Source organism: Talpa occidentalis, unplaced genomic scaffold (assembly GCF_014898055.3).
Source record: "Talpa occidentalis isolate TD23 unplaced genomic scaffold, MPIMG_talOcc4v2.1 talOcc4.3, whole genome shotgun sequence".
Taxonomy (NCBI): Eukaryota; Metazoa; Chordata; class Mammalia; order Eulipotyphla; family Talpidae; genus Talpa; species Talpa occidentalis.
Genome location: NW_023603184.1, coordinates 141816608 through 141887943, shown reverse-complemented (window position 1 = coordinate 141887943; position 71336 = coordinate 141816608). Strand labels below are relative to the sequence as shown.

The following is a 71336-nucleotide window of genomic DNA, read 5'->3' as shown; positions in this document are numbered from 1 at the left end:
ATTTATTTATTTATTTATATGAGCACGGGGTACAGTCAGAAGCGCGGGAGGGTGAGAGAATTCACCAGAGCCAGAGCAGGGAGCAGAACAGGCAGAAGGACCGAAGTACACTGCTGAGGGGAGCAGTGGGTGGCAGGAGAGGTCTGCGAGCCATGAGGGACCCTCGCCCGGCGGCCGGGGATCTAACCGGCGCTGCAGAGGCTGCAGGTAGCTTCGCAGCCCAGTGCTCAACCACTGCGCCACTGGGGAGGCCCCCAATTACTTTTTAACACTGAATTGCTACGCCTTTGGGAGAGACTCTGTCCCCATTGGCTACTCTGGACATTGTGATCTGTTGTCATTTACAGGATCACTTGACATGTCCACACAACCTATGGAGCCTCTGAAGGCATTTGAGACTGTAATTTCTGGAATAAGCTCTATTCTAATTGCAAAAATGGTAATAAATTGGCACTTGCTGAATCCACCAGGGGTCAGCACTCCAAGCAGCCTTGCTCCAGCACTATTATGAGTGGATCCAAGAAAAACCACTAGAAAGCTTCAAGGACAAAATGCCTTGGAAACTTGCATAGGCTCATAATTAAAAATTATTCCCCCCCCCCTTTCTGACAAGTTAGCACATGCACTTTCTTTTTATTTCATTTTTTTATTGGATAAATTTCACTTGTAACATTGTGCACTTTTAAGGTGTGCCATGAGTTACTTGGATACATTCATATAGTGTTATAGAGTTGCAGTTGTAGCTGCAGTTATCACACACATGAATACAATATTATTGTCTATATCCACTATACTGTGGGTTAGCTCCTTGTGACTTACTTGGCCCTCATTACAAGGTCATGCCCTTAGACACCATCAATCTATCCCCTAACCCTTGAGAATCACCATTTTACTCTGGGGGGTGTGTGTTTGTGTATGTGTGTGTGTGTTTGGTTCCGGTTTGATCACGCATATAACTGGTATGCTACAGTAGTTGTCTCTGAGGTATCTCGCTTAGGATAAAGTGCTCAAGGTCCAGCCAGGTGGCAAATCGTGCACTTGTGTGCTTTGTGTTTTGACCCTTTCCTCTGTGGACCAGGGGCTCAGTAGCCATGGGCTCTGATTCTGGAATAAGATCTATTCCAATTCCAAATGTGGTCATAAATTGGCGTTGCTGAATCCACCAGGGGTCAGCACACCAAGCATCATTGCTCCAACACCATGGTGAGTCGCTCCAAGAAAAAATACTGATTTCTAGGCTGGATGACTCCACAAGTTAACGTTTCATCTCAACCTCTTGCTCTCAAACCATAGAAAGTCCATGAAATAGGAAAACCATCAAGATGGAGTCAACATAAAAAAACAAAATAAAGGTGGCACAAGGGGTTAAGACTCAGCACTGTGAAGCTATCAGCAGCCACTGCTGCATGAGTTCAAGCCCCAGCTAGACCTGACCCACATGGCGTGGCAGACCTCTCCTGACTTGCTTGCTGCTCCCCTCAACAGTGTATTTCAGTAGATCTGAGTGTTCTGCTCCCCACTCTCTGGTGAATCCTCTCACCACCCCACCTCCGCACCTCTGGCCCACACTGCAGCTCTTTCATGCATAAATAAATAAAATAAATCTTAAAAAAATAAAAATAAAGTAAATTATTTCATGGCTTAGAAAATGGATGAGAAATTGAATGCTACAAACACAGCCAAACTTACACACAAAGATCCTGAAGAGAATGATTAGGAAGAGAAAGCCTAGAGGAAGGAGTAGAATTAAAAAAAACAACAACTGGGAAAGCAGGGTCATTGGTAAAATGTAAGCAAATGTAACTAGTAACTGTAACAAATTTTTCAATTTTTGTTTGTTTTGTTTTAAGACAAGCAAAACTAAAACTCTAAATGACAATAAATTGAAAAGTCTGCCAGTAGTCAGTTGAGGATATTTTTTGCTATTGTTCTGGGCGAAGTTAAATGACTGAGCATTTCATATTATTTAGAAAATATATGGTCTGATATGTACATTAAAAAAGTAAAGATAAACATTATCAACAGCTTCCTAACCACAAAGATGGGAAATACAGAAAGTTTCACTATTCAATAAAGCACAGGAAAGGAGGAAGAAACATAGACAAATGAAGGTGAATGGCAAATCAAAACTAAGGAAGTCAAAATAATCCTAAAATTTGAATAAATTCACTATAAAAAAGAATAAACTATATGATTTTTTAAAAACCTAGACATAGGGCCTCCCCGGTGGCGCAGCGGTTGAGCGCTGGATTTCGAAGCTGCCCGCGGCCTCTGCGGCGCCGGTTCGATCCCCGGCTGCTCCCCGGCCACTGGAGGAGGGTCCCACATGGTGCGCAGACCTCTCCTGCCGCCCCCTGCTCCCCTCAGCAGTGTACTTCGGTCCTTCTGCCTGCTCTGCTCCCCGCTCTGGCTCTGGTGAATTCTCTCACCCTCCCGTGCTTCTGACTGTACCCAGTGCTTGTATAAACAAACAAACAAACAAATAAATAAACAAACAAACAAAAAAATCTAGACATAGTCTTCTTATAGAAGATACACATAAAACAAACCCTCCAAGAATATTGAAACTAAGAAGCTGGGGGAAACTGTTCTGTACAAATAATAAAAATAAAAACTCTTAGGAAAGCAGTATAAATTTCAGACTATATATGTACAAATACATATATCTATGGCAAAGGCATTACATGGGTAAAAAAGAAATGAATTTAATAATAAGAGGAATAGCTAGATGAACTTGCATAGTCCAAAACAAAGCAAAACAAAAAAAAACAACAAACAGCTTTGAAATCTAGAAGGCAAAAATTAACTTGTAAGGAATATGGATGAAGTATTCGCCACGTGGGGGGATTTTAACACATCTCTATAACATATCAGTTACATAACAAAAAGATAAGACTAGAAATAAAAAATAGCATCAGCAAATTTGATGAAATGAATTATTTTTAAGAATATCTTAAAAATTGACATTATAGTAAGTAATACAGTCTAGACAACCCTTGGTGAAAAATCTTCCTTTTGAACTCTTTGGGTGATGGGAAGGGTGCAGAGCACCTGTCTGGCTTCCCTGTCTGTGCAGGAAGAAGTGGCTCATTTCTTAAAGCTTGGGCGGAGTCCCTAGCTCCTAGGCAGGCCTGGTCCCTGGGGAGCACTGGGGGTGCCTTACCTGGGACTTCCAGAACTGGATGGAAGGTGCAGCCACAAACTCCCAAATTGTTAGGGGGGAAAGGCTGTCCTAAAGCTAATTCCATACAGGCTTTGTGGACCCCACCCCCACCCCAGGCCAAAGCCAAAGACACTGGGAACTCCACATCCCATCACCACCCAAGGGAAGGTGGCTGGGACCTGAGGGTGGGGTTCAGCAGCCAGGTTGATATAAAGGCAGACACGTGGGCTTTGGGGATCCCCATTTTGGCTCTCCTCCAGCGCAGCGTCGGGCCAGCTCTGAGAGTGCCTTTGGGGTTCCAGGTCGGCGGATCGGGTAGGACGCATTAAAGACTTTATTTCCCTATTTTCTCCCTGAGTTGTACATTTCCTCAATTCCTTTTCCCTTGTAAATACACCTTTTATGAACCTTCTGTGTGTGCCTGTAGTGGAGTATTCATAAGTCCCTTGTAAGCGCGCGGGTGAGGACCCACAGCCAGGAACCCGTTCAATATCGGGGCTGCCCTATAACAAAATCTCCTTAGATTCTCAATTCCCAAGAGCCCACGATGCTGGCTTAGATCAAAGCGGGTTCCCCCGCCCTTCCCACCTCTTGCAGCTGCTTCAAAACGTAGCAGCAGTGGGGAGGCAACTTGGGGGGCCCTCCCTTTAGTGCTGTTGTCACTGGAAGAAAATTAGTGACCCCTGTGCCCCTGGCTTTTCCATGTGGAAGATCCCTAAGGTTTATCCTCATGAAACAAGTCACTCCAGAAGCGCGACCTGTCTCCAGTTTGGTGCACATTTGGCTCAGCTCTCCTGGGGATGATGGGACCCCAGCTGCTTGGGGTGAGGACTTCAGGGAGGAGGGGAACAGGCTCGGGGTTCAGGACACCCTGGCGAGGAAATGCAAGGACGGACTGAAAGCTGAACTTTTAAAATGGACTTGGAAATGAAGCTGCAGGATTAGGACAACTTTTTTCTGGAGTAATTTTTCTTTTGCAGCCCCCTAGCCTGCCTCACGGCCGAGGGTCACCCACGGCGACGCTGGCGTCTGTCCCGTGCCAGGAGGACGAGGAGGGTGGCAGAGGCCCGACGGGGAGGTACCTGGGGGGACCGACCCGCAGGGGAGCGATGAAGAAAGAGCCGAGGGCAACCCAAGGCGCACTGGTCTGCGCCCGGGGCGCGTCCCTCCCGCTGCAGGAGTTCGCGCCTCGCGCCTCCGGTGTGCCCCGCAGCGGGCGAGCCGGATCCCCTGCAGGCTGCGGGCGCGGGAAGGGTGGAGGAGAAAGAAAAACAAAATCGGGGCCTCCCCGGTGGCGCAGCGGTTGAGCGCTGGGTTGCGAAGCTGCCCGCGGCCTCTGCGGCGCCGGTTCGATCCCCGGCTGCTCCCCGGCCACCGGAGGAGGGTCCCACATGGCGCGCAGACCTCTCCTGCCGCCCGCGGTTCTTAAATGCTGTGTTGGTTCAGTTTTGTAGCGGGGAGGTGGTTGCTGTGACCTGCAAACTAATGCAGGCGAATGACTTTGCAGCGAGAAGACGCCCGCGCTCCGCAGCTGTTGCGAGCACGCGAAGCCCCTGCCTGCAGGATTGAGGCGAACAAAGAACCGGTTTATAGGCAGCTGGACGGGTGTGGACGAGGCCGCGAGGCAGGACAGCTGTGGGAGAGCCCGCGGGCCGGCTGGGAGGAGCCCCGGGTCGCTCTAAGGAGGGTCACAGCCAAAGTAGCACGGGGTGCTCCCGGTGATTAGTAAGAAAACCCTCATGAGGCCTCCCTGGTGGCGCAGGCGGTGAGCGCAGCGCTGAGAAGCTGTCCTCAGCCTCTGAGTGTGAGTTCGAGCCCAGCCAGCAGCGGAGCTACCCACATGGCGCAGCAGACCTCTCCTGACTGGCCCGCTGCTCCCCTCAGCAGGGTGTTCCAGTAGATCCACCTGTTCTGCTCCCCACTCTGTCTCTGGTGAATCCTTTCACACTCCCCACCCCGCACCTCTGGCTTGTACCCCAGTTCTTATATGCATAAATAAATAAATCTTTTAAAAAAAATAGGAAAGTGGTGATACGGGCACTGGTGAGCAGAGGAGTTAAAGAGGCAGCGAGGGTGGGGGCCTGGGGTGAAGACAGCATGGGTCAGGTCTGAATCACCTGCTGGTGGTGGCCACTCTGGCTGTCCCAGGAGGGGAAGCTGAAGAACTGGTGAGGGCCTCTCCTCCTTTAACCTGGGTGGTTGAGGTTGTGCTTTGTTGGTTACAAGGTTACTTTTGTAACGCTCTCCCAAAGAAACGTTTCAGTTAGTTACTTGTCATTTGTTTGCCAAAATTAAGACATGAATGACTCGAGTGAGGAGGGCCTGCTACCAGATAGTCTCAAGGACTGTGGGGAGCGTGGAGTTAAGGGGTGAGAGTGAGAAATAGCTTAGCTAAAGATTTATTTATTTATGCATACAAGAACTGGGGTACATGCCAGAGTTGTGGGGGCTGAGAGAATTCACCAGAGACAGAGTGGGGAGCAGAACAGGCAGACTGACTGAAATACACTGCTGAGGGGAGCAGCGGGCGAGTCAGGAGAGGTCTGCTCACCATGTGAGTTTCTCCCTGGCCGGCATGGGATTGAACTCATGCTGCAGAGACTGCAGATAGCTTCACAGTGTGGTGCTTAACCCCTTGAGCCACCAGGGAGGCCCACTTAGCTGCTTGAATGAACTCTAATTAGCAAGGATTCCTGTTCCAACCCGGGGTTCAGTAGCCAGGGAAACCAGAGCGCAGGGCCTGGCAAGCAGACAGGCTGAAGAGTCACTTCCCGGGGTTAAGCCGGAGGTGCTGAGGAAAGAAAAGGAAGAAAGAGCCAAAGCATCAAGAATTGACCTGATAAAGGAAAAAAGATAATTATTCTTAACTCAATTCAGCAATTTTCACTTTAGTGGATCAGGCAGTTGCTTGCAAATCAAAGATGCAAGTTGTGCTTTAGTGATGAGTCACAGGACCCCTCCTTCCTGTGTGGGATCTGGGGTGCACATGAATCAGTTCAAATCCAATTCCAGCCTCTCCAGCTGCACTCCAAGCGTCCCGAAGACTCACAGGAAAGCTATTAGGACACCTTCTCTCCCTTAACGTAGTGACAGCTCAGTTTCTCCTCCCTCTCACCTAATGTTTCATTCCAACTATTTACCTTTTTTCTACCTGGGTTCATTTGAGGAACTATCACCAAGAATGAAATCTGGGCCTCCCTGGTGGTGCAGGGGTTAAAGACAGCACTAGCAAGCTATTGCCAGCACTGCAACATCTGCCTGTTCTGCTCCCCACTCTGTCTCTGCTGAATTCTCTCACACCCCCCCACCCTGCCCCTCTGGCCTGCACCCCAGTTCTTGTATGCATAAATAAATAAATCTTTAAAAAACAAAAAAGAATGAACTCTTAGAGTTGTGCCTGTCCCATTTTGTAGACTATCTAGCTTGTGTGCTGAGAAACCTTGGAAGAGCTCAAACCCCAGAGAGCTTGGCAGGGGGTGGCTGGAGCTGGCATTTTCCTGGTTATCTGGATATTTGGCTATAGCTGTTCCAGTTCCTGTTGGAAAACCCTAGAAAGTGTCTTGATTTAATCCACTCACTGCCTTTGTAACTATAGCTTATGAAGTCCATTTGAGCCGTGGACCAAATGTCAGCGCCGTGAACTTTATTTTCTCAGGTTACTGCGGAGGGACTGAGTGTGGGAGCTCAATATGGAGGGTTCAGGAAGTGGTTTTGTTGACAAAGTTTGATAGTTTAACTTTCCTCTTTATGATAACTTTAAAGGCCGCCCCTCATCTCAAAAATAAGCCACCTACTTGGAGGTTTTACTGTAGACTTCAACAATATTTTCAACAAAATGAAGGAAAGCTATTTTGTCATTAATCATGAAGTAGTTGACTCTTGATTTTTCTGACAGTTCAGGAGGAAATTAGTAATTAGTATGGAATTGGAATCCATCAGCTTGGCATCCCAGTTCTTCCGAAAAGGAAGGCCCTAAACAATAGGGGATATGAACTTTTATTGGATTATTATTATAGCAAATAGGGATGTCTGTCCATGAACATTCACGAAATTCCATTTCTATGAAAACTTTTCTCTCACACATTTCCCTGTCAGACTTTTGATGCCTTCTGAAAGCAAAGATGTGCACATATCATGATAAATTAGTTCTCAGGCTGCATGATATTTGTATTTGATTGAATAATGTTTAACCTTGAAGAAGAGTTCTTTGATTTTGAAAACAATCCCTCCCAATATAAAGAAATGATTTATCTAATCAAGTGTGGCTGACAGAATGTGAATTCCACAGACAGAGTCCAACTTAAATGTGTAATCCGGATGTGTGATAAGTAGAGGCTTTCTGTAGTTGGTACAAGTTAGAATCCTTCCTGTCCTTAAAAGAAATCTTAGCTATTATGCGAATTACAGAAACTCATTGTCCACAGTTGTCTCAGAAGTTTTCTTTGTGTTTATGTACCCTGCACAAGTTCCTTTATCTATTCATTCATTCGCTCACCTGACGTGAATGAATGAACTCACATATTTACCAAGTTTGAATAACTGGCATGTGTCAGGCACTGGGGCTCTAAAGTTGACTAAAGCAGTAAGTCTTCTGTTCTGGAGACACATTTCAGGGCAGTTGTGTTACTGGAAATATCCAGGTCCTTTGCCTGCCACTTGCCCAGAAATTAAAAAAAAAAAAAAAAGCAAAGATGGGATTGACTCTTTATAACTGGCATTTTTGAAAAAAAAAAAAAAATATGCATACAAGAACTGGGATGCAGGCCAGAGGTGCAGGGAGTGAGAGGATTCACCAGAGACAGAGTGGGGAGCAGAACAGAAAGATCCATGAGGGGAGCAGTGGGCAGAATAGGAGAGGTTTGCTGTGCCATGTGGGCCAGCTCCCTGGCCGGGGACTGAACTCATGCCGTGCTAGAGTGGCTGGCGACAGCCTGATAGCACCGAGGCCTTACCGTTGTGCCACCAGGGAGGCCCTATAACTGGCACTTTTTTTTTTTTTATTAGATTTGCCAGCATATCTGAGAATGGCTGGGCCTCTTGCTCCCAAGAAACCATTCTAACACTTCACCCCTAGCTGGCTGTTTTATAGTGAGTTAAACGAAGACAGTTATTTATCAGTGAGGGGGGCTTTCTCTCCAGGTGGGCAACAGCTCTGGGAATTTGGTTGCCCAGTCTCTCCAAGGCTCCCCCCCCAACCCCCTGCAAGCATCTGAATTTGAGGAACATGGTCCAGGCTACTAGAACTGATCAGTCTGCCGCTTCTCCGAGGTGCCTCCTGGCCTGGGAAGTTAACTCAGAGCAACAAGATCATTAAGTCCCCAATGTGGGTCCATGCAGACTCCTGAGCTGTGGATGGTGTACTTTCCATCCAGCCCCCGTCAGCTGTGGCAACGTGCTGGATGCCATCACATGGTGTGTGGACACGGGGAGTCACGGGAGGCTTCTTGGAGGGGGAAATGCTGATGCTGAAACTCTAGTTTCAGATTCAAAGGGCATAAGGGGTAGAAAAGGGAATTGAAGATGGAATTACGTGCGACAAGGCGGAGAGAATGCAGCTTGCTGAAGACGCTGCAATGACTCATTACCATCGGAGTAGAAAGCAGTAAGGCAAAGATATTGGGGGACAGGGCTGTGGCGCTTCTCTGTGCTAAGCCGAGGAGCTGGGGCTCCATTCTTCAGGGCTGACAGTGGCCACGCGGATGGACTTGCAGTTTCTGTAAGGAACAGTGGAGGAGGTGGTGGTAGGTAGGGAAGAGGGGGCGTGGGGGGGGTGTGTGGGAACTGAAGCACAAAGACTGGCAGACAATGCAATGGGAAAAGACCATAAACTGCTGGGTCCTCTCCAGGTTCTGGTGGGCTCTTCTCAGCAGTGTGCACCGGGAACAAGCTACTCCATCTCTCTTCCTTTCCTCATCTTAACAAGAGCATCGTTCCTCATCAACCTGTCCAGATGCTTACATGGTTTAGTAGCAAAGCATTTAGAGCAGGGCCCAGCCCCGCCCAGTAGACGGTAGCTGCTGCTACCCGTGGGGAAGGGCAGGACCTGGTTGAACTCAGAAGGCTCGCTTTGGTGGTCGGAGTGGAAGATCTTACAGGGCTAGGGGAGAGGCCAGTGAGAAGGTGTTTGAAACTCACAGTCAAAAGGCCATTGGGGGCCTGCCCGGTGGCGCAGCGGTTGAGCGCTGGGTTGCGAAGCTGCCCGCAGCCTCTGCAGCACCGGTTCGATCCCCGGCTGCTCCCCGGCTACCACAGAGGAGGGTCCCACATGGCGCGCAGACCTCTCCTGCCGCCCGCTGCTCCCCTCAGCAGTGTACTTCGGTCCTTCTGCCTGCTCTGCTCCCCGCTCTGGCTCTGGTGAATTCTCTCACCCTCCCACGCTTCTGACTGTACCCAGTGCTTGTATAAATAAATAAATAAATCTTTAAAAAAAAAAAAAAAGGCCATTGGGCCAGTGGTGATCTGATTAGAGGAGTGACTCAAAGGCATCTAAAAGAGAAATTCTCCAGACGTGGCAACTGGCAGGACTGGGGAGAGAAGAGAGATGAATCACGGGGTCTCCTGGGGTGGCTGGCTCGAGCGCCTGGCTGGGGAGTGAGGCGTTAAGAAGAACAGATCTAGAGTGGGGGGAGCAGGGAGCATTGAGCTCGGTCTGACATGCTGCAGTGAGGACCCCGAAGGGGGGTGCCTAGTGCCTATTTGGGTGTGGCAGGGAGTTGGGGATTTTGGACGTGTCATGGCTTAGGAGAAGCTCGGGGAGCGGGCGAGCTGGCACAGGGCACGTGTTCAGGGAGCGAGAATAGGCGAGGGATGGAGACCGAGCAGGAGAACCATGGAGAGCTGGTTCTGGAGGACCCTGGGCCTCTCCCAGCGGAGTGAGGATGTGTAGTGAGGGAATGAGGTTCTACTTGTGCTGGAGCCTCTCTTGGGAGGCCGCAGGCCCCATGGCCCCTGGGGACAGGGAGGGAGAAGGAAACGGAGTTAGATGAAAATCAGCTTCGGGGAGTTGGTGAAGGGCTCCTGCGGGAATGCGGTGGGCAGGAGGGGAGGGCAGGAGGGTGACCATGGCCAGGAGAGAGCAGCTGTTTGTAGAGCACTCGTGGCCCCCTCAGGGCGCTAAGCCTCAGTGAGAGGATGACTCCCCACAGGACCACCCCGCAGGGACCTGACCTGGGACCTGACCTGGCAGTAGGAGCTCTTCTGCCCTGCACTTACCAGTTGAGAAACAGCCTGAAAGAGACTGAATTACTTGCCTGAGGTCAACACCACTCAATGGCAGAGACAGGCAAGGAAACCAGGTGTGTCTGCCTCTCCAGGCTGCTCTTCTCATCTGCCCGTGAAGTGTTCAACTTGGGTGATTTGAGGTGAATTTAGTAAAAAGGACTATTCTCAACAGCGTGGACAGAAGGCATGGAAGCCAGAGGAATAGGGCCCTGGACCAAGAGGCCAGAGGGCGGAGGGTCCCGGAAGGGCCTGGGTGAGAGCTGGGCCCAGAGGGGTCCCACCTGAGATGTCCGACCCCACAGGGCCTCAATCTCCGCATCCCACCTCTGGTCTGTGGCCGTGAAGCTCCAAGGGCATCTGACACCTGCGTGGGCCTGCCCCTCTGGAGCTGACTTAACGACTACAATCATCACTTCTATGCCCACCTCCAGCTCCAGGCATTGCCTGAGCCAGGTTTCTGCTTTTGTGGTGCCTCCTTCCCACTTTCCTACTCTTATTCTCCATCACTCTCAGCTCTAAGACTTGGAGAGCCCAATGGGGAAGCCCCACACTTGGCTCCCCTCTCAGAGGCACAGCTTGTCCTCAAGTTACTTCCTGACCCTTGTTCAAAAATTCGGCCACATTTTCCCAGCTGTTCCTGCCCTCAAGTGCACGCCAGCAAGGCAAATTGGTGTGAGCTGGAGACCGCTGAGAAGGGGCCCATCTTCCTCTTCCTTTAAGGAGAGATGTGTGTGTGAGTGCATGAGTCCACATGTGCATGTGGGCATGCTGTGCACACACCAGTCACATACATGTGCATGCATCTGTGTGCACCAAGTGTTCATGTGCTCATGCCCATGTGTGTGCTGTGCTGTGCACATACATGTATAGACATGAGTGTGTGTATTGCCTACTTGGGTGTCAAGTGTTTGTGTGTGCATGTATGTGCGCATTTGTGGTACGCGTGTGTGAGTGTGTGCGTGTGTGTGTGCATGCGGGGAGTGAATGAATGAAGGGTGAACTGGCACGTTAGAGCATACAGCTGAAGTCAGGGTCGGTCTCTGTTCTCAGCAGTGTCCACAAGCACCTAGTAAAACCCGGACCCTTATGTCACTGCATGGTCCTACACTGCTGGTGGTCGCAGGACGCTTTGGTGGACTCGCTGTGGAATAAGAGTGTGGAGGAGGGGCTTCCCTGGTGGTGCAAGGGGTTAAGTTTCAGCACAATGAAGCTATAGCAGCCACTGCAGCATGAGTTCGATCTCTGATCAGGGAGGTGACCCACATGGCGCAGCAGACCTCTCCTGTCTTGCCTGCAAGACAGTGTGTTTCAGTAGATCTGCCTGTTCTGCTCCCCACTCTGTCTCTGCTGAATCCTCTCACCCCCTGCACCTCTGCCCTGCACCCCAGCTCTTGTATGCATAAATAAATATTTGGAAAAAAAAGAGTGTGGAGGTGGTACCTGGGTTCCAGATCCACTGGGGAGCCTAAGATAGTGATGGGGGGCCTCCCCTGGTGGCGCAGGGGGTTGAGTGCCACACTGTGAAGCTGTCGGCAGCCTCCGCAGCACTGGTTCAATCCCGGCGGGCCTGGGGAGGGTCCCACATCGTGCGGCAGACCTCTCCTGCCGCGCCCGCTGCTCCCCTCAGCAGTGCATTTCGTCAGTCTGCCTGTTCTGTTCCCCGCTCTGTCTCTGGTGAATCCTCTCACCCTCCTGCGCATCTGGCCTGTTCCCCAGCTCTTATATAAATAAATAAATAAATCTTCAAAAAAAGAGATAGTGATGGGGCAATTTTAGGAGAATAGCTTTTTCAGTGCCCCCTTGGTAGTTTTATTACCTGCTACCTGCTGCCTGGGAGTACCCAAGAGACAGGTATTTTCAAATTCTGATTTGGGTAGCTCTGGAATTTTATTCATTCATTTAAGTTTGAGTGAACTGTGAACAGGGAGTTATATTGGATGGAAATGGAAATGACTGAAGTTGCTTTTTGCTGTTGGTCTTTGGCGAGTACTTTTCATTTGCTGATCATCTGCCTTGTTCTTGCTGCTCACGCAGGTCACAGATGACATGTGGCACCTGTGCTCCAAATTGGCGCCAAGATGGTAAGTCAGACTTCGAGTGTCTGCAAGTTTTGCTATGGTTGCCAGGAGGCTCCATCCCAGATTCTGTATTAGTGCTTCTGCATAGAATGTGTTTCTTCCTTTTCTTGATTTGGGTTTTTTCTTTTGTCCCAATGTCATCATTATTTCAGCTTATGCCTTTTATGGTAACAACACTCCAGACTTGTTTGGAGGAGGCAGAGGATAAATGTAAATATAAATAGACTAGAATAGAGAACTTAATTTGAGCTGTAATTAGCAAACTGATTTGCTTTTTCAAAGCTGACTTGCTTGCTCCATTATTACCTGTCAAATAAAGTCATAAAAGCAAAGCATGGGAGACAACTTGCCCGGATAGCTGGCAGCGCAGGCTCCCAGCTTCCTCAGGCTTACTGATCAAACCGGTTTCCTGCTGGGTCTCCCAGAGCACACATACACTTCCATTCCGGCCCAGGTAACCTTTCTGCATTCAGAGTTCCCTCCTGATTTCCTCCATAAGATGCATTGTGTTCAGTTACTAGAATGGGGGGCAGAGGGAAAAGGAAATGAGAAATTTTATGTTATTATTCACACCTGTGTCCAGATCCTAGTACAATGTGTGGCATATGGCAGGAGCCCAATAAATAAATAGTCACTGATGAGTGGATAATGGTATTGATTTTTAACTTAAGAAAAAGGAGCAGATACAATTATAGGTATTTTGATAATTGCCAAATTCTGACTTTTCTGAAAAGGGAGGCTTTTCGGCACCGTTTTGCAAGCGATGGAGCAGTTTCACAGCAAATTGCTGCCCCCGCCCCCCTCCCATGCCTCCTTGCTGCTTCAATCCAGCCACCCAGCTGTGCCCAGAGCCAGTGATAGCAGATGAAAGAGTCAAAGGGCACTGTATGGAAGAGAAAACGTGTTTTTCGTGGTTTTGCTACATTGGATGATTTCTCACGATGTTGATCCTTGAACCCTACATGCCAGAAACCGTTTCTATGGCAATTAAAGTATTTGGTAGATAGAAGCTGTTTTTCCCTGATCATTCAAGACTTTAGGATAGTCACGGCAACCATTGTTTTTACAGCTTCCCACGTATCCCACCAGCGTTTCATAAGCAATTGTTATTCTGCCTATGATAATCAAGGAAATTAATATCCTTTAAAAATTGTTACGGGTGGCTGGTGCTACTATTGAGAAGAAATCCACAAGCACCTTGTTCTAAATTGGCATCTTTTTTTGAACGGTCAAATCAGTGGCACAGCTTGCAGGGTTTACTGTCTGCGAGGAAGATGTCTGTTCTGACTCCATTCACTCCATTGTTTCAGCACAGGTGGAAACTGCACTGAGGCTGTCGGACAGTTACTCAGTGTTCTCTGACTTTGTGACTCTTATCCTGATACTATTAAGGGGAAAGGATGTCCTGAGCTAATCCCATGCAGGCTTTGTGGACGCCACCCCCACTCCAGACTAAAGCCATCAGGACATTGGGAAAGACAAATCCCGTCACCACCAAAGGGAGGGTGGCTGGGACCTGAGGGTGGAGTTGGGCAGCCAGGTTGGATATAAAAACCAAATATGTGGGCCTTGGGGGGCTCGCTGTCGCTTGCCTCCTGGCTTCAGGGCTGCTGGCTGGCGGCCAGCTCGCAGAGCGCCATTTTGGGATTCCTGATGGGCGGATCGGGTAGGACTCATTGAAAACTTTGTCTCCCACTTTTCTCCCTGAGCTGTCCATTTCCTCATTTCCCCTTCCCTTGTCAATAAACCTTTTATGAACCTTTCGCATGTGCCTGCAGTAGAGCATGGATAAGTCCTTTTAAGCGCGCGGGTGAGGACCCACAGTCAGGCACCCCGTTTTGTATCGGGGTTGCTCTACAACAATACCAGGCAAATAGGTCACGATTAGTAAACATCTACCAAAGAGAGCCAAATTTATTGAGCATTCCTATGCTCAATATGGCAGACATTGTCACGGGCTAATATTTTAAGTCTCCCCCAGTAACCTCTAAATTTATTTGGATTCCTTTTTCCTAATATTTCTGTGCAGGGATAGGAGAGTGACGTACTGTGTCTAAGTTATTTACTTAAATTTTTTTTTCATATTTATTCTGATCTTCCTAAAGGTCTGAATGCATATTTCACAACATTTGGAAAACACAGCAAGGAAGAATGGGAAGAAATACAGTTATTCCAGTACCCAGAGATAACCTTTTTTCACACTTTTATTTTCTTACTATTCTATGACTATTTCTTTACCAAAATTAGAAGCATACTTTACGTGAAGTATTATACTGTTAAAATTTAAATATACTGTTAAAATTTATTATACTCTTAAAATTTAACGTTAATATAAGCAGTTTTACATCAGTCAGTATTATTTGGAGGCAGCTTTTATTTTATTTTATTTTTTTTAAGATTTATTTATTTATGCATACAAGAACTGGGGTGCAGTCTAGCGGGGCGGGCGGGGGATGTGTGAGAGGATCCACCAGAGACAGAGTGGGGAGCAGAACAGGCAGACTGACCGAAATACATTGCTGAGGGGAGCAGCAGGCAAGACAGGCGAGGTCTGCCTCACCACGTGGGTTTCTCCCTGGCCGGCCTGGAGACTGAACTTGTGCTGCAGTGGCTGTGGATTGCCTCATAGTGCAGTGCTCAACCCCCTCCACCACCAGGGAGGCCCTGGAAGCAGCATTTAAATAATGGGGCCATGATTTACTTCATTGTGTCCTGTTTGTGGCTGCATTCCAACTTAGCATCCTCTTTAAAACTGAGGCTTTTCTTTTTCCATTTCTGCAAGTTTGCAGGTGATGAGTATCGCTACCCACAAACATTTGTCAGAGTTTCTAATATCGGCTTAGAGTGTTTTTCTAGGAGAATAACTGAGCTGAAAGGTATTGACATTTTTAAAACTCTTGGTAATACAGGGCCCAGTTGTTTTTCTGAAAAATCGCATCACCATGGCTGCTCCTTGGAGACCTAGTCACTCTGGTGTCTCACCTGCTCTAGAACGAAAGTGGTGCAAAGCAGGTACACCTGGACCCTGCCCCAGAGAGCAATGACTCAGATACCGAGTGCCCTCGCTCTGCTGTGGGCCTGCGTAAGGAATGATTCGACGCATGGGTACCCAAACACAATGCGATCCCGAGGCTCAGGCATGCTTACTTCCTGGTCATTCTGGGGAGAAAAGTTAGTATTCGCATGTGGTTTCCTGAGTTTTAAGTTGAAGAGAAAAGAGGAGGAAGTGGGTTAGTTTACATTCCCAGAGCATCCCTTTGCATCAGTAAAAAGTTACTATTTTTGAATAGATACCTGTATTTCAGCTGGTCCTGGGTGCCTGAAGAATTCAGGGCATGATTACATGAGATGAAAGGAAGCAGTGTGAAAAGACCTAGAGAATCTAGTGTGTCGAGATTGAAAATAGGATTTCAGGCTTTTGAATTCCACCAACTTATTCACAGCCGCATATCCTGTGAGATTTGGGTCACTGGGCAGACAACTGTGGAAGAGAACACTGGACATTTAAGATACAAAAGTGTTGGACCTGCAGGAAAGTGAACAATAGGCTGATAAGTTTTCTGGAAAAAAAGTGATTTTTATTAATGAGGTAGGACATGATTGCTGACTCAAATGACTATTTTTGGCTCTTCTGTCTGTGTCTCGAGTATTTAGTTTTCAAATTGTGTTGACTGAACATAGTGATGATTTTTTCACAGTTTGATTGTGATGATTAATAACAAGTAAACAATATCTGTGTGTGTGTGTGTGTGTGTGTGTGTGCGCGCGCGCGCGCGCGCGCAGAGAGATAACAAAGGCATATTTGCATTGTAGATCATAGGATCCAAAATATCTGTGTGGGCTAGAAGCTTCTGCTCAGAACCCCTCAGAGCCTAGGTGTCTGCTGAGACTCCCAGTATCTCCAGAACAACAGAGCTCCCCTTAAAAGCCCCATCTTCAAAGCTGTAGGCCGTGAAACTGAATTCCTTGAACTCTGTATTTCCTGTTGGTCCAGCACTGACATGGCTAACAGAGATAGGAATCACCAGGCATGTGTCACGCTTCCCTTTGAAGGCAAGGCAGGGTGTGAACTAATTACTAGGCCAATGGACAATTATTTCTAAGAGTTTTTTTTTTCTTCCAGCGTGTTTGTTGACACTATGAGCAGGCTATTTATAGTTATCTTTTCAAGCAGTTTTCCGAGTCTTTCTCAACAAGATGAATAGAGGTGGTTAGCAGGGAGCAATGAAATGTGGTGCTAATGAGGGCATGCTTCCCCAAAGACCAGAGAAACAATTTCACTGATTCCAACAGAGAATGCTCCCCTGTATCAGTTCTCTCAAACATGGGGCTATTTGTCTCGAGGGGCGCTGGGTCAATGGTTCAGCACAAACCATTGCCACCAATGCATGTCCCCCTCCTGGTGATGAGTCCTCGCCCGAACCCCTGGATAAGATGACTTCCTTCTTAGCTAACAGAATTGAAACGATGCCTCATGACTTAACCCAGGTTTTACCCTGCCAATGCCAGGTGTTGCCTGCTAAAGCTAGTATTTCAGGTGGGCACAACAAGGTCAGATGTGCCAGATATCCCGAGTGCCTGCAGGTGCAGGTGCAAAAATCCTGTCAAGCAGCCCCAGGCCTGCCCAGGGCGTGGGCTCCCCATCTCCCTAGCGTCCCTGGTGCTCACTGAACAGGAACAGATGAAATCACAACCGGGGAAGCCCGCCTTTTCCAGGCCACATCCGACCCTCCCACGCCTCCCATCTCAGCCAGAGCACAATCCAGAGTTGGGCTAACCTCTGAGTGGAGAAAAGGAGAGTCATGAAGGACTTTTGAGACCATTTCTTTGATCCTTTAAAAAAGTATTGTTGCATTGGCAACACCACACTGATAAGCAGGGTTCGTGGAGCAGGCTGCACGATGCAGGATGCTGCTGAACGAGCAAGATCCTGACCTTTTTATTGATAGAATAATCATATAGCATCAGTTAAGTGGGGGAGGAGAAAAAGATGGGTGAGACTGAAAATGTGCTTATGTCATCTAGGGCTTTAGGGGGTCATGAGTCTGCTGACCAGATGATTCTTCCCTGCTTGATGACCAAGTGTTGTCATCGAAACCATACTCCAGGCCCCCAGCCATTGTTCTAATCTTATCAACAAGAGGTTCTGCCTATCAGCTTCTGGGGTCCCTTGTCATACATCAGTCAACAGCCCCCTGGGCGTTCCCGGTTATACCTCCTGATGCATACCCTTCCCAGGGTGATCAAGCTTTCTGCTCTTGATTGATTTGAAAGGCACCTGCAAGGTTGGGCAGAACTGACTGGGCAGTTCTGACCTTGTACAGGAATGCAGAACTGCAGGTAACAAAAGTGGTGTCTGAACAGGCTGGTTAAGTCTAGCAGACCCACAATATATTTTCTAATTTATTTATTTTTTTAAAAAAAAAGATTTATTTATTTATGCAAGCACTGGGTATAGTCAGAAGCGCGGGAGGGTGAGAGAATTCACCAGAGCCAGAGCGGGGAGCAGAGCAGGCAGAAGGACCGAAGTACACTGCTGAGGGGAGCAGCGGGCGGCAGGAGAGGTCTGCGCGCCATGTGGGTCCCTCCTCCGGTGGCCAGGGAGCGGCCGGGGATCGAACCGGCACTGCAGAGGCTGCACCGGGCAGCTTTGCAACCCAGCGCTCAACCGCTGTGCCACCAGGGAGGCCCTATTTTCTAATTTAACAGAGGAACTTCATCACAGTTTTTTTCCCCTCCACCTATTTTTTTTCCATCATATTTATAATTACTGCTTAAAGCAATATTGTTCCACAGTGACAAGGAGCCAAAGTCAAGTGCTGTTAACGTCAAGTGACATTTTAAAAATTAAAAAGATACTGTAAATGAATTCTTTATAAAAGCATTCTGATTCCCAAATGTAATTGTTGATTTTCTTTTAAGAAATACAAAAGATATATAGCTTCCGTAGGTAGATAGGTGGGCATGATAAACCACTTCAGGGGATTTCATGAAAGCTATCTCAAGGTCTCTGCTTTGTGTGGTCAATGAGCATGGCAGAAATCAATTATCTAATTTATTTCATCTATTTCTTTTACTTACACATTTAGGTTATCACATCACTATATAGTTCTCCCTTAAATACTGACATTTTCCTATCTAGCCACAATGCCATTATCGCACCTAACAAAAGTAATAGTAATTCCTCAGTTGTATCTATTACTCATCATTTTTCCTTCAAATTCCCACAATTGTCCCTAAATGACATTTGTAATTGGTTTATCTGAATCAGTCAAGGTCCACATTTTGCATTTGGTTTTGTCTCCTACGTCTCTTCTATTTTTTTATTAATTTTTTAAAAGATTTATTTATGCATACAAGAACTGGGGTACAGTCCAGAGGTGTGGGGGATGAGAGGATTCACCAGAGACAGAGTGGGGAGCAGAACAGGCAGACTGACTGAAACACACTGCTGAGGGGAGCATCAGTCGAGTCAGGAGAGGTCTCCTGTGCCATACGGGTTGCTCCCTGGCTGGCCAGGGATAGAACACGGGCTGCAGAGGCTGCAGGTTGCTTTATAGTGCGGTGCTTAACCCCTTACGCCACCAGGAAGGCCCCCTAAGTCTCTTTTAATCTAGAATAGTCATCTCTCTTGGGCCTCCCCGGTGGCGCAGCGGTTGAGCGCTGGGTTGTGAAGCTGCCCGCAGCCTTGGCGGCACCGGTTCGATCCCCGGCTGCTCCCCGGCCACCAGAGGAGGGTCCCACATGGCGCGCAGACCTCTCCTGCCGCCCGCTGCTCCCCTCGGCAGTGTACTTCGGTCCTTCTGCCTGCTCTGCTCCCTGCTCTGGCTCTGGTGAATTCTCTCACCCTCCCACGCTTCTGACTGTACCCAGTGCATGTATAAACAGAACAAACAAACAAATAAATAAATAAAACATGCCTCTGTTAAAAAAAAAAAAAGAAAGAAATAGAATAGTCCTCTCTCTATACCCCCATTTCATTGACTTGATGACGTCATTGCTAAACAAGAAGGGACCCACAACCAGCAACATATCTTGCCAATGTAATGAAACCAGGTGCTTTCTTCCATGACTAGTGTTTTTGAGCTGGAGTTTACTGACATGCAACCTCAAGAACAAAGAAAGCAAAAAGCCTGACAGTGACTTGAATCTGAGCCTACAGGTAGTTCTGGGGGAAATCCCTATGGTTTTGTTTTGGAATCTCTAAGTTAATAGTATTTCCCTGATGTGGTGCCCAGTAGTCATGGATGCCTTCTGTGATTTCTTTCTACCTCTCCTAGATTCTCAGGTCAATTTCAGGCAGTGATCTGTGCTGGGGGTTGTTTTGGGGAGGTAGCAATCCCCTACCAATTCTGTAAAGTATCTCACTAGTGAGGAGGTGATACTTAGTTCTATCTATTGCAGCTTTCTTGTCTACCTTCCCTAATACAGAAAGAAAGCACTCTTGATAAGATGGCAGTTAGTACAAGCATTCCCTCCAGTAGCCAATCACTTTAAATCTTGCAGCGCACATGTACTGGGAATGTGGGGAAAGGGTCTTTTATTCACCAGGAAAGGAACTTGCTCTCTGAAAAACATGAGTCCTTTATGGAGTATTTGGAAAATGGCACCCTCTGGTTAGCTAGCAAGGATTAGAGGGGGTGCTTTCTTACTCTTGTGCACTGAAGTACACCCAGCAGCCTGTGTTGTCGCTCCAGTTGAGCCATTATAAATGGGGTGACGTGGGCCACCCACCCATCTGCTTTAGCCTCATCTTCTGTATCTAAAATCCAGGAGCTTAGCCTAGACTCCTGAAGTCTCATCCAGTTGTCGAGCTCGATGACTTAATCATGTTAATGGCAACACCAATTTTCTCATTCTGCTCTTCCCTCCTCCATGAAGTAACTCTCCCATCAAGCACTCACCCGGTGTGCGCGCCCGGAGCCTCTGTAATGGTTTGGGAACCATGAGTCAAAGACCGCTGTTCTTAATCTTTAAGGATGACTTTGCTGAGCAGGTAATTTCATGTCTAGGTGAATGTCCTGTAGGTTTCCCACATACTGAGACTGCTCACCTTTTTAATTAAGACCAGTGAATCTAATACCTTTATGTTAAAATGTGTTTTCTGGTAGGGTTGCCTAGAAGTGTATGAGTTAAAAAAAAATAGGGAGTGAGCAAATACGCTGGGGCTGATACAGCTGCTGAAGATGCAGCTTGCAGGCGCCGGCCCTAAAAATATGCCTTTGGTTGGCACCAGAGCCAACCTCAGACTGGTGCCTCACCTGTCCCCAGGGATCCAGGAGGGAGCCAGGTGCCAGCTTGCTTGGAGAAAGGAGCTAAAGAAACACACGTGTGTATAGTGGAGCACTGGCTCCAGCCCGGGCGGTCTTCCTCCTCAGATCAGCTCTCCTGCCGGGGCTGCAATTCAGCCTCCTCAGTTGCTCCTTTGAGCAATATCGTTGTTTCTAGATGACAATACTTAGACGCTGTGTATTTCAGCATTGTCCCCTCCTGCCTCCCGTGGTAGCCTACAGACACAAGACCACAGACAAATTAAGAAACCTTTTCAGAATGATTCAGATTTGGAGAAAAATTCAGCCACAGATATTTGCACCAGGTAACCATAGAAACCGCAACCTCAATTTGGATGGTATAAAAAGTTCTTTTATGCAGCTGAATAGACCAAAATTCCTGCTTCATGGCTCAAAAACGGATGGGTTATTAATGTGTATGGTTATTTCCCCAGCTCTTCTATTTTTGCTGTCTGCTTGGCCCAGTCGTGGCCTTTTGCAGCAGCTGGGATATAAATATAAAGTGGGAATTGAGGCCCATTAGGACGCAAGAACAGCTGACGGGGCACTGCAGGCCCGGGCTCCGCAGGCTGAGCGGCCAGTCCGGGCACGTTGGTTTCGGTCTGACCGACTTGTCGGCTTTGTGCTGAGCGAGCTCCTGCTTTCAGGCCGGCAGGGAAGCGGCGTTTCTGTCATGGAGACTCCACCCCTGTCTGTCATCTGCCTGGTAATTGGGGTCCGTCTTTTTTGATGCAGCGCCTCTCAGGCAGAACTTGAGGTGTGGGATTTATTTTGTGCCGTGGCCATTTCTAGCTCACTTTCCAGGTGCACACTACATGTTAGCAAAATGTTTGAAAACATTGTTTATGCCTCAAAGTCAGTGGGCGTCACCCTTCCTGATTTATAGACGTGTCACTTGAGCAACCAAAGTCCCTATGCTGGAAAGGTGCTCGTCTAAAATCAAGATGAGCCTTTACGACAGTATTTATGAGCCCTTTGGCAAACATGGGCCGGGTTTGTGTTTTCCTTGTTTTGTTTTGGGTCATTTCTTAAACTTGTAATGAGAGAAGATTGCTATTGCTTAATTACTTGCAGTTGACCTGCAACCCAAATTGTTGACAAATAGCTAACATTTTCCTCTGAGAATAGAAATCATGTGCATGTGTCAAGTAGAACATTCTCAGCATATATTCAGCTCCCGGCTGGCCGGGGCAAACATTTGTGAAGTGCCTAGTAGGTGCCCAGCACTGGGCCACCGAGACCACAGGAGGTTCTGGAGATGTGATCTTGACCCTCCAGGAGCATGGAGCTATTGTCCCTAGTTCAGTCAACCCCTGGCTTTCTGCAAAATTAGCTATACTTACATATGATTGTTTTCTGTTATGCCTGCGACAAACTTAACTAGAAGTTATTTTGGCTTTGCATATCTAGATGTCATATGCTTAAAATTTTTGTGCTCCCATTTTTTCCCAGCTACTCCTCAGTTTTCTCATCTGTAAAATGGGTGTCCTCTTAGTACCTACCTCATAGATTCCATGGATTAAATTAGTGAATACATGTCAGTGTTTAGGATAGTGCTCAGTGGGCCTCCCTGTGGCCTAGGGGTTAAGTCTCAGTGCTATCACGATATCACTGCTGTGGCCTGAGTTCAATCCTGGCCAGGGAGCTACCCACATGGCACAGCAGACCTCTCCTGTCTCACCTGCTGCTCCCCTCAGCAGTGTATTTCAGTTAATCCACCTGTTCTGCTCCCCACTCTGTCTCTGGTGAATCCTCTCATTGCCCCCCACACCTCTGTCCTGCACCCCAGTTCTTCTATGCAAAAAAACCCCTGAAACTTTAAAAAAAAAGAATAGTGTTCAGTAAGCACTCAATAAGTGACAGCAATTATCATCCAAGTGACAGTCCACATTTGTGTTTCTCTGGGTGGCTAGGGACACTTTGAATCACAGGATATTTCCCCAAAACTCATGAACCAAAAACTTTCCAGATAAACCCAGCCAAATCTTCTGCTCTTTCAGAATTTCTCAGCATGTAATGTCACCAATATCCCAAAAAAGTCCTTCTTTTCCACCATGCTCCTCCTGCCTTCCACAGGGCCTTTGCAAGTGCCGTTCCTCTTCCTAAAATGTCCTTCCCCACTTCTTCCAGGTAATGTCTTCTCCTTTTCAAAGATCACAGCTTCCTTCTCTGAGATGACCTGTCTGACCTCACTGAACAAGGCAAATCCTGAGCACCACTTGTCTATAATATTTATTTTATTATTTTCTAAAGATTTTATTTATTTTTGCAGAGAAGAGCCGAGGTGTAGGCCAGAGGTGCAAGGGGTGAGAGGATTCACCAGAGACAGAGCGGGGTGTAGAATAGGTGGATTGACTGAAATACACTGCCGAGGGGAGCAGCAGATGAGGTAGGAGAAGTCTGCTGTGCCATGTCAGTAGCTCCCTGGCTGGGGATTGAACTCAGGCTACAGTGGTGATAGTGCTGAGACTTAACCCATAGGCCACCTGGGAGGCCCATTTGTAACATTTAACTCAAGTGTCATTTTATGTCTAATTGGGTGATTATTTGAGAAAAGTCCACCTAGTGGTATTCCCGGGCATCCGCTGGTGGTGCAACGGTTGAGCGCTGGGCTGTGAAGTTGCCCGCAGCCTCTGCAGCGCCGGTTCGATCCCTGGCAGCCAGGCGAGGGTCCCACATGGCGCGCAGACCTCTCCTGCCGCCCGCTGCTCCCCTCAGCAGTGTATTTCGTCAGTCTGCCTGTTCTGTTCCCCGCTCTGGCTCTGGTGAATTCTCTCACCCTCCTGCACTTCTGACTGTACCCAGTGCTTGTATAAATAAATAAATCTTTGAAAAAAAAAAAAGGTATTCCCAGGACCTAGCCCAGTGCCTGAGTTACACAGTAGATTAATAATGCTTAATAAACATTGTTTTAAGGAGTAGATTAGAAAGTATAGTTCAGGTATTATTTGAATTGGTTATGTATTATTTATCATTTAATCACAAAGGAAGTCATGGTTGCTGTATAAATATGAACAATGCAGAAATATATGAAGTGAGAAACAAAACTGCTCCTTTGCCTTAGCATTCCATCTCTTGGAAGGATTAATTATTGTCACAATATTGGTACAAGTTTGGCTTATAACCTTCCAGACCTTTGTCTGTGTTTACAGTCCACACACACACACACACGCATTTATATGTAGTTTTATAAAACAATGGGATCATGTGCTAACTATGCTTTTGTTTCCTTTAACACAAAACTAGAGCTACCTTTCTAGATCTGTCCATAATTGACCTCCCTCATTAAAATGCTTTTGAAATATTTCAGAAAGGTCTGCTGTGCCATGTGGGTCAGCTCCCTGGCTGGGGATTGAACTCATGCTGCAGTGGCTGTTGATACCTTCATAGTGCTGCAACTTAATCCTTGTGCCAGCCACCTGGTGCAGCAGACCTCTCCTGTCTCACCCGCTGTTCCCTTCAGCAGTGTATTTCCGTAGATCCACCTGTTCTGCTCCCCGCTCTGTCTCTGGTGAATCCTCTTACACCAACCCCCGCACCTCTGGCCTGTACCCCAGCTCTTGTATGCATTAACAAATAAAATAAATCTTTAAAAAAAAAAAAGGAAATACTGCAGAAAGTTCTGAAAACAATGCATGACTGCTCAGTGCCTACCATGCAGCTTAATTAGTAAAAATTATCAATACATTAGTCACTTTTCCCTGAGGCTGAATTTGGGGTTTCTCATTCCCATGCATTGCTTTATTCTTTGACTACTTAAGTTTATGTCCATGACCATTGGAGAGTATTGCATATTTCCAAATTTTACATAAATGGTATAATTATGCATTTTCTGCAACTTGCTTTCTCTTCATTCAGTGTTTCATTTGTAAGATTCATTCAAACTGGAATGGGTTGTTCAGATTCGTTCATTTCCTTTGATGTAGCCTGTTCTATAGCAAGGATACGCTGTAATTAATTGTCCATTCTTCTACTGGTGTAGATTAGGTGTCTCCCCACCTCTACCCCTTCCTCCTCCTTCTTTGCTGTTTCAATCGAAGCAGTTAACTTTTGGGTACTTGTGAATTTCTCTAGAGATTACACCCGTGGGGTGAGATGCTGAAGCGGAGGGTTGTGTAGATCTTCAACCTGACTCGGACCAGTAGTCTCCTTCTCCGAACTTAATACATTGCTTTTTACAATAGCCCAGCATTCCATTAAAATAACATACACTGATTTTTCCATTTCCTACCACAGCTACTGGATGTTAAACATCAAATTTAACATCTTTGTGACATGTGATTACACTGGGTGGAGCCCTTGAGGGCTTGGAAGGCCTCTGGGGTGTCTGAGCTCTTCTGATCCATAGGGAGGCAGGTCAGCTATTACCACAGCTATTTTTATGTTCAGCGCATGATGAAATCAAACCTGAGGGATTGGGAGTCTCAGGTCTAAGCAGCAGAGCCAGGAAGAGGCCCAGGTCCCAGCCCACTCACCTTCTCTACCTTCTTGCTGACAACATCTCAGGCCCTGAGATGGTCCAGGCAGAGCTGGGGAAACAGAGCTCCAGCTGCAGACCACAACAAGGGGCAGAAAATGCCCCTGCTCTGGGCACCTGCAGAAGCACAGGGTGTCTGCTCCAGGCTGCCTCTGAGCTGCATTGTCCTGGAAAAGGTGGAAACAGATGGCAAAGTAATAGGAACCTGATAGCATTGTTTGAGGTTGGGCAGGGGGTATCCTCTGGGGAAGCAGGAGAGCGGCTTTGGGCCAGGAGCCACAGGGCCTAGAAACAGATCTCATGAGGCTCCTTCCTCCCCCACCTCTGCCCTAGGAGGAGCCTGGGAGTGGGGGTGGGGGTGTGCTCAGCCTTCCATTGTTTGTCTGCTGCTGTTTCTGCTGGACTCCCTGAGGAGCCAGGAGCTATGACCCAAGGGCACAAGCGTCTGTGTGTGTGTGTGTGTGTGTGTGTGTGTGTGTGCGCGTGCCTACTTGTGGGTTAAGAGCTGAGTACAGGGCTGGCACCAGGGCAGGAATGCCGAGGATGGGGAAATGCATGCCAGCCAGCGGGATGGGACAGGAACGTAGCATGTCAGGCATCCTTCTCGTAGCTTCCTTTGTCCTGCTGTGCAGCTGCGAATCCTGGGCTTGAAAGGCTCTGATCTCAGTAGATACAGCTGCTGTGCCTGCTCCCTTAGGAATGAGGGGAAGTAGGAATTAAAAACGAGAAATCCAGGCTCTGCCACTCACCACCTATGCTTGGGAAAGTCCCGGAACTCCCTGGGGCTCATACCCCCAGAGGATGCCAAGATTCCTTCTGCACAGGGTGCACTCAGGCCTGTTCTTCAGGCCCAGGTTGAAGGCTGCTTCTGGGGGTAAATGACACGACCCTCCCCAGCAGCTTCTCTCCAGCTACTGCCTCAAGTTCTCAAAGACCTAGTTCCCAGGGAGCACCTGAGGATCAAAGAATCCGAGCGCAGGCTGTCTTGAGAACAGGAGAATAAAGGCCGAAGTCCCCAAAGTCTGTTGGTGTGTCTTCCCAGAAGGCGGTGAGTCACGCTGTTATTCTAGACACGGGGCGGCCAGGTGCGCCAGATGCCACCGTGTCCCGAGAACCTCATGGCCTGAGACACAGGCCCCGGCATTAGCCGGGGGCATGGGCTTGTCACTCGTCCCTTCACCCAAGTCCCCTCCTCTTACCTTGGCAGTCCTCGTCAGGCACTCTTCACCTGGGTCACCGCACCCACCGCCCTGACAACCGAGGTTACTGAAAGGCCAGTGTTTCCTGACCTCTGTGCTCAGGCCCGGGCTGCCTCTGGCTCCACGGCTCCACCCCCATGGCCCGCCTCCCTCCCACCTGCTCTCTCTCCCCAGACTTCAGGGCCCTCTAAGTCCCAGCCCTGAGGCCTGCTGGACAGGTGACCGTAGCTTACACGGCATCCAACCAGCCATCAAGCTCCAGCGATACTGACTCTCCGTGCATCTCCACTGGCTGTGTCATTTCCTTCTCAAGCCCACGCTCCTGTGGCTGCTCCTATTAGAATGACATCCAGCTCCTTCAGGGTGATCTTGATTGGCTCCTGGATGCCTCCCCAGCCCCTTACCTGTCCTCTTCTCTATTGCACCTGCCTGCCACCTTGAACTGCTTGGTGTTCCGCCAGTGGGTCATGGGCCCTGCGCCCCCTCCAGCTGTGGCCTTTCCCCAGCAGCTTCCTTCCCCGGGGTCCCGTCCCTTCCCTGCGCCCACTGTCACCTGCTGGCTCCTTGCTGCTCACCTGTCAGGATTGAGCAGGTGCTCCTCTCTCTGCGGAGGCCAGTGCTTCTGGGGTTCTCTGGCTTCCTGCGCCACCTGCATCCCAGTACTGATGATGTAACTGCAGGTGCTTCTCCAGAGTGGAGCTTGGTTTTTCGAGGCTCCTGGCTCAGGCCTGGCTCTTAGTACCTGGGACAAACATATCACATGCATTAAAGAGAGAAGAAGACACCTTCTCAAAGTTTTTTGGGGGTAATGTTGAGACCGCAGGGTTTTAAGGTATCCCTCTTGTGTTTGTGAGACTTGCAGCCAGGGCAAACCCCTGTGGACACGCACGCGCTACAGTAAATCCTCCTACCTGGCTGATTTCCTAGACTTTCTGGTGCTGCCTGCCACCAGCACCTGCGCTTTGCCATGAGGGCTGTCGTCCAGGAGCTGGGGTAGGGCATATCCTTGGCATCTTTACCAAGTGTAAGAAAAATAAGGTAGAGACTCAAGAGTTCGCTGTTCAAGTCCTGAGACTGATGTTTTTCCCTAGAATGTTCATCCAGTCCTTCAATGGAAGCAGCCTGCGAAAATCAGAGTGCTGCAGAGCCCACTGAAAATCCGGCTGGTGAGGTGGGTAGAGAATTTGGTCAATATTTCAGTTGTTCCTGCAGAAATCACTGTTGAGGGAGTCTGTCAGAAAGACAATTGACAGGACCCCCTCTTTGCTTGCCCCCCATTTCTCGGCATTTTGGCAGCCAACTGATTAATGAAATCTTTCCAACCCCCACACAAATGGCAATCTCCGGAGGGAAGAAGTATGTTTTCACACTGGATGGCAGATTAAAACAACACAGGAATCAAAATCTTTTCTATATAAGGGCTTAAACACTTGTGAGTTAAATGTTGTGAGTTTATACATCTTTGTCTCAGGGGTATAATTTTCCTTCTTGAATCCTTAGAGTTATTTCCAGAACTGCAAAAGCTGTTTCAAAAACCATGTCTGAAGTCTGAAGTGTCCATGTACAGTCAGCTCTTGAGTGGAAAGACTTGGGGAAAGGGAAGAAAAAGTGGTCCTGAGGGACGAGAAATCCATTATGGCTGTCAAATGCCAATATGCAGCAGGAATGAAGAGTCTTAAAGGAACATCTGAGAATTACAATGCTTTTACAAAAAACTCCAATGATTTATGGAAAGTTGAAGCAGAATGAATTTTTTTTTTAAATAGAGGCATGTTTTATTTATTTATTTGTTTGTTTGTTTGTTTGCTTTGTTTATACAAGCACTGGGTACAGTCAGAAGGGTAGGAGGGTGAGAGAATTCACCAGGGCCAGAGCGGGGAGCAGAGCAGGCAGAAGGACCGAAGTACACTGCTGAGGGGAGCAGCGGGCGGCAGGAGAGGTCTGCGCGCCATGTGGGATCCTCCTCTGGTGGCCGGGGAGCAGCCGGGGATCAAACCGGCGCCGCAGAGGTCGCGGGCAGCTTCGCAACCCAGCGCTCAGCTGCTGCGCCACCGGGAGGCCCTGAAGCAGAATGAATTTAATTACTGAGTTGCTGGTTATGATTAAAAAACAATTCATATACTATAAACTGTACTTATAGACTCGCCCACCATAATAATGTTAAAATTTAGGAACCTGAAATGATTAGAGTTGGTTCAATGTAGAAAGGCAACCTGAATAGAAACGATTCCTTTCAATGGATAGCAGTATTTTACATTAAATCCGATTATTATACTATTAAAGGAATCCACATCTATGAAATAAAAGTCAGGTTAAGTTACAGTTTTCATCAGAAATGTGCTTTTTAATTGAAAAGATTAATTCACACTTACATGCTTACTATAAATGAATATTCACACCTCCATGAAATGAATTGAAAAGTAATTCACATTTATATGTTTATAACGTCCTATTATAAGCATTATTAAGTTGTTTAAGACTTGCATTTAGAAAAATGTGCTCATCCACACCCTTTTAGGTGCACACCTATCACGTGAGAAAATGCTTTTCAAATGGTTGTACAGAACGCATTTGGGTTGGTGGTGTGGCTGGAGCTTGTTATTTAACAGCAAACAATCCTGGAAAATACTTTCACATCCTTTCCTTTTCCTGAGGAAGAAAATCCAACGGAAGACTTGGGGTTCCCTAAACAGCAACTCTTTTCTGGTCCCAGGGGACCCTCTCAGCTCCTGGGTTCAAATCTTCTTCAGTCACTTTCCATCTGGGCGACAGGTGAGTTGCTAAGCTTTTGTGTTCTCCCTGTTTCTCCAGCAGTAATTGGGGGATAACAGTCTCTTCTTCATAGCTTTTCTGGAGGAAAGTGTTAGAACTGCCTGCGAGGCCAGGGGTGGGGGTGTGGTGGGGTGGGGTAGGGTGGGGGGTGTAGGACCTCGACAGAGATGAGCACAGAATTATCGGCAGGGAATGCTCTCCTCTTTCTACAGCATCTGCACAAATAAACACCTCTTTGGTACACTCAGACTTTGCCTCCTAGCACATCATTTTCCACAAATAGTCCCACTATTGAGATAAAATACCTTCTCTTCCATGCCCGAGCAGCGATTGTTCAAAAACAAAATAAAAAGACAAAGGGAAAAGAATAAAAGAAAACACTGGCCGAGGGACAAGTTTGGAGAATTGTTCTAAAGGGTCATTGTATGCAGGTGAGCTGGCGGCTGGGGTGAACACTGAGACTTCAGGAGGAAACACACCCCATTGTGGGGCCATGGAATGGATGTCTTTTCAACAAAACAGATTGCTATCAGCCCGGTGGAGCCAAGTCAGGTTCCGCCCCTCCTGGTCATTTCCTTTTCTCTAACTGTAAGAACCAGCCCGCTGGTGTTTCTCAGGATTGCAGGATTTTAGGTCAAACAGAAGCCCCAGGGAGTGCCTGGAAAAGCCAACCACAGTTGCACTGTGTGTGCTGAGGGCATCATCGCCCTGCCGCTGTGAGCAGAGGAGGCTGCTGGGCCCGGCCTGTCTGGAGAGCTTGGCTCGGAGGGTGGCCAAAGGCAGAAGGCTGCTTCACCACAGAGGCTGGAACAGCGCCCCTCCACGAGCTGCCATTGGCATCCTCGGGCAGAGCAGCATGGACGAGGCACCGGAGCCCCTGGCCATGACCATCCACCTGCTCGCCAACGCCGGCCACGGCGCACTCCTGCAGCAGACGCTGGACCAGCTCCTGCGCTGCATCTGCCCTCAGGTCCGTCTCTTCCTGGTGTCCGAGAGGGTCAGTCCGGCGAGGTACTACGACAAGTGCCAGCCCCGGCGCTCACGGTTCCCGGGGATGTCTGTGTTGCTCTTCCTGCAGGAGAGCCTGGGTGAGCAGCGGCTGCTGCGTGTCCTCGACTCCCTCCAGCACTGGCCCTGGCAGGGCTACCCCGCCCAGCAGGCGCCGGCCAGACCGTGCCCCTACATACTTGCCAACCAGGACTTCTACAGTCTGGACAGCCAGATGCCCGTCTGGGGGGTGAGGCAGGTGCACTGCGGCACGGAGATCCTGAGGGTGACGCTCTACTGCAGCTTTGACAACTACGAGGACGCCATCAGGCTCTACGAGATGATCCTGCAGAGAGAAGCCACCTTGCAAAAGAGTAGCTTCTGCTTCTTTGTGCTCTATGCCACCGAGGGCTTTGCTCTGCAGCTCTCCCTGAAGCAGCTGCCCCTCGGGGTGTCGGTGGACCCCAAGGAGTCTTCGGTGTTGCAGTTCAGAGTTCAAGAGATTGGGCAGCTGGTGCCTCTCCTACCCCATCCGTGTGTACCCATCAGCCACACCAGGTGGCAGACGCAGGACTACGATGGCAACAAGATTCTGCTTCAGGTATTTGTGTTTGGCCTCTGAGGTCGTGGAGATGCAGGTGGGACTGTGTGATTTTACAGCTGAGATAGGCCTGAGAGATGGCTTAGTCTAAAGGCTCTCAGCCTGGTTTGCACATCACAATTCCTGGGGAGTTTTCAAACATCCCCATCCCATCACTGCACCCCAGTCCTGGTTTTGTGTGTTTTTTAAACTCCTTGGGTATGTGGCAGCATTGAGAGTCATTGATCTAATAACCTCCCTGAAGCTGACAGATAAGGTGGTTCAGAAGCTGTCGGCTTGTAGCTTTGCTTATAAAGTCGTTTACAGTCAAATCCAAGGACTCCCCATTTCTTATCAACTGTGCGAACACTTTGCTTACTTCTGGGTCCAGGAATTTCGTCAGCTCTTTCTGTCTGACCTAAGAAGGTGAAGTTGTAATTACCGTCAGGTATGTTAAGCTTACAGTCCTGTTGATTTCATTTTTTAAAATAATCTTTTTAAAAAAAGATATATTTATTTATGCATCCAAGAACTGGGGTATAGCCAGAGGTGAGGGCAGGGGTCAGAGGATTCACCAGAGACACAGTGGGGAACAGAACAGGCAGACTGACTGAAACGCACTGCTGAGGGGAGCAGTCGGGAGACAGGAGAGGTCTGCTGTGCCATGTGGGTCAGCACTCTGGCTGGGGATCAAACTCTTGCTGCAGTGGCTGCCGATAGTGTCATAGTGCTGAGACTTAAACCCCTTGGGCCACCATGGAGGACCCACCTGTTGACTTCATTTTTAAGCACCTCATATTGTTATGGAGCAGCCCGATATAAAACAGATTGCCTGGCTGTGGGTCCTCACCCGCGCGCTTACAAGGGACTTATGAATACTCCACTACAGGCACACACAAAAGGTTCATAAAAGGTTTATTTACAAGGGAAAAGGAAATAAGGAAAATGTACAACTCAGGGAAAAAATAGGGAAATAAAGTCTTTAATGCGTCCTACCCGATCCGCCGTCCTGGAAACCCAAAGGCACTCTCAGAGCTGGCTGGACGCTGCGAGCTGGCCGAGAGCAAAAATGGGGGACCCCTCCAAAGCCCACGTGTCTGATTTTATACCAAACCTGGCTGCTTACCTCCACCCTCAGGTTCCAGCAATCTTCCCTTTGGTGGTGACGGGATTTGTCTTTCCCAGTGTCTTGATGGCTTTGGTCTGGGGTGGGGGTGGGGTCCACAAAGCCTGCATGGAATTAGCTCAGGACATCCTTTCCCCCTAACAATATCACTGTCAATTTTTACCCTGCATCAAGTTAGAGGGTTGAGTCCCCTCAAGAGAACATATTCTCCTGTAAGCCTCCTACAGGAACAGGACACAACCATGAGCTACCACGGGTGTCTTTCTGTGGATTGTTCCAGCTGAATCTTGAGTCTGGTGTCTGAATCTTCACTGTGGCTCCTTTGCCAGCACAGGGGAGGTGCTGCTCAAATCTTTCTCCAGGGCAGTTGTTCTGCTTGCTAAATGGTCTGACACTTGCAAAAATGCTTACAATGCTACCTACAGTGCACTTTAGCCTTCTTTATTCATTTTTTGCCCTAGATTAAGTTTCCGTTATTTAAGTTTTAGAGACAGCCTAGAAAGTCACTGTTTTTCCCGTTTTGCAGAAGAGACAATTGAGGGTAGAAGAATTCAGTTACTTTCCCAAGAAGAGACAATTGAGGGTTGAGGAATTCAGTTACTTTCCCAAGGAGGGGGTAGTTTTGGCTCCAAAGCCCCAGCAGTAAACCGTGCAGTCCATTGTGTGCGTGCGTGTGTGTGTGTGTGTGTGTGTGTGTGTTTGCGCAGGCAGGGAAATATATGTGATAGTCACAGCAAAATATCCTGTAGCTTCCATCCTTGAGAAATGGTCAGAGAAACACCCACAAGCCTTAGTGGATAAAGTAATAACAGGATAGAAGGGGAATTGTCTTTCCCTTTGATTAATTTTGTTGCCATCAGTTTTGAGTTATTGACAAATATGAATCATGTGCACTGTATACAAATGATTTCTAAATTATTTACTTTTTTTCCATGTGAGAGTTGCTGATTCTCCTTTACAAGAGATCTAACATTTCTATGTCAGCTTCAGTGAATGTCTAGAACTTAGAAATCAGCCTCCCTGCCAAGCAAAACTTTAATGCACTGGTGCAGGAGGGGCACCTTTTAATCACTGCCCTTTAAAAGTTAACTGACGGGCCTCCCCAGTGGCGCAGCGGTTGAGCGCTGGGTTGCGAAGCTGCCCGCGGCCTCTGCGGCGCCGGTTCAATCCCCGGCTGCTCCCCGGCCACCAGAGGAGGGTCCCACATGGCGCGGAGACCTCTCCTGCCGCCCGCTGCTCCCCTCAGCAGTGTACTTCATCAGTCTGCCTGCTCTGCTCCCCGCTCTGGCTCTGGTGAATTCTCTCACCCTCCCGCGCTTCTGACTGTACCCAGTGCATGTGTAAACAAAACAAACAAACAAACAAACAAACAAATAAATAAAAAAACATGCCTCTATAAAAAAAAAAAGTTAACTGACATTTTCAAGTCTGAGCTACGGCCTTTGCAGCTTAGGTATTTTGGAAAGTTGAGTCAAATTTGAGGAGTACAGAATCATTTTTTTTTTTTTTTTAGAGAAAGGCATTGATGATTCTAGATTTTTTTAAAGCAAAATGAAGGTTATTTTCTGGAAACTTCTATATAAAATCCCTGAGGAAAGCCTGCAACAATGCCGTGGGATACAACATGAGAACACCTTAGCTTCCATGGGGCTTCTCCACCTGGATAAGAGAGTGGATTTTTCAGGACAGAAAAATTGTTACGGAGCAGCCCCGACATAAAACGGGTTCCTGGCTGTGGGTCCTCACCCGCGTGCTTAAAAGGGACTTATGAATACTCCACTACAGACACACACAAAAGGTTAATAAAAGGTTTATTTATAAGGGAAAGGGAATTGAGGAAATGTACAACTCAGGGAGAAAAGTGGGAGATAAAGTCTTAAATGCGTCCTACCCGATCCGCCGACCTGGAAACCCAAAGGCACTCTCAGAGCTGGCGGAGAGCCAAAAAGGGAATCCCTCAAAGTCCACGTGTCTGGTTATACCAAACCTGGCTGCTTAACCCCACCCTCAGGTTCCAGCAACCTTCCCTTTGGTGGGGATGGAATTTGTAGTTCCCAGTGTCTTTGGCTTTGGTCTGGAGTGGGGGTGGAGTCCACAAAGCCTGTATGGAATTATCTTTAGGACATCCTTTTCCCCCTAACAAAATCACACCTAACAAAATCCACACCTCCTTGTGGGAGTGGACACCGAATGCATCGGCCTTGTAAGGAAGCGATCCTTGTCTTAGGGGTGCCCTCAAGTCTGCACCCTGTCCTAGGACAGGCCTGTGGTCACCGGGGGGCTGCCACCCCCCCAAGGGTTCCAGCAGCTATGTGGACCCTGCTGGCCTGCTCCCCACGATGTTCCAATAAATGTTCTGGACTTCACTCCCACCTGGACCCACTTGGATCAGCGGCGCCTCTCTAAGTCAAAGACTGCATGCAGGGGAATTGTACGTGGGATTAACTGAGTCCTGAGGCCAAGGCTGATTTTTTGGTGGAGTCAGACCTCTAAGGGACTCACAGGGGAAGGCGAGAGACCCCAATGAAGACCAGACTGAGGGAGCAAGTCTGGGGGATCCCAACGACCAATGTCAACCAAGAATAAAAAAATAACACCTGTTCATGGGTGAGCCATAACCACAAACTAACCCTTTCACACAGAACCCTTCCACAGGGCCAGGATGGAGGGCTTGTGTGGGGGGGGGAGTGGGGGGGTTGCTTAACTCAGTGGGGGCATGGACAAAGGTTTCTGAGGTGTGAACCCTGGGCCTGAGCTGGACGCCCAGGAGGAAGTAGACAGAGAAGGGAGGTAGATGTCCACAGAGAGGACAGGGTGGGTGTTCTATGTCACATTTTTTAAGATTTATTTATTTATACAAGCATTGGGGTACAGTCAGAAGCGCGGGAGGGTGAGAGAATTCACCAGAGCCAGAGGGAAGAGCAGAACAGGCAGACTGAGGAAGTACACTGCTGAGGGGAGCAGCGGGTGGCAGGAGAGGTCTGCGCGCCATGTGGGACCCTTGCCGGTGGCCAGGGATGGAAATGGCGCTGCAGAGGCTGCGGGCAGCTTTGCAACCCAGCACTCAACTGCTGCACCACTGGGGAGGCCCTCATATTTGTTTCAAAACATATACTCCTCTTTCCCCTGTATTTGGGACTCATTCTTCAGGAATATTCTGTGATAATGGAAATATTCTATATATGCATTGTTCGGTATGGTAGCTATAAGCAGTTATTGAGCACTAAAACTGTAGCTAGCAAGACTGAGGAAATGAATTATTAATTTCATTTAACTTAATAATTTAAACTTACATTTAGGTAGCCACATATGCTTGGTGATACCATATTGTACAGACTGTTGTAGGTTATTTTAAGGCTTCTTGCTACTTCACGTTTCTATAATATACTGTATATTGCTTAACTGGAGGCAAACCCTCCTCTCTTCAGGCAAACCCTGGAATTAATTTAGATTCTTAGAAACAATAAAAAGATACTCAGCATCAATTTGATTGATGACGGTAGAAGGATTATGCAATTTTTAATATTATTTCTGAAGAGCACAAGTTATATACTTCTCTAGTACTGAGACTGGTTTTTCTACAGTTAATTTTGAAATCAGCTTGTCAAAAAGTTCCAAAAATTTTGACACAATTGTCAATGTTTAAGTGTATAGCTTTGAATACTATGGCTCATGTGTTTGAGAGAGTTTATATAGTAATATGATAAAATATGATACACTTAATAACTCTTATATGCCAGGCACTGGATTGCATGGATTCACTCTACACATCTCCATCCTACAGGGGAGGAAACTGAGGCTTATAAATTTTAAATAACTTGCCTATGGTCATACAAGAAGCTAGGGAGAGAGAGTCCGGTGTCAAGCTCAGGTCTCTCTTCAAAGTCCAAGATTACCACAACTGTACTATTTTTGTTTTGTTGTAAAAGAAGACATTAACATATAATGGCTTTGAAAAGACTTTTTAAAGAGTGGTTTTACGTTGTGAAGCATCACATGAAGCACACGTTCTGAAACATCACCATTTTTAAAGTCTCTTTTTCAGAATCCTCTCATTCTGACGGTTGTCAACTGTTCTCATTTTCCTTTGGTGTCATTTCTTTCCCTCCCTTTATCTCTAAGCCTGATGACTTCAAACATGCATTGCTACTATAATAGTCTAACTCTTGGCACTGGCTCCAGGCATTCTGCTTTATCCTGTGCACCACTGTTGAAAATCTTTTTAAATGTATGAGATTTATATTCCTTATCAGCTCAATGACAAAAGTCAAGCAGAAAACATGAAAATTCACTTGCCTGCGTTTCAAGGCTCCTACAAGCAGGCCTCACCCACTATCTGCCTTTGTACACATACTTGGCTCATCCCCACCTTCTCTCCAAGGCTCTAGGCTCACTCCTACACCCACATGCATGTTTTTTAATTGTTGTAAAATACACAGAACATAAAGTGTACAGTGCAATCACTGAGCACATTCACAATGTTATCCAACCCTCACCACCGTTCATTTCCAGAACCTTTTCATCATCCCCAACTGAAATTCTGTCCTCATTAAAAACTAGCTGCCCATTCTCATGTCCCCCCAGCCCCTGGCCACCTCTATTCTGCCTCTATGACTTTTTTCATTTTAGGCGACTTATGTAAGTGGGGTCCTACTGTATTTGTCCCTGTGTGTCTGGCTTATTTCACTCAGTGTTGTTTTCAAGGTTCATCTGCTTGGTAGCATGTGTCTGAATTTCATTCCTTTTTAGGCGGAATAATATTTCATTGTACAGATATCTGCTTTCATGAATTGCCCGAAATGTTCCTTATCCAGGGGTGTCTTTTTCTTCCTCTTTCTCTTTCCCCTTTCAGGTTCTGCTCAAATTATCTTTCCTCTGAAAACTGTTGTGAAGCTCAAGGGCACCTCAGCTCCCATTCCTAACTAGAACATTTTACACCTAAATTTTTGTAACACACAGTTGATTATATATTTTCTCATTCTGGTACCATATAATTTGCGACTTTATGACTTGCCATGTCTTTTTGGTTTTTTTTTTGTAAGTGTTTATTTCCCATATATTACCAGTCAGATGGATGGATGGACTGCTTGTCTTCAGGAAATAAGGCTGTCTCTTCAGAAAAGGTTTACATTCCCAGAAGCTAATACTTTCTTTCTACCAACAGTTAGCTAAATTCATATTTATGTTCTTTTTTAGCCACTTGAAATAAAAGAATGGAGGGGCCATCCCTGGTGGTGTAGGGGTTAAGTCTCAGCACTATCACTCCTGTGGCCTGAGTTCGATCCCCAGCCAGAGAGTTGACCCACATGCGCAGCAGACCTCTCCTGTCTCGCCCGCTGCTCCTCACAGCAGTGTATTTCAGTAGATCTGCCTGTTCTGCTCCCCACTCTGTCTCTGGTGAATCCTCTCATCCCCTGCACCTCTGACCTACACCCCAGTTTTTGTATGCATAAATAAATAAATCTTTTAAAAAATAAAAAACAAAATAAAAGAATGTACATTGTCTCTTATGAAATGTCACTCATTTTCTTACTCTTCTGAAGCATTGCTTGAGGCCTCCAAGTCTCTCCCTCTTCATTTCTCCATTTGATTCATCTCATACCCTTTCTATCCCTACCCCTAACAGTTTCTATTGCTAGAAGAAAAAGACCAGATAACAATCAATTATATCAGATAAGATAACAATAATAGACTGTTAACTAATTCTCCAAGTGGCAAAGATGGCAGCTCAGTTCTTTGAAAGATTGGGGAGAGTTGGTTCTCTGGGGGAGGGGAGACCAAGCTGATATCTGGGAGATAGTGTTTTCCCTCTTGATTTTGAAAAGATAAACCCTTAACATTCCCTCTCACAGTCCCCCCCCCCTTCCACTCATTACTTCAGTTTACGCTGCCCATAAAAAGCACTTGTAGCCATTGCTGGGAAGGATGCTGCTGGTACAGATTATGGGGCAAATATCAGTGTTTTTGGTCGATCAACTAAAAGTATCTTTTAGTTGTATCTTTCAAAATCTTAGTTAATTGGAAGAGACTGGTTTCAAGTCTTCAGCTAGCAAGTCTGGCACTGTTTGGGGGTTTCCATAACCTACATAATTTGTTTCCATGAAAATGGTTTGAATGTAGAGAAATTCTTACTATCTCTGGGAATCGCTTTCAGTAAAAGGGAAGATTATTTTCCCTTCATTATGTCAGCATGCCCTTAACAGCTTAATCATTTTTCAGTGATGTATAGTCTCTTGTTTTTCAAGTGTTTTGAGTCAAATGAGTGACAAATGATTCTCCAAGTGACGAATGATCCCATTTATCAAGAGAATTGTTAATGTTCCTTGACACTTGGAAAAACCTACCTCTCAATTTGTAACAATTTACTAATATTTCTTAGAAAGATGGGTTCTAAATGATCACAATTCCTACAAATGCATTTAAACTTATTTTTGGCAAAAGGGGATTTATTCTCACTCAAGAGATTTATCTTAATTACTCAGAATTATGTTTCTCCTGCAAATTCTTCATCCCAATTGCACACATCTGCATCTCTCCATTAATAATGTTCCACTCACTTTTGCCAGATGGTCTAAAAAGATTTTAAATTTCTCTTAAAAAAAGGAAAGTTGGGGCCTCCCTGTTGGCCTAGGGAATAAGTCTCAGCTCTATCACTGCTGCAGCTTGAGTTCAACCCTCAGCCAGGGAGATGACCCACATGGCACAGCAGACCTCTCCCTGTCTCTCCCTCTGCTCCCCTCAGCAGTATATTTCAGTCAGTCTGCCTGTTCTGTTCCCCACTCTGTTTCTGGTCAATCATCTGCACCTTTGGCCTACACCTCAGTTCTTCGATGCAAAAGTTGACATTTCCTTTTCTTTTTAAAAAAAGATTTTATTTATTTATGCATAAAAGAACTCTTAAAAAGATTGCAGAAATGGCCAGCCATATGACAAAAGCAATTTTTAATTTTCTTGGTCAGACTTTATATTTACTAACACCAAATAATCAAAAGCCTCATTTATAGATTATGCATTTCTATACATGTCTACATGTAAAAACTTACATTTCATTAAGCATTGTTTTATTTATTTATCCAACAGACAGCTAGTGATTACTTCCCATGTCTCAGGCACTGTGCCAGTTACTGGGGATACAATAATGAGAAAGATACACACAAACCCTCTCTTCCAGATGGCAAAGTTCAGAGGAAGGTCCAGAGAATTAAGCAGACAAGCACCAAACAGCGCGGTAACCACTGTGAGGTGGGAAGCGCAAACCCGAGGAGAGCCAGCAATACATTAATTATGACAACAACCTGCTCCTTTCTGCCACTGCTTTGTCCCGGCACCAGGATCATTTAATCCTCTCAGCAATCTAGGATGTCAGTAATTATTGTTGTCCTTTTATAGATGAGGAAACTGAGGCACAGGAAGATTCGGTCTAATTTGTCTAAAGTCTCACAGCTAATAAATAGCCCACCAGTGTGTGGGACCACTGAACTCAGATTCAGTGATATCGAGAAGTTTCCCAAGAGCAAATGATGAGTAAGCGTGGAGTTGGCAAAAGTAGGCATTTTTAGAAAAAAGGGTTCGAGGAGAACCTCTAGGAATAGTGAGAAGAAATAATATGCTCAAACCCTGGCATTAGGAAGGAGCAGAATGTCCATGGAATTGGAGGTTCACTTTGAGCTCGTGGAGGCTGAGGAAGGAGGAAGGCACGGGCCAGGCAGGCCTGTAGGCCATATGAAAAAATGTGTTCTTAAAAGCATTTTTCTAAATAAAAATACTTGTAGAGCACTGTCCAGATTCCAGGTCCAGCTGTGGGGCGCCGCTGTCAGGCTGTGGGTACCGAGGGTGCCCTGGCTCCTTGCCCTTGTCTTCAGAGATGGGAGTGGCCGACAGTGCCTCCTCTCTCGACTTTGCAGTGCCCACGTGGTCAGGCAGGGCTTCTTAGGGCCACTGTTGCCACTTGGGGTGCAAGGCAGCATGACCTTGACTTGGATGCCCAGCACGCCCTCCCGAGCAGCACAGGGCACACAGCAGTGTCACCGCAGCGGTGAACAGGGCTCCCGTGTGATCAGCAGACCAGCCACAAACGCTGCTGGGCCTCTGCCCTCGGGGTCTCCCAGAATCCACGGCCTCGCAGCCATGGTCCCCAGCGTGCAGGATGACCTGCAGCGCATGGAGCAGACCCCCCCACAGCAAACCTCCCCAGGAGTCTGTGTCGCAGACGCTGGGCCGGGCACTGGCACACACGCCTTTCCAGGGTAAGGCCCGTCACTGGCTGCAGGGGAGCCCCCTCTTCCGAGCCACAGCAGTGAGTTCCTGGATCAGCCGGCCCTTCTGCATCCTGGTGGACGAGACAATGATTTCTGGTCTGGTTGGCGTAACTCGGACCTCACCTCCAGATTCGCCCATTTCAGCCAGGCCCCGAGGGGAAATGTTCAGTTCAGCTCTTAAGATGCCATCAGCTGCAAAGCCCTCTTCTCGGAAATCTTAGCTCTTAAGAAGAATGGCGAGACCACTGAAGCAGGAGCGAGGCGGGATCGACACTGGTGGAGTGTGGATCCCAGCTCACGTGGTGGAGGGGTACAGCACAGAGTAGGGGCGCTCAGGGCATCCGGGGGGAGTCTGTTCGTTGACTGTTGCTGTAATTCAGACAAGCGGTGAAAACAGCCCGTCCTGAGTCTCGGCAGTGGGCACGGAGAGACAGGAGCATCTGAGAACTTTTTAGGAGGCAGACCCAGGGCACGGGTGACATGGAGGGTGGAGAGGTGAAGATGCTTTTGCTTGGAAAATGTGGGGCAAATGGTGCCATCTTCAACCAGCTTTGTGGTGAGCACAGACACGGTTCCTCTCAAGTCACGTTGGGCTGGAGGAGCTGGTACCTGGAAGACTACTGGACAGGTAGGTGTGCAGTTGCAGAGACAGACCCGAGCTGCACTCATGCGCTGGGAACCTCTGCCACTTAGACACCACTGGAAAGATGGGTGTCGATGACACGGCCGGGAGATGAGCAGAGCAAGACGGACCTGCCAACAGGTCGGCACTGAAGAGCGCAGGGAACGGCGCTTTCAGCGGAAACCAAGCAGGGGTGGGGGACAGAAAGGAGGAGATCCAGAAGAGCACGTTGTCTTGGACCTTTAGAGGGGAAACGGCAGCCTTGGGAAAGTCCTAGAACTCAAGTAGGAACTGAAGACAAGGAGGCTGACTGCGGGGACCTTGGCAAGGGGAGCGGCAGGAAGGAAGGAATGTCAGGATGTGGGTCAAGGAAAATCGGGAGGGAGAGTGAATGTGAAGAAACAAATGACAACGTGGGAGAAAGTCACAGGGTGTCCAGGAAGCCGGGAGGAGATGAATGACTGCACCCATGGGGGCAGTGGAGCGTGATCCCTGTCCTCGTGGACAGGCTGGTGGCCTGCAGGTAAGTCTGTTGGCAAGAAACCAAGATTGCTGCTGGCTAAGGAGGCCATTTGTTTTCTCTGGGGTCCAGATGTTCATTTGTTCATTTGCTGAGAGTGTGAAGGGGGGGGTGGTGCCACTGGAGGTCTGAGGACAGTGTGAAGCTGCCAGGTGGTTGCTTGGGGAGGGAGGGGACTTAGGAAACAGGAGCGCTGCCAGGCAGCCTGGGCCAAGAGCAAACCTCGCCTCCATGGTGATGTCAATCAGAAGGGTCCTGGGCTGTTCTTCAGCAGCCTGGGCACAGGTTCAGAAAATGTGGGTGAGTCGCTGGATCGGGGGTAGGAACTTTCGAGGGAGGCCCTGGCGGAAAGGGTGTAGGCCAGGGGAGCTGGAGGTATTGGCAAGGAAATGGTTGAAGGGTTGGTATTTGGATTGCAGTTGACTGTGGAGGCTGTGAATACGGGGGGTGGTGCTGAGGGGGAGAGAGAAGGGGACTATGGTGAGGAGCTGATGTAACAGCTCTGAGTGCTGGAGCTGTGGCTAAAAGGTGCTAGATTTAGATGAGTCCGTCCAGGTGGAACGTGGTGAAGAGGACAGAGCCCAGTGATGGGGCCATGGGACTGGGGATTGGCATTTGGGGTGTTGGGGTGTCCTGGGCTGGCTCAGTGGGGCCCATGGGTTAGGAGCCCCATTAGGATAATGCCTCCTGGCTGCTCTGGGCTGTCTTGACAGTGTAGCTGCAGGACCAGTTTTGTTCAGAGCTGAGACTGATTTGCAGGATGAGGTGAAAGTGACTCGGGCCTCCCTTTACTGTTCATGGTTGCTGGAAAATGAAACAAGAACCCCAGAATCAAAAGTATGGGGGTAGTCTGCTGTCGACCCTGAATGATTTATGAATAGGGAAATAGCCGTTTCAGCATCTACTTCTAGAAGAAAAAGACCAGATAAAAATCAATTCATTAGATCAGATCGGATAAAAAGAATAAACTGTCAAATAATTTGCCAGATGGCAAAGATGGCAGTTCAGTCCTATGAAGGATTGGGGAGAGCTGGTTCTCTAGAAAATGGGGGACCCCTAGTCTTTCCCCCCCCCTTGATTTTGAATAAACCAGAAGGCTTTTTGGAGAGCGAGAATTTGGGTGATTTGAGGTTGGGTGGGAGAGAAGCCTTTTTATTTTACACTCTGGTACAATTAAATTACTTTCACAATGAGTAATAACTTTTCTGAAAAGATATTTTTATTGAAAGTGAACACTCAGGGGCCTCTCTGATGGCGCAAGGGGTTGAGAACTGCACTGTGAAGCAATCCACAGCCTCTGCAGCATGAGTTCGATCCCCAGCCAGCCAGGGAGCAACCCACATGGCGCAGCAGACCTCTCCTGACTTGCCCATTGCTCCCCTCAGCAGTGTCTTCTGTCCATCTGCCTGTTCTGCCTCCTGCTCTGTCTCTGATGAATCCTATCACCGCCCCCCACCATCTCTGGCCTGTACCCCAGATCTTGTGTGCATAAATAAATAAATCTTAAAAAAAAAAAAAGACAGCAAGCTAACACTCAGATGAAGCAGAAAGAAAACAGGCAAGGGAGGGCTGGAGAGAAATGAACCAGGGAAGGGAAGGGGAAAGAGAGAGAACTCGGAGGGAGGAGAGAGGAGGGAAGAGAAATAATGACTGACTGAATGAATGAATGAAAATCATTAATCTAGAACAGGGATCAGTCAACTCTACCCCTGGAGCTAGGAGTATTTCTCCATCTTCAAATAGTTGGGAAAATATTTCATGATATATGAACATTTTTGATATTCAAATTTCAGCATCCACAGAATTTTATGGATTCACAGCCTTGTCCGTTCATCTGTGCGCTGGCTACAGCTGCTTTGTGGCAGAGCTGAGTCTGTGCAGTGAAGATCACATGACCCGCCAGGACGCAGACACATATTTGTCAATTTCTGTTCCAAAGGAATTCATGGAAATCCTTTTTTCTTTTTGTAGTTTGGTAATGGTCACCCCTCCATTTCTATCAGAGAAAATGACAGATTGAGAGGGGGAGATGTGTGTGTGTGTGTGTGTATAAACAGGTTATGTGTATGCTTGTAGTGATTTACTCATTTCTAGACCTGCTTTCTTGCTATTCTTATTTCTACCTTCTTGCTATTCTTTTTTCTTCTTTTAATCAACTTTTTGGGACCAGTGTTAAATTCATAGCTAAACAGAACAGAAAGTAAAAAATTACAGCAAATCCATATTCCCCCTGATCTTCGCCCCCACCCCACCTCCTACACTATCAACATCCCCCACCAGAGGGGTGCATTAATTACAATCATTAAACCTGCACGGATACATCATTATCACCCAGAGCCCATTGTTTACATTAGGGGTCACTCTTGTACCTTCTTTGGTTTTGACAAGTGTATAATGACATGTATCTAGCATTGTAGTATCATACAGAGTGGTTTTGTTGCCCTAAAATTCCTCTGAGCTTTACTTATTTATCTCTTTCTCCCTTCTAGCCCCTTGGCAATCATTAACCTTTTTTCTGTTTCTCTAGCTTTGCCTTTTCCAGAAAGTCCTATAATTGAACCATAGAGCAAGTAGCCTTTTCAGATTGGCTTCTTTCACTTAGTACATGCACTTAAGGGTCTTCTGACTACTCTTTCTGATATTTGATTAAAGACTAGTGGTCCTGGATAGTAATTGCCAAGGGCTTCTGATAAGATGGAGGATATTATCTTTTCAGAAATACTCTTGCTGAGAGTATGGTATAAGGAGAAGGAAGGATCTGCTCTCAGTGTCCAAAGATGGAAGATGAACCAGTGAATCCCACTTGATGGAGGAAGAATCCACTTAACAGCAGGCAGGAGTTTGCTAAGTGGTGACTGTACATTTGGAACCAGAGGAATGGGTAGGGGTTAAAATAACACAACTTCCTTAAGAGCTGTTCCCCCCATTCTCACCTAATACTTAATCTCTAAATACATGTGTCCCCCATTTAAATAATCTTGATTTAAAAGGCGTCAAATTATTAGCCAGCCTGGAGTGCCCACATGTCTTGAAACAGACCAAGATGTATAACATTATTAACATGCTCCACCAGCTTTGGAGGATTGAATTATTATTATTCCAGTCTTTATTTTTACTATAGTCAAAGTTTTGGTGGATTTTTAGTTTTATTTTTTCCAGGTTGGTAATTCATGGTTTACAGCATCAAGGGAGGCCACCGGGGAACATCTTTGGGCATCTTTTCATCATTTGAATAACTCCATCTACCAGAAGTGTGTTGTTGTCAAGTGGTCATTTGATTTCCAGAGTTTTACCTCTGTCAAAGAGTTAATCTGGGAAGAGGGGGGCAGGAGGTGTTCACAGATGATACTGATTATATTATAAGCACCATGTGCTCAATTATGAGTCTCTAGCACTGATTATACTCCTAACTGAATGTGTAATACTTACATTACAGTACTTGCTACTTTTATTCAGTCGCGCAGACGTTATTGAAAATGTACTGAGGTCATGGTGTGGCAGAGGGTGGACAGGACCCAGTCTGTTCCTGGCACATGGAAACATCTGTTGCTTTTTTTGCTGTCTCATAGGTCCAGTTGAGTCCAGGCCTTGGTGTTAGAAATGGCGAGCTTTCCCATATGAATGGCACCACGAGAGCTGACACGCTTCCCCAGGGCTCCAGGCTGAACCCAGTCTCGGCAGGGAGGACCCTCGAGCCAAGAAGCCGAAGGAGCCGGGGCAGGAGGTTCAAGGCGGGTTCTGTAGAGCTCCCCGAGACCGGTGGGTGCCCAGCGTTAGCAGCTTCTAAGAACACGTCATGGAAAAGCCCTGGCTGCTCACCCCAGGCCTTGACCCAGCTGCATCTGCCTTCTCCCCCGCTGGAAAGTGGAGTCAAAATGAAGGTCCTCCACAGGGAAAACAGCTTCGAGAGACTGGAGGCAGAGACAAATGTGGACACGGGGTTCACAGTAGTCAATTCTGAGCCGGTGCAATCTTTCCTGAGCCGATTTCCCAGGGGTCTTTGCGCCAACCAGCCGCCATCTTACACGTCAGCTTCCTCCCTAGGGGCAGCTGCCTCCCAGCATGATGGCAGCATTAAGGAAAGGGCCCATATTTTGTCACTTGCTCGCCAGAGGGAGCTGGGTCCAAGGAAGATCACCTCCAAATGCCCCCTTCATCAGCCAGTCCAGAGCGAAGAAAAAGAAGAAGAGGAATTCTTTATATAGCATCAAACCAGTGTGGTTTCCTGAAACACAAGATCACATACATGTTCTAGACATGGAGCCTTGGTCCAGAAGCAGACCGTTTCTTATTTATTTAAGGGGGGGTCTGCCTGAATACTAGCCACGAACAGATCTGTATTGCTTTTATTTCAAATGTTCACGTCTAATGGTGCTGGGAGTGCGTGTTTATTTGTCTTCGTGGCCATAAGGGAACGCAAATAATGCACAGGGAAGAAGCCCAGCGCCTCCTGTCCTTGGAGACACACTAACTCAGCTGGGCAGGTTGAGTTCAGCACCTATCTGGATAATTGCATTGTATGCAGATGCGTTGGAGGTGTTATGCAAAACTGATTAGTGTATGTAATTTGGGTTAATTTTTTACTTGGGTAGCATAGTTCATCCCCCTGGACAGCATGGACTGTTTATTCTTTAGTGTTTTTTTAATTTTTACGTGACCTCCTTTCATAATGAGGTTCTGTTCCCTCCATACCCACTTGCGATTTTGCCTTTCAAGTTGTTTGCCTCTGGAATGAGTTAACATGCAAAGTGTTTTGAAAATTACTAACAATTTTTTTCCTGTTTAATGAGTACAACACTGGAAGCTAAAAAAAATCAAAGTGAGGCTCTAGGTGTTTCCTGTGTCTCCATTTTTCTTTTGTTTCTGTGCTACAACAATGGGGCTGGTAGTTCACATTATTATCTAGAGTGAGATTTGACAGGATCATATGGTTGGAAATCTCCGGTAAGTATGACGGGAAGTATGGATTGGTCGAGTTAATGGAACAGGTTTGGGTTCTTCTCACCATGGGTGAACACGCCAATATCTTTTTTAAAATTTTTTTATTTTTATATTCCCCAAACAATTGCAACCCCTTTATTTTGACCCCAATCCCTCCCTCCCCGCCCCCCTCCCCTCATAAAGTGTCTCTGGTTCATAGTTGTTTGTTGATTATGATTTTCACTTTCTTATAGTTATTCATTTTCCTGGTCCCTTATTTAAGTTTTCTAGATTCCTGCTATGAGTGAGACCATCCGATATTTTTCTTTTTCTTTCTGGCTTATTTCACTGAGCATGATCCCTTCCAGGGCCATCCATGTTGCTGCAAATTGCATGTGTTTATCTTTTTTGATTGCAGAGTAATATTCCATGGTGTATATGTACCACATCTTCTTGATCCAGTTATCTATTTTTGGGCATTTGGGTTGTTTCCAAAGCTTAGCTATTGTAAACAGTGCTGCTATAAACATAGGGGTGCAGGTGTTCTTTGGAGTTGATGTTTCTGTGTCCTTTGGGTAAATACCTAGGAGTGGAATTGCTGGATCATATGGAAGCTCTATGTTTAGTAGGTCAAGAAATCTCCACACAGCTCTCCATAGTGGTTGGACCAGTTTGCACTCCCACCAACAGTGCAGGAGAACACGCCAATATCTTAACAATATTCATTCACCCATCCACTTATACACTCATTCATTCCCTCAACAAATATTTATTGAACACCTACATTTGAATAAGACACTGATATGTGATGCACATACATTCATGGCCATCAGCTCCCCCAAAGTGTTTCGTGTTTATAGTTTCATTAGTGTGATAAATCCATCCCACCAACTCTTAAGAATATGCTGAAGTCCAAACTTTTTCTTCTGAACAGATTCCCACACTGATTGCACAAGGCTGTTGTAAGCATTCACAACTTGTAAGATGGTGTCTGAACATTTTATGAACTAAAGTCATAATCATGAACAGATTCTCAGTTGCTCCTAGGTTGCATTTCTTGGAGGTTTATGTGCATATTAAAAATATCTGAGGTCTGTGTGTTTCAGTTAATGTATAAGTTTATTCAACTCCATGAACTTGGTTCTTCTGAGCAGATGTTATATAAGTCTCTAAACACTGTTTTAACTGGATCTTTTGAAGACCTTGGTACTTAGCACACCCAACTGGAGAGAAAGACATTTTCAGGACTAAGGACATATGGTGCAGCGCAGAGACGGGCTAGTGTGAATTCTCTGATCAGAAAAAAAAAAAAAAAAGAAAAACAGGAATGTTGAAAAGTGGACAAAGTCAACACTTCTAAATTGATGTTTTTGTCCTTACAACATTAATAAAATCTAATCAACAGATTACAATAATACCTTATAAAGTGGAATGGAGTATGAAATTTTTATATGGATTGCTATAAAAGTTTTTTTTTTTTTTTTTAATGAAAGGCTTATGTAAGTGGAACTATGAGTTGCCTTGAAAGTCCCAGAAGGGGAGTGCTGAATTCTCTGTCCACTTTTTGAACGTTTCCTAAGTTGCTGTAGCATAATACAGGAATGACGATATAAGTGCATGGAAATCATGACAAATATGGAGAAACTTGAGTGAGTGCCTTCAAATTGGCTTGGTAAGTAACACACTCTTAAAATGTCCCTCACTCTAATCTCCTTCAACATAGCTATCTGGCTTACAACATGAAGGGCTAGAGCTGCCAATGTGCTTGGCAGGGGAAGCTCAGATTTTGGTCTCAGCTTTTAAATTTACTACTGATGGCACCCTGAACTCATCAGAGTTGCTTATTTACCATAACAAAGGGCTGTTAAGGGATCAAGAGCTTCATAGGAGGCATCTGGTGATCACTGAGCACTACAGATACGTGAGAGAGTTATTGCAAATGATCCTTCCGACACATGTTTTATTAAAATGTCATGGCAAAAGAGATTTTGTGGGAAATAAGTTTTGGTAAAATCAATGATAACAAAAAATACAATGAGACAGTGATTACAACTAAACAATAAGGTTTTCACGGTGGGGCCCGTTCGTTTATGTTCATATATTTCTGAGGAAAATATGGACAGGAAGAATAGAGTTGATCATAAGACTCAAAAGAGAATGTATGAAAGGGGTTAACTATGAACTAGTTAATCAGTGAACATTAATATTCAGAACCCTATTTAAATGAGGTTGGGCATCTAGAGTGTGCCCAGGCCTGCACAAGTTTGCAAGCTGCAGAACCCAGCATGCATTGCATCCCCTAGGGAAGGCAATGCTGTTTCTTCCTCTGGTGGAACTAAGGGAAAGAGCCTCCAGGGGTTATTTAGGGGGATGTTGATCTTGGATTGGGGAAGTGCGTGTTGGTTCTTGTGGTGAATGCACCCCCCAATCTGCCTTTCAGTCTGTTGCTTTCAAATAAATCCGTTCGTCAACGGATGGCTTTTGTTTGAGATTGGTAACTTCATTTTATCAAATTAGTCAGACTCTTAATTATAATTATACTGTATTCCATAAAATGCAAAATGTGTCATGGTATAAATCTGAAGGATTCCTGGTAGGCAGAATGTTTTATTCTTTTTTTTTTTCAAAGATTTATTTATTTATGCATACAGAAGCTGGGGTACAAGCGAGAGATGGAGAGGGGGGTAAGAGGATTCACCAGAGACAGAGTGGGGAGCAGAACAGGCAGACTGAATGAAGTACACTGCTGAGGGGAGCAGCGGGCAAGACAGGAAAGACCTGCTGCACCATGTGGGTTTTTCTCTGGGCTGGGGATCAAACTCTTGCTGCAGAGGCAGCAATCTGCAAATTGCTTCATAGTGCGGTGCTTAACCCCTTGCACCACCAGAGAGGCTCTGTTTTATTTTTCTTTATAATTATGTCAAAAAATCAGTTGCATTGTAGTTGTCTGGTATTTTTAACTTTAGTAACCGTTTTTCAACACTTTTTCTGAGCATTATTTGGGTATTGTTGAGTGTTAATAGAAATGCTAACATTTGGGAATTTGCAAATGTGTGTCTTGGAGGGGAGTAGAGCTGGGGTTAGCAGTGGAGAGGCAAGGGAGGAACACTTGAGGCATGAAGGCTGGTGGAGCCAGGGTCTCAGCTGGACATTTTCCCTGCTCATCTGCCTTCAAGACCCTCCTTCCACCCGCTTCCAACAATCCGCTGGCCATTGCAGGTACAGAGGTGGTGCTGGCACAGAGGAGTGATGCTGCAAGTATGGGAAGAGGGGCCAGACTTCCTGCTTTCCAGCAGGTGGAGAAATTGGAAGGGAAGTCTGAGAGAAGAGAATGCAGTCACACACACACAGCCCATTTTCTTTTCTTTTCTTTTTATTTTTTTTTAAGATTTATGTATCTGCATACAAGAGCTGGGGTACAGACCACAGGTGTGGGGGGTGAGAGGATCCACCAGAGACAGAGTGGGGAACAGAACAGGCAGACTGACTGAAATACACTGCTGAGGGGAGCAGTGGGTGAGACAGGAGAGGTCTGCCTCACCATGTGGGTTTCTGTCTGGCGGGCTGGGGATCCAACTCATGCTGTAGAGGCTGTGGATTGCTTCATAGTGCAGTGCTTAACCCCTTGTGCCACCAGGGAGGCCCTTCACTCTATTTTTAAATACTGTTTCCGTGGCATTTCGCTGAATGCCTCAAGGGAGTTGTAGCTGAAACTTCTGAGCAGGTGCCTTGAAGAATCTGCTCCTTTGCAAAGTCTTCCCCGGTTCCAGTTCATCCCCAGATTCCAGTTCATCCGGGTTTCAGTTCTGGTTGGCGACAACCCACCCACCGTACTCAGGAACAAGCTGGGCTCTCCCCCCTCTTTTCACACCTGCTAAACTTTTCTCTGAGGCGTTTCTTGGAGCATTTCTCACAATTAGCAACTTAAAAAAATTGGCTGCAGTTAGTGATAGGAAAACAAAAGATGCGTTTGGCCCCAGAGAGCTTTGGGATTTGTTATGAAGAACTTGATCCTGCTAAACTTTATTTTCAAATGTGTCATTAGCTTTTCCATACTCTCTGGGTTATTAAAGACACAGCATAGTCTCTTGCTTAGCTTAAAAAGAGATGTTTTCACAAATTCTACTTCTCCTGGAGATGTTCTTGGCAGATTTCTTTTTCAAAGCAGGAACAATTCTGCTAGCTCTGAGCTGATGCTGGCTGGCCTAGGCAGTCTATTTATGAGGAATTCTCACTGTCTTCTCATCTCCACATCAATCCTGTGAAATGGGTGCTATGATTACTCCCCATTGTATGGATGAGGAAACTGAGGCACAAGAGGTCAGAGCCTGCCCAGAATTGCACAATGAACAAACAGCCTGGTTGGGGTTAGATCCCAGGTGGGAGTCAGTGCCCCTGACCACACTTACCACCTGCCACTCCAAAGCGGGTACAAGCAGGGGCTATCTCAGCTTCAGTACCGGCCTGTACCACCTCCACATTGTGCTGCTCTGGCTTCCTTTCTGCCCTCAGCCTGCCCCCCCCCCTTCTTTCTACCTGGGGCACTTTGCCTCGGAACCCTCCCTGCTGGGCTCCTAGCCATTTTGGTTCCAGGTTAAAATCCCTGTTTCAGGGGCCCTAAGCAAATGATAACGTATTAAAATAGACCCAGCACCCCATCCATAGCTCAGTGCCAAGACCAGTGTAGGGTTTGGACAAATTTTTGTTGAGTGAATGCACAGCAAGTAGGGAGCAGAGCCGAGCCTTTGTTCTCTAGACCCCAGAGGTTCAGTGGCTGGACTGTCATGCAAAACACCGCAGACTGGGTGGTGTAAACAACAAAAAAATTATTTCTCAGTGCTCAGGAGGCTGGAAATCCAAGATCAAGGCGTCAGCATGATTGGGTTCTGGTGAGAGAGCTTCAGCTGTCTTGAAGAAGGTCACCTTTTTACAAGGAGAGAGGCTGGGGAAAGGTGGGAGAAGAGAGGGGGACAGAGAGAAAGAGAAAGAGAAAGAGAATGCTTATAAGGGCTCTGATGCCATTCACAAGGGCTCCACACTCATGACCTAATTGTCTACCAAAGTCCCCATCTCCAAATGTCATCACACTGGAGATAAAGGCTTTAAATATGAATTTTTGGAGAAACAAGCATTTGGTCCAGAAGACAGATGAGCCATTTCATTCCTGCCTGTGTGCCATGTGCTGGGTGTGCTCCAGAGAGTCCCTCTTTTACCCTGTGCGCCTCCATTTCCCCAGTGTACTTTCCTTGTTTGCCTGGTGACTGCAGCTTTATTACAGGATTTTGGGGTCTGTTTACTCAACACCCAGAAATCAAAATGCAAGAGACAAGAGTTGGTGGAACAAAATCAGATTTAATCAGGAGCCAGCAGCCTTGAGGACACGGGATGCTACTATCACGAAGGCATCTGCCCACACTGGGGAGAAGCAGAGACATATGAGGGGATACTAAGGAAGGGCTGAGGCTAAAGATTTCAGAGAAATAAGCAGGGCTTTCCAGGGACTGCCTTCACGCCCACTTTTCTTCCAAGTTTGGTCTTGCTGGATCTGGCAAGGAGGTGATAGGGCTGCTTTTTGCTATGATAATGAGGCTGAGGCTTAACCCTTGTCTTCTAGCTCCATCTTGGCTTCAGCTGGTTTTGCCTGGTTTTCTGGTTTTGTCTGCAAGCAAAGATAAACAGGAGCAGAGCAAGGTTGAACAGGGCAAGGACAAGAAACTTGTGGTTACAGGCAGCTCCCCCCTCATCTTAGCTCCCTGCCATTTCCTTCATTTTCTGTGGTGCTGTGCTCTGTGAGGAACTCACTCCAAAGCTCGGTTTCCTCCACCCATTTCACAAGCGAGTCCTGTGAGCCAACCCTGGGGTGTGGACTTTAGATAATGTACACCTGTGGACCCCTTCTCCAGGAGGGTGTCCAGGCTCTGCGCCTTGGCCAGCGAGTCTGACTTCGGAGGAGCAGGTTTTGTCTTGAAGAGACAGAACCACACTGGGTGGCCACAAGAGACTCACCTCATCACAGGGGCTGCGGGAACTCCTGTGGTACCCGTGGCTGATGCAAGTCAATGTGCACTGTATGTCCTGGCAGGGAGTAGCATTTGCAACTTGGCATTTTCTCCTGTCTTACCCAGTGGTTTAAATCAGAAAACTACGAGTCCCCGAATTTCAGCAGGCGCTCTGTGTGGGGTGTGCTGCTGCTGACCTTGTTTTTCGCCCTATCCTTAGTTTGTCACTAGAGGGCGCCATGAAGACACAATTTAATCATGGGGTGGGGGATTTGGGGTAGTCTCCGAGGTTTCTTCCTACTCTGCTTCACCCTAGAGGCATGGTAGTAGACAGATTAATTGTGTTCAGGAAATTGCCCCCCAGGTGCCCCACTGGGAAGCAGAGCCACCTGAACTATGTCCCAGCCCCAGCTCCCCTGACCCGAGCACATGGTGCAGAGGCGGCCAGTCACACTGGAGATGAAACCTCCTGGGGTTTTGATGCTCCCGTGCAGGACGGGGGCCTTCTTGGAAGAGGTGGGCAGCCGGGCTCTTAGGGAGAAGCCATGTTCAGCTGTGGAAGCCTTAGCCAGCTTCCTCCTGGGGCCTAATTTTGCTTGATCCTGCCCCTTCAGCCTCCTGGCTTTCTTGGCATTTTCTGAGTCAGGGTCTGCAGACCTCAGCGTTGGAATCGCTCAGCAGCAGAGCCTGATGCAGACTGACGGGGTAAGGCCAAACGCAAAATTAAGGCATCGTGTGAGGGGGTTGAATTTTCACGGGGATAATCAAAATTGTTCAGAACTGTTCATTTGGGGGCGCAGTGTCTTTGAAGTTCTCGTGGCTTAATTTGTTTGACTCTTTTCCTTTGGGCTTGCTGCTTCTCCCTCAAGGCTGTGGCAGAAAGACGTCCTGCCCGCACCACTTGCGCAGGGTAAGAAGGAAGCAGGTGGGACCCACAGAGGAGGAACGCAGGGTCCCTTTGGAGAAGTATGTTGGCTTCTAGACTTGTCCAGACTAGACAGAGGTGACACATGGTCTGGCTGAGGTCGCAGGACCCACGATCACGTTCGTGAGTCCTTTCAGTCACAAACAAGAGAGACTGAGTGAGGACTAATTTAAAAATAAAGGGGAGAGAAGGAAACCACTGCTCGCACAACTACAAGACCGTGTTTGGGCCCCACATTCCAGGGGGCGCATCGCCCCAGCCGCCTCTGGTGAAGCCAGGGGGACTTTTCTCAGCGCTTCCGAAGAAAAATTCCCAGAGAGGGCTCTGACTGGTTAGGCCGAGTCACAGGCTCATTCCTGGACCAGCCGCGGTGTCGGGATGAGGGCATCGCCCTCTCTCACCTCCACCATCAACTGCAGGCACACCTGGGCTCTGGACCGCAGACTCCAGTTTCTTCCTCCCTCTTCCCTCACTTCTTCACCTCACCTGTGTGTCTCTGTCTCAACAGGACACTTGTCATTGGCTTCAGAGCTAACCCAGGCCATCCAGGATGGCACCCTCTAAAGATCTTTAATTACATTTGCAAAGATTCTTTTTCCAAATAAGGTCATAGTCCTATGTCCTGGGGTTTAGTGAGGACAAGGACATATCATAGGGGAAGCGGGGTGAGCCGTTCAACCTGCGACAGAACCCTGATAGTTACGTGATTTTTCCTGGTTTAGTTACTCGTTTGTACCGTCACCCACCTTTGGCCCAAGCTTCTCTTTCCTTCTTCCTTTCACATGTAACACACACACACACCACCCGACACCACATATCACACATAACACACATATCACACACCACACAGCACATACATCCTACAGCACACACACAGCACACACCACCCACACATCACACACCACATACCATAGCAGTAGGGGGTGCCACACGCTACATACCACACACACCACACCCCCCCAGAGTTAGCCCAGCTGCACCCTAATCCATAAGGTCTAATACACCCTGGGCCAGAGAGACGCTCGGTAAGTGTAATTGGTTGACAGAAGGAAAGAGCTGATTTCCTTGGATTGTGCCCCCTTCGCGCTTTGTCCTCGAATTGTTGTAACACACACTGTCTGAGGGCCGGCTGGCCGTAATTCTGGGTGATCATTTCTGCCCTTTAGTTCAGTGACACGTATGTGCCAAATACTGAGTGAGAGGCTGCCCTGGGGTCAACAGCAGATAAAGACACGCGGGTGCACACGGCCCAGGCTTAGCTGCACCTTCACTGTCTCTCAGAGCTAAACAGTTTTGACTTTCCCTGCTTCTCCCAATTTTCGCGCATCTCACTGCAGGAGAAACCACCAGTCCCGGCGCGTGTGCCCAGGGCCGTTAAGGCATTTTCTTTTCTTTTTTTTTTTTTTTAAAGATTTATTTATTTATTTATACAAGCACTGGGTACAGTCAGAAGCGCGGGAGGGTGAGAGAATTCACCAGAGCCAGAGCGGGGAGCAGAGCAGGCAGAAGGACCGAGGCACACTGCTGAGGGGAGCAGCGGGCGGCAGGAGAGGTCTGCGCGCCATGTGGGACCCTTGCGGGCAGCCGGGGATCGAACCAGCGCCGCAGAGGCTGCGGTCAGCTTCGCAGCCCAGCGCTCAACCGCTGCGCCCAGGGGAGGCCCTGTTCAGGCATTTTCATCCTGACCCTCCTTCTAATCAATCACCTTCCTCAGTGTTTATTTCCTTAACTTGGCCCCGAACAACTGACGCACACACCTGATGGCTAGATTGTTCCTACAGGTTCCAAAAGCCTGAAAAGCAGGGGGTTCAAACTTTTGACCGACTTAACCCCAGTCTTTAAAAAAAACCATAGCCAACGCGGCCTGTCACCCAGGAGCGTCCTCACCCGCGGGAAACACTGCTGGCGGGAGTAGTAGTATCCTGCAGAGACGTCTGTGGAGACACCTGCCAGCCGTGGAGACAGCTCCGGGGCGGTAGGGGGCGCCACAGCCTCGGGGACCGGCGTGAGGCCGCCCTGCGCCCCCAGCCTCCACACCAACCCCCCACCCGCCCCCGCAGCACAGGGCTGGACGCTGAGGGGACGCGCCTCCTTGGGGGCCCGAAGGACTTAAACGGGTGCTCGCAGCTTTCCAGGAGAGGCGAGCCCTGCGCTCCGGGGGCAGCAGCGCGCGGCAGAGAACCAGGTTTCAGCTGCTGGGCACGTCTCTGCTAAATGAGCGAGCTTGCAAAGGGGCGCACAGACGCCACCAAGATGCTCCCCAAGTGCAAAAGTATACAAACATAACCCGCTGGGTGGACGTGCCCTGCAAAACCTGACACAGAATTCCCCACGAATGACAGTCAGATCGGGTCAGATCTGCGAGATCGATAATTAGCGAGCAGAGCAGCTCCTTCAGTGGTGACTCCCCAGTTTTTACCACAGCTTGCTCTCAGCCACACCCTCTCTCTCTCTCTCTCTCTCTCTCTCTCTCTCTCTCTCTCTCTCTCTCTCTCGCTCTCTCTCGCTCTCTCTCTCAGGCTGAGTAATTTAATGCCTCTTTTGACTTCGGGAATACTTGCAGTTTGCATATGAAAAGGAGATGTCAGTGAGGCAATTGAGACTCACTTCAAAGAGAGAATATTTTTTCCCCTTTAATTGTAACTATAATTCAGAAAAGAGAAAAAGTATATTTGGGACCCAGGTAGTCTTTTTTTTTTAAAGGAAAATCAAAACGCAGTTATCAAAATATTTAAAAATAAGATAAGGCCATGCACATACTTCATTTTTAGTATTTATTTTTAAGTGGAATCTAATTGACATGACATTGTATTAATTTTTTGATCTACAACATATATTTGACAAATGTATGTGTCATGGGGTGATATATTTGAGCATAGGTTTAGTTCGGTAAGGTTACTTCTGCAGAGAGCCTGCAGAGCTAGGTGAAAATAGAATGGTGGAGGTGGAAGGGATTAAGACGCGATTTATAAAGCTATCTGCAGCCATTGCAGCGCGTGTTCGATCCTGGCCAGGGAGCTACCCACATGGCGCAGCAGACCTCTCCTGACTTGCCTGCTGCTCCCCTCAGCAGTGTGTTTCATTCAGTCTGTCTAGTCCTGCTCCCCACTCTGCCTCTGGTGAATCTTTTCACCCCCCACACCTCTGGTCTGTACCCCAGTTCTTGTAGGCATAAATAAATACATCTTAAAAAAAAATAGAATGGTGGAGAGCCCTGGGCCACAAACCTCTGAAGAGATGACAACCTGCACTCTGAGTCATATACAGGTTTGTAAACCAGAGCCACCTCAATAAAAAACAAAATACAACACAAAATAAATAAATAAATAATAAAATTAGAAGTTATCTAGTGAAATTGATGTCTCCGTGGCTGTGACCAGTTCCCACGTTCCAAGCAAAATGAAGAAGAGGTGATAATAGGAGATACTTCTAAGTTTATTTAGAAAGAGGTGCCAGAGCCTCAGGTTTTACACAGAGGCAGAGCTTTGCCTCCTTAAGAGGATTGCTCTGTAGTTGCAGCTGGTTGGTGATTTTATTATGTGGACCGAGGGGCAGCTGTGGAGAAGGAAGGATCGATTCTGCTGGAAGGGAAGTCAGTCATGGGAGCAGGGGAGAAGTAGGAATTATCCACACCTTGCTCTAGGGGGCCAGTGACCACAGCGACTGAACCTTTTGTTGAGTGTGGTGGGAGCCGAACCCAGTTCCCTGGCGCTTCGCAGAGGGGTTGTCATGGGGAGATGAGAGTCTTGGATGTTGTGGGCGCCCTGCTTGGGGAGCTGGGACTCAGGTAAGATACAACCCTTGAGGAAAAGTCTCTCTCTGTGTGTGTGTGTGTGTGTGTGTGTGTGTGTGTGTGTGTGTGTCTAGTGCACCCGTCTTCAGTAGAATAGCATCATCATTCACTTTCCATGTGTCTGAGGCACTGTGTCAGATTTTGTTTTGTTTTTAAGTGTATGATTTACATATATTAATTCAGTGAATCCTCCCTACAGCCCTACAAGGGAGGTGCTATTATTACCCCCACTTAACAACTGAGGAAACTGAAGCAAACAGAATGTAACTTGTATAACCAGTAAGTGGCGCCCAGGCCATCCCACTCGAAATTCCAAGCTTGCCATTACCTTTCCTGCAAGTTGTTGCCAAAGAATGGCCCCCAAAGAGCCAGCTCCCAATCCTGGAATCTAGGACTGTTACGTTGTGTGACAAAAGGGACCTTGTGGGTGTGATTAACTGGAAGATCTTGAGTTGGGGCCATTATTCTGGATGGTCTGTTGGGTCCTAAATGTGGTCAGTGGGAGACTTGACCACAGAGGAAAAAGAAGGTGAAGTGATGATGGAAACGGGGAACGAAGGTGATTTGAGGCGAGGAAGGAGTCATGAGCCAAGGAATTCCAGGTTCTGGCAGGTGGGAAGTTCAGGAAACAGAGGCCTCTGGGGCCCCCAGGAGCCAGCCTTGCCAACAATGGATTTGGGCCTGTTGGACCCATCTCAGACAAGTTATGTTAAGTCATTGAGTGTGGCCATTTGTTATAGCAGTCACAGGAAACTCAGTTTTCACATTCTTGGCTTGACATCCTCAACTTCTGCTAACGAAGTGTGTGTGTGAGTGTGTGTGTGAGTGTGTGTATGTGTGTGCATCGGGAGAGGATAAGGCATAAGGAACACTAGTTACAAGAATGTGGGTCAGTAATTTAAAAGATCTTCAAATTAATTTTTTTGTGTGTGTGTGGGACCCTCGCCGGTGGCCGGGGAACGAACCGGCGCTGCAGAGGCTGAGGCAGCCTCGCAGCCCAGCGCTCAACCACTGCGCCACCAGGGGAGGCCCTCTTCAAATTAATTTTTTAAGAAAATGTATTATTAATCTAACACTATTTTAAACCTGACTTCTGTCACTCCACAAAGAATATTAGCAAGTTGGTAGTGCAGAAGAACAAACCTACGTAAGCCTGGCTTGATTGTTTATTATTAACACACATAATTACTTGACACATTATTAGTTAGGTTTGGTGATTGTTTCTTTCCATTGGCACCCGCAGACGTGTTCACACAATTACTGTCAACTCCAAAATACTGATGTATCAATAGATGCCCCAGTCATGCTTTTTCATCTTTTCTGGTCCTGTGCATAATAAAAGTGCATCCATGGTTAGAAGGGCAAGGAAAGGGACATAAAAACGAAAATTCCAGCAGCACTTGAACCCCAGCCTCCCTATAGGGGCTGAGGTTTTGGGATGTCACCATTCTGGTTGGGTGAAGCTCATCCTCTGCTCTCGTTCAGAGTCATCAGGACACAGGTGATGGAAGTGAGGTTATGACTGGGGAACCTGGAATCTGAACAAAATGTGCAAGCTGCTCACAAATTTTGGTTGAAAGTTGTTAATACCAAGCACTGGCATTTTGGGAGAGGATTATGGAGACAACTGCCAGGCTTAATTTGTCCTCAAAGAGGTGGGAATTGTAACTGCAAAAAGGCAGGAAAGACACCTGCCTATCAGCGGCCAAGAGCCTCATGAAAAAGATGGGACTCCTGAGAAATCCTGTATTACATGACTGCAGTGATTTTATGTGAGCTGTGAGATGACTCCTACATCACAGGTACATGCAGATTCTAATTAATGTCAAGTAGATCCTTATGTTGTACAATATGTTACTCAACATAAAAATCACACTTAAGTTAAAAAAAATACAACCCAACAACAAACATGATAATTCAGGGAGGCAGTTAAATTACATAAGGAAAGAGAAAAAAATCTCTATGCACTTTTGCTAATTTTCACTGCTCACTAAACGTTATGCCAAGCTACATGGTTGTCACCAAGCCAAGTTAGTTGGCAACCAAATATCATTTGCTCATATATGTAATTAAGTTTTCCAGGTATAAACAAGTTTTGATGCTCTGTGTCTTAGAAAGGATTCATGAATTGTTCTTGAGGGGTATGCAAATCTTTCAGGTAGCAATGGTTTACTTGATTTAATCAAGAATGAGCTAGTTTTCTTAAAAGCAATTTTTCGTCTTTATCAATCTCCAAGTTAACAATGAAAAGGCTGAGTGGTATGTATTAAAGAAATGTAGAGTATATGAGAATAAAAACATTGGAGCCCATCCATAATGGCAGCCTTCTCCTGGAGGAATCTCATGTCCAATGTCCCCACCCTCTCATCTCCTGTGTAGTTTGAAATGATGCCAGCCTGACCTGTCCTCCCTGCTGTTGATGTTGTCTCGGTATCTGATTCCACTAAGAGGTGATGGCATCAGGGGGGAAAAATGTGGCCTTTTTTAGCATATGTGTTTCCCAAATCACACAACAGAGTATTTAGGTCATAATAAGTGTTAAATAATAATTCTGTGCTTTGTACTGGCAATTAAGTCTATGGGTACATTTTTATTGTAATGAATTGAAAATATCACGCTTCAAAGCTGTCTTGAACCTTGAAAACGCAGGCTTTGCTATTGTTCAGGGTTGGGGAGTTTCCACACAACACAGGAGCACATGGAAACGCTCCAGGGCTCGTCAGGAGCAAAGGGGGCCGGGGGAACACGGGGCAGAAGCCTTGATGGTGGTTTTGGTGGGAAGGAAAGGGGGAGGCAGTGTCTGTAGGTCTAGGATGACAGTTTGAATAACTTCAGAGACTCTGACTTTGGGCCTGTATCTAGTAGCCTGGGCTCTGTTCCCGGGGGATGAGGACAGGAAGCTAGTGCCTGGGGCTAGAGCTGTGTGAGAGCTGATGGCCAGGCTATGAGAAGCTGTTCAGTATCTCTAGGAATCTGCTTTTTTTTGGCCTTTGCTCAGTGTTTGATTTGGAGACTTCTACACCTATTTCAATTTCATATGTTCCATCCAGAACTATTTTCCAGGCAAGGCTAAGAATTTTTTTTATATAAAAGATTTATTTATTTATGCATACAAGAACAGGGATACAGGCCAGAGGTGTGTGTGTGTGTGTGTGTGTGTGTGTGTGTGTGTGTGTGAGAGAGAGAGAGGATTCACCAGAGACAGAGCCGGGAGCAGAACAGGCAGACTGACTGAAATACACTGCTGAGGGGAGCAGCGGGCGAGACAGGAGAGGTCTGCTGTGCATGTGGGTCACCTCCCTGGCTGGGGACCAAACTTGTGCTGCAGTGGCTGCAGGTAGCTTCATGGTGCTGTTTCTTAACCCCTTGTGCCACCAGGGAGGCCCCAACAAGGCTAATAATTTAAATCACTTCTTTTTGGGTAATATTTCTAAGATAACTATCAGCATTATTTCTAGAAAGTAATAACATCATAAAATTATTTCAGGTTTTTCCTGCATTTTTTTCTTCTCCAATTTTATTGATTTCCCCACATTGACCTAACTGCATAATTTTGGGAGTGCAGCTTCACAGCTCCAGGTTTCGGATGCCTCACTCCCCTTCACCAAAGCCCCAGTGTCAGCACCTTGTCACATCTCCCCGGTCCCCACTGCCCCATCCCCTATGGTAACCAGTCTGTTTTTCACAAAGTCTAAGATTTATTTTTGTTGTGTCTTGCCAGTTGATTTTCTATGGTCAGTTATACTTGGCAAGTGAAGCTAGCCCCGAGAGAGGCACCACACCAGGGTCGGCAAGAGCCCAGACAGCAAAGCAACAAGTCAAAAGACGTGCTTGATATGAGGGGAGATGCCACCGGCAGGTCCAGCAAGCTGCGAGGGTGAGGGCAGTGAGGATGAGCCATGGGCCGCGAGGCCGTGGGCAGCGATCACCCAGCGAGTCTTGTTCTGTGCCTGGCGCTGAGCCATGGGCTCTCTGAGTGAGTCCAGGACCTTCTGAGCTGGTGCTGTTCTGACTCAGGAAACTTGCCTGAAGGAATTCTGCAGGTAAATTCTAAATGAGGATTCCCAAACCTAGGCCATCTGCTCCCCAAGAACCACCAAAAGACTAAGTACATCTAGCTGGAGCTGTGGAAAGGACATCATTGCAATATTGAGAATGAGCTTCCTGAACTATCTAATTTTTCATTGGCGAGAAGAATGAAAGAATATGTTTTGAATGAATGAAATCACCTGCAGGTAACGTTTCATTCTGCTGAAAGAAATACAAATTCTTAATACTATTCCTGGGTTTGTTCAAATGGACTCAGGTTAATTACTTTATGTTAAAATTCACTTGTAAAGGAAAGATGATCCCAAGACGTGGCTCTGGCGGTAGGTGTGCTCTGCTGCTGTCCCCAGGCAATAAACAGGCCAGGAAAGAAAGATCCAGTCCAGGGGGAGCCATGGATGATGTCAGGGAAGTGTTGTGGCACCAGCATCGCAGGAAAAAAGGCTGGCCATCCCCAGCCGAGTTTCAAATGGTCACAGTCTCTTGGGAGTTGGAGGGGTGCTGTGGCTGCTGAGGGGTCAGGGTAGGAGCTGCATGGAAGTGATGATGTGAGGTGGGAGGTCCTGGTCAAGCCATCAGCTGGACTTCTGTCATTGTTGGCAGGAGTGGGAGACAATATGGTTGACCTTAATGAGTTCCTACCATTTCTGGAAATTTGTCACAAAGAATCCAATTTTCAACTGTCCTGCCTGGGAGGATTCCAAGGCTCTTACTGGAGTCCTCCAAGCCAATACAAGCCCAAGGGACTCACTCAAGGTTTCCTCTTGTTCCCATAGCCCTGGAGGAATCCTAAAAGGTCTATAGCAAAACCAAGAAACTGACACAGCATGTGCTGGAGGAGGCAGTGAGACCTGAACCTGGATGGAAAGTTTCTTTGAGAAAGAGAGAAGTAGCAGCCAAGCAGGGGAAGATACTGAGCCAGAGCTTGGCCAGCTATAGGGCCTCCCTGGTGGCTCAGGGGTTAAAGTCTCAGTGCTATCAGCTATCACCAGCCACTGTGGCCTGAGTTCGATCCCCAGTCAGGGAGCTGACCCACATGGTGCAGCAGACCTCTCCTGTCTTGCCCTCTGCTCCCCTCAGCAATGTGTATCAGTGGACCAGCCTGTTCTGCTCCCTACTCTGTCTCTGGTGAATCCTCACCCACCCTGCACCTCCTCCCTACACCCCAGATCTTCTATGTAAAAATAAATAAAAATTAAAAAAAAAACAACCTTGGACAAATGTACCTGAGATACCTCACAGATACATTCTGTAAGTGAGCTTTAATGAGAGTTCCAAGAAACTGTGGTCCTACCTTATATCCTGTTGAGGTCCCATGAGAATATGTAAGAGCTTATATGCTACAAAACTGGAAAGAGTGTTAGCAAAACCATTCCTTGCTTCCCTGGATAGTCATTGAGATGGAGTCAATTTTTTGGAAAAGCATCCCAAGAGCCTGGCTGCTGTCTTTTGGGGCATATGACGGAGAGGTTAGAATTTGGAACTTGAATGAAAATGTTTCTGGACAGTACAACCACATTTTGTGTTTTGTATGAGGAATATTTATTTGCTTTTCTGGGACTTCTCTTTTTACTGTTGGTGATGACAAAACTGGGAAGCAGGGGGGAATGGACAGACCAGGCTCTAGAGAAGAGGAAGAAGCACTGCACAAATACTAGGAGTACAGGAATGGATCGTGACTGCAAAGAAGCTGTTTTCACCACATGTGGGCAACAGGAGAAATTCGGGATTGAAAAAAGAACCAATCCTACATGTTCATGACTCGGGGATCTGAGTGTGTAAGTCATGTTACATTTAACCCAAGGGAGAAGTTTCTTTTGGGAGTTGCTTTCTGACAAGAATATATACTCTATGGTGTGAGGCAAGCTGATCCTCTAAAAAAGGTCATCTTAGATGTGAGAATGAAAAGTCTATTGGAACCCAATCAAAGCTTTCATTTTTACTGCAGCAAATGAAGATGACAACTTACGAACTTCGTTTTTTAAAGATTTATTTATTTATTTATTTATTTATTTATTTATTTATTTATTTTATTTATTTATACAAGCACTGGGTACAGTCAGAAGGGCGGGAGGGTGAGAGAATTCACCAGAGCCAGAGTGGGGAGCAGAGCAGGCAGAAGGACCGAAGTACACTGCTGAGGGGAGCAGCGGGCGGCAGGAGAGGTCTGCGCGCCATGTGGGACCCTCCTCCGGTGGCCGGGGAGCAGCCGGGGATCGAACCGGCGCTGCAGAGGCTGCAGGCAGCCTCGCAACCCAGTGCTCAACCGCTGCGCCACCAGGGAGGCCCATGAACTTCTTTTTAAATTTTTTTTATTTATGCATACAAGAGCTGGAGTGCAGGTCAGTGGTGGGAGGTGAGAGGATTCGGCAGAGACAGAGTGGGGAGCAGAACAGCCGGATCTACTGAAACACACTGCTGAGGGGAGCAGCGGGTGAGACAGGAGAGGTCTGCGACTGTGTGGGTAGCTCCCTGGCTGGGGATTGAACTCAGGCTGCAGAAATGGATTATAGTGTGATAACCCTGAGACTTAACTTCTCTGCCACCAGGGAGGCCCTGACCATTTCCATACTGTGACACACGTGCACTGATGTGTCCTGTGGGGTGGGGGCTGCTCTCCCACTGGGGAGAGATATGTGTCTGACTGTTTTGATAACTCTATCTGAATCTTTTCTGTGGACAAAAGTCAAGGCACACTAAGGGAAAGCAACATGTCATCTGAGTAAAACAGACTATAGCAGCAAGTGCATCATGTGCAGCTCTGACGAAATGAGCAAAGATTATGATTGGAAGTTGAAGGAGAAATTTCAACAACACACTCACAGGAAACATATAGCTCATTACTGACATCGATGGGATCAACCTGCAGCCAGATTCAGGAATAGCGAATCATGTAAGATGCTCCTCAATAAAGGATAGTGAATTGTCTCAAGCGTAGCAAGCCTGGAACCGTGCCAGCTGTGTCAGAGAAGAACACATAGTGGCAGTTGTGAAATAATAGCTGGTATTCCTACCAGTTCTGATATGGTTATTTGTCCCTCTTTGATAAGTGCACTTTACAAATCAAAGTACTGCTCCTGGCATAACGACAAGAACACAACAAAACCAAGAATATTTGTGCTTCCCTCAGAATAGCATCAGTAAATATTCATTCAACAAATTCAACTTCATTGAAAAAATCTCCAACCCACCCAGGGAAAAGTTATCACACACCTGCAATCTACACTCGTATTAATAAATACCAATTCCTAGAGCTTTGGCTTTATGGATATTAAATAAGTGGGGTACTATCGCCATCTAGTGATCTGAGACAGAAGTGTTTTTATTATGAGACCTGATTGTGTCACACACCTCATTTAAGTACCGATTTACTTCCTCCATTCGCTTTTATATGTATTTATAAGAATTTGCACTAAATGGTTTTTTAAAGACCGCATTAGTCAAAAGTGGACAAGGAAGCCCTCTGAAATAGCTAGAAGTAAGGAAGGGGCCAGCACCCCCCAAGTCTCTAGCGCACCCCTGTTCCCAAATAGGCTGAATCTGGCAGCTTTCAAGCCAGATACTGAAATAGCAGGACACTTGTTAGACTGACTCCCTATGACTCTAAGCTGTTGTAGACATTCCACCAAGGGAAATAATACCAAATTTTCTGTTTAATTATCAAAGATGATTGGATTGATTTAGCACTTTTTTTCTTGGACAGGAGAATTATTACAGAATAAACCTCCATATTTTGTACACTTTTATTTAGAGGGAATATTTCCAACCATTAGAAATTAAAATATGCAAAATATTACTGGCAGGAAAAGTTTCACATTGATTCTAAACTAAGTCTTTTCTTTTTATGCTTCTGAAACCAGCGTCCCCGCCCCCCCCAAATATATGAAGGTTGTGGATTCTAAATACCATTCACCTTCTATGCAATTGTGACTCATTTCTTGCTCATCAGTTGCCTCTGTAATTTGTCTGCCTCTTGAAGCCACCTGTGGGTGGCTGTGACACTATTTTCATGAGAACTCGTAATATTTCCCTGATCTTTTATTCCAAATTTATTTGCCCTCATCCTCACACTCTCTGATCCCCTTCACTTCCAGACCCCATAACTTTCAGTGTTGTTTTATATTGAACTGGAACATTCTTTGCTAAGCATGGCAGGAGTTTGTATTTCTAGGGAGCAAAATACAAGGCTTATTGTTTTTATTGATGAAAAGTAGAACCTAGTCCTTGTACAGATACTTCTCAGCAAGAATTTAGGTAAGGAACAAATTGGGATCCTAAAACCTGGAGCTACCTGGTACAGAAAAGGAGGTTACCTGATCCAAAGAAGGGGTCTGAACTGGCAGTTTGAAACATCTCTGACACATCTGTAGAGTGCCAGTCTTCTTGGAAAAAAAGCACTTGGGCACTCAGTCAAGAAACAGTGTCTGGAGATTAAGTCAGGGTTACTTCTGGTCTCAGTGAGGCCCGTGTGGGGACCGGGCGGGGCAGGAGTCCTGTCCTGCTCTGGGGCGCTGGGGCTGCCTGAGGACGGCTCGTCCGCGTGGCCCTCCAGCAGAGCACGGCTGATTTCTTGGGTGTAGTTATGGATTTCTGGGCCATGCCAAGACAGCATGTCTGAGGTCACCCCACCCCTCACCCCCCAAATCATAGCCTCTTACTCCTTATAATTATGGCATTTCTTTCAGTCTCTAGCTCAGGGAAAAACGCGAGCAATTGAGCGCTTGGGAGGGGGGAGCGCTCGCGCCATTGGAAAGCCTCCGTGGCCGCCTTTCCCTCCTTGCGCGCCCCCTGACCGCTCCCCCTTCCCGCAGCCCCGACTGACTCCCTGCCTGCCTCGGGGTGCTCAGAACTGTCTGGGGGGGAGACCTCCAGAACTGTCTGGGGGGGGAGACCTCTAGAACTGTCTGGGGGAGGGGAGACCTCCAGAACTATCTGGGGGAGGGAGACCTCCAGAACTGTCTGGGGGTTAGACCTCCAGAACTGTCTGGGGGGGAGACCTCTAGAACTGTCTGGGAGGGGGAGACCTCCAGAACTGTCTGGGGGGGAGACCTCCAGAACTGTCTGGGGGGGGAGACCTCTAGAACTGTCTGGGGGGGAGACCTCCAGAACTGTCTGGGGGGGGAGACCTCTAGAACTGTCTGGGGGGGAGACCTCCAGAACTGTCTGGGGGGGAGACCTCCAGAACTGTCTGGGGGGGGAGACCTCCAGAACTGTCTGGGGGGGAGACCTCTAGAACTGTCTGGGGGAGGGGAGACCTCCAGAACTATCTGGGGGAGGGAGACCTCCAGAACTGTCTGTGGGGGGAGACCTCCAGAACTGTCTGGGGGGGGAGACCTCTAGAACTGTCTGGGGGGAGACCTCCAGAACTGTCTGGGGGGGAGACCTCTAGAACTGTCTGGGGGGAGACCTCCAGAACTGTCTGGGGGGAGACCTCCAGAACTGTCTGGGGGGGAGACCTCCAGAACTGTCTGTGGGGGAGACCTCTAGAACTGTCTGGGGGAGGGGAGACCTCCAGAACTGTCAGGGGGGGGGGGAGACCTCCAGAACTGTCTGGGGGGGGAGACCTCCAAAACTGTCTTGGGGGGAGACCTCCAGAACTATCTGGGGGGGGAGACCTCCAGAACTGTCTGGGGGGGAGGCCTTGACTGTCCCGAGACCTGGGCAGGATCTAGGCGGGTGCAGGGTTCCCACGGTGGCCTGCGCTACTGCTTCTCTCCACTTGTCTGGCGGGTCTTGCAGAGGTAGGAAGCCTGTTGCCCCTCTTTGGCTCTCGGGGAGCCCTGGAAATTTGTGCTCGTTTGCAGCTGTGATCACCAGCAAGGTGATGATGGAAGACAAGAGGAGGAGAGAGGAGAAAGGAAAGAGACGTCCGCAGAACCGAGGGGATCCGAAGGTGGCTCCAAGGCCCCAGGTTCGAAAGCCCTGGCTAAGTGGGGTGCTTGCCTCTGTTCTTTGCAACCCCGATGCTTCACTTGTATCTCGGCATTTGACGTTTGCTGTATCTGCCTGGGACAACCAGGGCCACGGCTGGGTTAGTCACGGGCCAGGAAACCCTGGAGGAGGCACATGTAGAGGTCACCAGAGGGACTTCCCATTTTCTGGCCCCCGCCTTCTTGGGCTCCTGCAGAACAGGACATCTGGGTGTCCACCCGCGCAGAGCCGGGTGAGAGGCCACTGCCAGGCTGGCCCTTGCTGGTGGGCGCGTCCCAGGCCCGCCCTGTCTGGCATGTGGACCTTTTTACGGGCCGTCCCCCAAGTTGCAACGTGGTGGTGAGGGGCGTCTTAACAGAAGCGGGTGGAGCCCCCGTGGCTGCTGCCCCGGTGGTGGCGGCTCCTCTGTTCCCCGCCCAGTTTCATCCCCGGACAGGCCCCTGCGCCCGCTGTCGCCCGAGAAGGACGGGAATGACCGTGGGCCCAGCACATGTGGCCATTTGAGCAAAGGCCGCAGGCAGCTTGGGCGGTAGGTAAAAGTGGTGACAGGTGGGACAGAGGGAGCCAGAGATGTCCCCGAGGGTGCCAGGAGTTTCTGGAAGAGTCCGAGGGCCAGTGAAGGGAGCAATGTTTTCTCCAAGGCCACTCTGGTCCTGGTTCCCAGCCAGGCTTTCTGCATCTTTTCACCTTTTATTATGTATTTTTTCCAATATGCAAAGGAATGAAGGAACTGACATGATGAATGCTCAGTAACCCGAAGATTGCCAACATTTGTCCCATTTCTTTCTGCAAGAACCCTCTGAGGTCTTTTCGGCATCTGAACCCTCAGTCTTTGGAAGGGTTTCTGGGAAGCACCAGCTTTTCTCATTTAAACAACAATCAGGGCCTCCCTGGTAGCGCAAGGGGTTAAGCACCACACTATGAAGCAATCTGCAGCCTCTGCAGCATGAGTTCAATCTCCAGCCAGGGTGGCTGACCCACATGGTGCAGCAGACCTCTCCTGTCTCCCCGCTGCTCCCCTCAGCAGTGTATTTCAGTCAGTCTGCCTGTTCTGCTCCCCACTCTGTCTCTGGTGAATCCTCTCACCCCCTGCATCTCTGGCCTGTGCCCCAGCTCTTGTATGCATAAATAAACAAATCTTTGAAAAGAAAATAAACAACAAATCATGATGTGGCTTTTGTTTTTAACATCTATTTGCATATTCTGTGACCATCTTCTTTTTAAAAACATTTTAATGACTTTTTATTACAGGAAATCTGACTGAAAATTTCCCCTGCCTTGCACAGCTGTTTCTGTTTCCCTGTGCCTCCATGAATTTTTCTTCTTTTTATGTAGTTACTATCATAGTTTCTATGTAATTCTGGGCTCTATTTACCCTCACTACAGCCATAGAGTATTACTTCAGAAACTTTCATTTTACTCCATAGTTAATATCCATGGTGATGGCAATGCTTGCTGGCCATTCTATTGAGTTTTATATGCCCCGATTTCCTTTGGGAGGAATAGTAAGCTATTTCTGTCCTTTTTCTGTTTGCTTTTCTTTCAGTGCCAAGTTGTGATCATGCAGTTCTTTTCAATGCATGGAACTGAGCCGATGTGCCCCCAATTTCAGGGCAGGCAACCCCCATTTTTCCATGCTGCAGACTCTCTTCCAGTTTCCATCTGATTTTATTTTTCTCTCTTTTCACTCTTAGTCCCCAATCTCATTCCCCTCCTTGTGGTGGGACACTTACTTACAGCATGCCTTTCAGACAACTTTTCAGGGAGTTTCTTTATGTGTGTCCATGAGAAACAGAATATTTCTGTTTCAGAAAATATACTGCAGCAGGCCCAGGCCCTAGAACAACTGTTTCTTTCTTTTCAATCAACTCTGTGTTTTGGGGAGCCGGCCATGTTGCTGTCTGTGAGCTGGGCCCTTCTTCTCACCTCCTTCCTTCTGTACAGCAACTTACCCTACGTGTGTGGCACATTGCACTTTTTCTGTTCCCATTTTTTTAAAAAAAAGATTTATTTATTTATGCATACAATAACTGGGGTGCAGGCCAGAGGTGTGAGGGGGGTAAGAGGATTCGTCAGAGACAGAGTGGGGAGTACAACAGGCAGATCCACTGCAATACACTGCTGAGGGGAGCAGCGGGGAGACAGGAGAGGTCTGCTGCACCATATTGGTAGCTCCATGGCCAGGGACCGAACTCATGCTGCAGTGGCTGGTGATAGCTTGATAGTGCTGTCTTTAACTCCTGCACCAACAGGGAGGCCCCTGCTCCCATTTTGATGGATAGCTACATGGTCTCTAACTCCTGGCCCCCCAACACTGACCTTGACCCGTGACTCTGTGGTCATTTGGCCATCCTGGAGAGAAACTTGCTGGAATCTGGCCCAGCAGTGTGCAAAGCTGCATCTGAGGGTGGAGGTGTGATCCATTTCACACCATCTTGCCATGTTACTGCCAAATGAACCCACTGCAGTGATGGGGGCTCATTTTTCTGTATCTCCACCAAAGATGATTTTATCTCAGTTCTGAATATTTGACAAAAGTATTGCAGGGTTGTTTAGCTTTGCTTTTCTCTGATACTGGGGAGCAGGCATCATCTGTGAGTTGCATGTTAATACTCTTTGTCCACTTTTCTGTGGGGTGTCCTTCCTTTCCCCCTCTTCTGGATAGGAGTTTTGTGGCTACACTAAAAATGCTATAACTTGCCTGATTCTTTTTTTTTTTTTTAAATAGAGGCATGTTTTATTTATTTGTTTTGTTTGTTTATTTATACACGCACTGGGTACAGTCAGAAGCATGAGAGGGTGAGAGAATTCACCAGAGCCAGAGCGGGGAGCAGAGCAGGCAGAAGGACCGAAGTACACTGCTCAGGGGAGCAGCGGGCGGCAGGAAAGGTCTGCGCGCCATGTGGGACCCTCCTCCGGTGGCCGGGGAGCAACCAGGGATCCAACCGGTGCCACAGAGGCTGCGGGCAGCTTTGCAACCCAGAGCTCAACCGCTGTGCCACCGGGGAGGCCCACTTGCCTGATTCTTTTTGAGTTCCATTAAAGTGTCTGAATATGCCTACATATAAGGTTAAATATTTGTTATCTTAACATCACCTGTGAATTTCACAGCAGGGGTAGGAGGTCCCAAGGAGGGAGTCTCTATATCTGAAAGTGTATATACAACAGATGCGCTATAGTACATGAAATCGTGATATGGGCATATTTGCATGTTCTTTTTTAAAAGAACAGATATTGGGGACCTCCCTGGCGGCACAAGGGGTTAAGACGCAGCACTATGAAGCTATCCCCAGCCACTGCAGCACAAGTTCAATTCCCAGCCAGGGAGGTGACCCACATGGCGCAGCAGACCTCTCCTGACTCACCCACTGCTCCCCTCAGCAGTGTATTTCAGTCAGTCTGCCTGTTCTGTTCCCCGCTCTGTCTCTGGTGAATTCTCTCACCACCACCCCCACACCTCTGCCCTGTACCCCAGTTCTTGTATGCATAAATAAATAAATCTTTAAAAAAATTAAAGAACAGATATTGATTTTTATCAAATGACTTTTGGAAATAATAAGGATGTTCACATTACTAAGATTTATTAGTATTACATTATATTATAAAATGGCAAATTATATTACAAAATTGGTAAATTAAATTAAATTTCTTAATGTTGAAATTTCCACTATTAATTTGATTTCAATCTAGCAGCATGTATTCTTGCTTTAAAATACTAAAACCTTCCTGGCTAGTATTTTGCTTATTGCACTGATATTTATCATTGGATCTTCCCTGTAATTGCCGAAGAGTTTTCTTTGTCAGGTTTTGGTCTCACATGTAACTCTAAGTTAAAAATGATAAAAGGGGTAAGATTTCCTCTTTCCTCTATGCTCTGAAACAATTTAAATAACCATGGCACAATGTAACCCTTAAAATGTGCATAGAGGGCCTCCCCGGTGGCGCAGCGGTTGAGCGCTCGGTTGCGGTTGCGAGGCTGCCCGCGGCCTCTGCGGCGCCGGTTCGGACTCCGGCTGCTCCCCGGCCACCGGAGGAGGGTCCCCCATGGCGCGCAGACCTCTCCTGCCGCCCGCTGCTCCCCTCAGCAGTGTACTTCGGTCCCTCTGCCTGCTCTGCTCCCCGCTCTGGCTCTGGTGAATTCTCTCACCCTCCCGCGCTTCTGACTGTACCCAGTGCATGTATAAACCAAAACAAACAAACAAATAAATAAATAAAAACATGCCTCTATAAAAAAAAAAAAAGTGCATAGAATTATTTCTCTCCTTCTCTGTCCATTCAACTTCCTCTCTCTCACCTGTGATAAATTATTTGCAAGTCTTATCTATTCCATGGTTTCACTTTCTCATATTTTCTGAGAAAATTATTAATGGACTCTCAAAGTTATTCACTTAGTTGGGACTAAAGTGCTCTATAATTTTTTTTAATGC

At 47.3% G+C, this 71336-nt stretch overlaps 1 protein-coding gene and 1 pseudogene across 1 annotated transcript; both read left to right on the top strand.

The window, feature by feature from the left end:
* Window positions 1-29802: 29802 nt before the first annotated feature.
* On the top strand, window positions 29803-46422 carry FAM124B (family with sequence similarity 124 member B). Its single transcript, XM_037521914.2, has 2 exons — window positions 29803-30789; window positions 44864-46422. Exons 1-2 carry the CDS (start codon window positions 30058-30060, stop codon window positions 45497-45499), a joined length of 1368 nt encoding a protein of 455 aa, XP_037377811.1. The 5' UTR covers window positions 29803-30057; the 3' UTR covers window positions 45500-46422.
* Window positions 46423-62243: 15821 nt separating this feature from the next.
* Window positions 62244-65799, top strand: LOC119255203 (DDB1- and CUL4-associated factor 13-like; annotated as a pseudogene).
* Window positions 65800-71336: the final 5537 nt, after the last annotated feature.

Excerpts from the sequence above, each read along its gene's own strand:
- FAM124B (XM_037521914.2), top strand. The coding sequence starts at position 30,058 with ATGGACGAGGCACCGGAGCCCCTGGCCATGACCATCCACCTGCTCGCC. Across the intron at positions 30,790-44,863 it reads GCAACAAGATTCTGCTTCAG|GTCCAGTTGAGTCCAGGCCT; the intron begins GTATTTGTGTTT and ends GCTGTCTCATAG.